At 50.5% G+C, this 72,089-nt stretch overlaps 1 protein-coding gene across 1 annotated transcript; it reads right to left on the bottom strand.

Annotated features, from left to right (window-relative positions):
• Positions 1 to 37,874: 37,874 nt before the first annotated feature.
• On the bottom strand, positions 37,875 to 38,801 carry LOC138367116 (uncharacterized). The gene has a single exon (XM_069328520.1). It carries the CDS (start codon positions 38,799 to 38,801, stop codon positions 37,875 to 37,877), a length of 927 nt encoding a protein of 308 aa, XP_069184621.1.
• Positions 38,802 to 72,089: the final 33,288 nt, after the last annotated feature.

Here is a 72,089-nt window from a genome sequence, read left to right as displayed (position 1 = left end):
GGTACTCTCTGTATTGGTCTGGTACACTCTGTTACTGTCTGGTGCACTCTGTAGTGGTCTGGGACACTCTGTTGTGGTCTTGTGCATTGTATATTGGTCTGTTACACTCTGTTGTAGTCTGGTGCACTCTGTAGTAGTCTGGTGCACTCTACGGTAGTCGGGTGCACTCTGTAGTGGTCTGGTGCACTCTGTTGTGCTCCGGTACTCTCTGTAGTGGTCTGGTACACCCTGTTGTTGTCTGGTGCACTCTGTAGTGGTCTGGGACACTCTGTTGTGGTCTTGTGCATTGTATAGTGGTCTGTTACACTCTGTTGTAGTCTGGTGCACTCTGTTATGGTCTGGTGTTCTCTGTAGGGTCTAGTGCACTCTGTAGAAGTCTGGTGCACTCTGTAGTGTTCTGGTGCACTCTGTAGAAGTATTGTGCTCTTTGTAGTGGTCTGGTGCACTCTGTAGTGGTCTGGTGCACTCTGTAGTGGTCTGGTGCACTCTAAGAGAGCATAGTGCTCTCTGTAGTGGTCTGGTGCACTCTGTAGTAGTCTGGTGCACTCTGTACTTGTTTGGTACACTCTGTAGTGGTCTGGTACACACTGTTGTTGTCTGGTGCACTCTGTTATATTTTGGTACACTTTGTTGTGGTCTGGTGCACTCTATAAGGGTCTTGTGCACTTTGTAATATTTTGGTGCACTCTGTAGTGGTCTGATGTACTCTGCAGTAATCTGGTGCACTCTGTGGAGGTCTGGTGCAGTCTGTAGTGGTGTGGTGCACTCTGTAGTGGTCTGGTGCACTCTGTTGTGGTCCGGTACTCTCTGTAGTGGTCTGGTACACGCTGTTGTTGTCTGATGCACTCTGTAGTGGTTTGGTGCACTTTGTAGGGTTTAGGTGCAGTCTGTAGTGGTCTGGTGCAATCTGTAGTGGTCTCGTACACTCTGTAGTGGTCTGGTGCACTCTGTAGGGGTCTGGTGCACTCTGTAGGGGTCTGGTGCAGTCTATAGTGAATTGGTGCACTCTGTAAGGCCTGGTGCACCCTGTTGTGGTCCGGTACTCTCTTTAGCGGTCTGGTACACCCTGTTGTTGTCTGGTGCACTCTTTAGCGGTCTAGTACACTCTGTTGTGGTCTTGTGCATTGTATAGGGGTCTGTTACACTTTGTTGTAGTCTGGTGCACTCAATTTTGGTCTGGTGCAGTCTGTAGTTATCTGGTGCTCTCTTTTGTGGTCTGGTGCACTCTATTGTGGTCTGGTGCAGTCTATAATGGTCTGGTGCAATTTGTAGTGGTCTGGTGCACTTTGTAGTTGTCTTGGTGCACTCTAATGTGGTCTTGGGCAGTCTGTAGTGGTCTTGTGGAGTCTGTAGTAGTAGGTACACTCTATTGTGGATGGTGTACTCTGTAGGGATCTGGTGCACTCTGTTGTAGTCCAGTGCAGTCTGTAGTGGTCTGGTGCAGTCTGAAGTGGTCTAGTGCACTCTGTAGTGGTTTTATGCACTCTATAAGGGTCTGGCGCACTCTGTAGTGGTCTAGTACACTCTGTAGTGGTCTAGTGCACTCTGTAGTGGTCTGGTGCACTCTGTAGTGGTCTAGTGCACTCTGTAGTGGTCTAGTGAAGTTTGTAGTGGTCTGGTACAGTCTATAGTAGTCTAGTGCACTCTGTAGTGGTCTGGTGCAGTCTGTAATGATCTGGTACAATCTGTAGTGGTCTGGTGCACTCTGTAGTGGTCTGGTGCACTCTGTAGTGGTCTAGTGCTCTCTGTAGTTGTTAGGTGCACTCTGTAGTGGTCTGGTGCTCTCCGTAGTTGTTAGGTGCAATCTGTAGTGGTCTGGTGCACTCTGTAGTAGTCTGGTCCACTCTGTTGTGGTCTGGTGCACTGTTTAGTGGTCTGGTGCACTCTGTAGTAGTTTGATGCACTCTGTAGTGGTCTGGCGCTCTCTGTAGGCGTCTGGTTCTCTCTGTAGTGGTCTGGTGCTCTCTGTAGTGGTCTGGTGCTCTCTGTAGTGATCTGGTGCTCTCTGTAGTGGTCTGGTGCACTCTGTAATGGTCTGGTGCATTCTGTAGTAGTCTGGTGCACTCTGTAGTGGTCTGGTGCTCTCTGTTGTGGTCTGGTGCTCTCTGTAGTGGTCTGGTGCACTCTGTAGTGGTCTGGTGCACTCGGTAGTAGTCTGGTGCACTCTGTAGTGGTCTGGTGCACTCTGTAGTGGTCTGGTGCACTCTGTAGTGGTCTGGTGCACTCAGTAGTGGTCTGGTGCACTCTGTAGTGGTCTGGTGCACTCTGTAGTGGTTTGATGCACTCTGTAGTGGTCTGGTGCACTCTGTAGTGGTCTGGTGCACTCTGTAGTATTCTGGTGCACTCTGTAGTGGTCTGGTGCTCTCTGTAGTGATCTGGTGCCCTCTGTAGTGGTCTGGTGCACTCTGTAATGGTCTGGTGCACTCTGTAGAAGTCTGGTGCACTCTGTAGTGGTCTGGTGCTCTCTGTAGTGGTCTGGTGCTCTCTGTAGTGGTCTGGTGCACTCTGTAGTGGTCTGGTGCACTCGGTAGTAGTCTGGTGCACTCTGTAGTGGTCTGGTGCTCTCTGTAGTGGTCTGGTGCTCTCTGTAGTGGTCTGGTGCACTCTGTAGTGGTCTGGTGCACTCGGTAGTAGTCTGGTGCACTCTGTAGTGGTCTGGTGCACTCTGTAGTGGTCTGGTGCACTCTGTAGTGGTCTGGTGCACTCAGTAGTGGTCTGGTGCACTCTGTAGTGGTCTGGTGCACTCTGTAGTGGTTTGATGCACTCTGTAGTGGTCTGGTGCACTCTGTAGTGGTCTGGTGCACTCTGTAGTATTCTGGTGCACTCTGTAGTGGTCTGGTGCTCTCTGTAGTGATCTGGTGCCCTCTGTAGTGGTCTGGTGCACTCTGTAATGGTCTGGTGCACTCTGTAGAAGTCTGGTGCACTCGGTAGTAGTCTGGTGCACTCTGTAGTGGTCTCGTGCACTCTGTAGTGGTCTGGTGCACTTTGTAGTTGTCTTGGTGCACTCTATTGTGGTCTTGGGCAGTCTGTAGTGGTCTTGTGGAGTCTGTAGTAGTAGGTACACTCTATTGTGGATGGTGTACTCTGTAGGGATCTGGTGCACTCTGTTGTAGTCCAGTGCAGTCTGTAGTGGTCTGGTGCAGTCTGAAGTGGTCTAGTGCACTCTGTAGTGGTTTTATGCACTCTATAAGGGTCTGGCGCACTCTGTAGTGGTCTAGTACACTCTGTAGTGGTCTAGTGCACTCTGTAGTGGTCTGGTGCACTCTGTAGTGGTCTAGTGCACTCTGTAGTGGTCTAGTGAAGTTTGTAGTGGTCTGGTACAGTCTATAGTAGTCTAGTGCACTCTGTAGTGGTCTGGTGCAGTCTGTAATGATCTGGTACAATCTGTAGTGGTCTGGTGCACTCTGTAGTGGTCTGGTGCACTCTGTAGTGGTCTAGTGCTCTCTGTAGTTGTTAGGTGCACTCTGTAGTGGTCTGGTGCTCTCCGTAGTTGTTAGGTGCAATCTGTAGTGGTCTGGTGCACTCTGTAGTAGTCTGGTCCACTCTGTTGTGGTCTGGTGCACTGTTTAGTGGTCTGGTGCACTCTGTAGTAGTTTGATGCACTCTGTAGTGGTCTGGCGCTCTCTGTAGGCGTCTGGTTCTCTCTGTAGTGGTCTGGTGCTCTCTGTAGTGGTCTGGTGCTCTCTGTAGTGATCTGGTGCTCTCTGTAGTGGTCTGGTGCACTCTGTAATGGTCTGGTGCATTCTGTAGTAGTCTGGTGCACTCTGTAGTGGTCTGGTGCTCTCTGTTGTGGTCTGGTGCTCTCTGTAGTGGTCTGGTGCACTCTGTAGTGGTCTGGTGCACTCGGTAGTAGTCTGGTGCACTCTGTAGTGGTCTGGTGCACTCTGTAGTGGTCTGGTGCACTCTGTAGTGGTCTGGTGCACTCAGTAGTGGTCTGGTGCACTCTGTAGTGGTCTGGTGCACTCTGTAGTGGTTTGATGCACTCTGTAGTGGTCTGGTGCACTCTGTAGTGGTCTGGTGCACTCTGTAGTATTCTGGTGCACTCTGTAGTGGTCTGGTGCTCTCTGTAGTGATCTGGTGCCCTCTGTAGTGGTCTGGTGCACTCTGTAATGGTCTGGTGCACTCTGTAGAAGTCTGGTGCACTCTGTAGTGGTCTGGTGCTCTCTGTAGTGGTCTGGTGCTCTCTGTAGTGGTCTGGTGCACTCTGTAGTGGTCTGGTGCACTCGGTAGTAGTCTGGTGCACTCTGTAGTGGTCTGGTGCTCTCTGTAGTGGTCTGGTGCTCTCTGTAGTGGTCTGGTGCACTCTGTAGTGGTCTGGTGCACTCGGTAGTAGTCTGGTGCACTCTGTAGTGGTCTGGTGCACTCTGTAGTGGTCTGGTGCACTCTGTAGTGGTCTGGTGCACTCAGTAGTGGTCTGGTGCACTCTGTAGTGGTCTGGTGCACTCTGTAGTGGTTTGATGCACTCTGTAGTGGTCTGGTGCACTCTGTAGTGGTCTGGTGCACTCTGTAGTATTCTGGTGCACTCTGTAGTGGTCTGGTGCTCTCTGTAGTGATCTGGTGCCCTCTGTAGTGGTCTGGTGCACTCTGTAATGGTCTGGTGCACTCTGTAGAAGTCTGGTGCACTCGGTAGTAGTCTGGTGCACTCTGTAGTGGTCTCGTGCACTCTGTAGTGGTCTGGTGCACTCAGTAGTGGTCTGGTGCACTCTGCAGTGGTCTGGTGCACTCTGTAGTGGTTTGATGCACTCTGTAGTGGTCTGGTGCACTCTGTAGTGGTCTGGTGCACTCTGTAGTATTCTGGTGCACTCTGTAGTGGTCTGGTGCACTCTGTAGTGGTCTCGTGCACTCTGTAGTGGTCTGGTGCACTCTGTAATGGTCTGGTGCTCTCTGTAGTGGTCTGGTGCTCTCTGTAGTGGTCTGGTGCACTCTGTAGTGGTCTGGTGCACTCGGTAGTAGTCTGGTGCACTCTGTAGTGGTCTGGTGCACTCTGTAGTGGTCTGGTGCTCTCTGTAGTGGTCTGGTGCTCTCTGTAGTGGTCTGGTGCACTCTGTAGTGGTCTGGTGCACTCTGTAGTGGTCTGGTGCACTCAGTAGTGGTCTGGTGCACTCTGTACTGGTCTGGTGCACTCTGTAGTGGTTTGATGATGCACTCTGTAGTGGTCTGGTGCACTCTGTAGTGGTCGGGTGTTATCTGTAGTGGTCTGGTGCACCCTGTAGTAGTTTGGTGCACTCTGTAGTGGTCTGGTGCACTCTGTAGTGGTCTGGTGCACCCTGTAGTAGTTTGGTGCACTCTGTAGTGGTCTGGTGCACTCTGTAGTGGTCTGGTGCACTCTGTAGTAGTCTGGTGCACTCTGTAGTGGTCTGGTGCACTCTGTAGTGGTTTGATGCACTCTGTAGTGGTCTGGTGCACTCTGTAGTGGTCGGGTGCTATCTGTAGTGGTCTGGTGCACCCTGTAGTAGTTTGGTGCACTCTGTAGTGGTCTGGTGCACTCTGTAGTGGTCTGGTGCACTCTGTAGTAGTCTGGTGCACTCTGTAGTGGTCTGGTGCACTCTGTAGTGGTCTGGTGCACTCTGTAGTGGTTTGATGCACTCTGTAGTGGTCTGGTGCTCTCTGTAGTGGTCTGGTGCACTCTATAGTGGTCTGGTGCACTCTGTAGTAGTTTGGTGCACTCTGTAGTGGTCTGGTGCACACTGTAGAGGTCTGGTGCTCTCTATAATGATCTGGTGCACTCTGTAGTGGTCTGGTGCACTCTGTAGTGGTCTGGTGCACTCTGTAGTGGTCTGATGCACTCTGTAGTGGTCCGGTGCACTCTGTTGTGGTCTGGTGCACAATGTAGTAGTTTGATGCACTCTGTAGCGGTCTGTTGCTCTCTGTAGTGGTCTGGTGCTCTCTGTAGTGGTCTGGTGCATTCTGTTGTGGTCTGTTGCACTCTGTAGTGGTCTGGTGCACTCTGTAGTAGTCTGGTGTACTCTACAGGGGCCTGATTCACTCTGTAGTTGTCTGGTGCACTCTGTTGTTGTCTGGTGCACTCTGCAGTTGTCTGGTACACTCTGCAGTGGTCTGGTACACACTGCTGTGGTCTGGTGCACTCTGATATATTTTTGTGCACTTTGTTGGGGTCTGGTGCACTCTTTAGGGGTCTGGTGCACTCTATACTGGTCTGGTGCACTCTGTTGCGGTCTGGTGCACTCTGTTGCGGTCTGGTGCAATCTGTTGTGGTCCGGTACTCTCTGTATTGATCTGGTACACCCTATTGTTGTCTGGTGCACTCTGTCATATTTTGGTGCACTTTGTTGTGGTCTGGTGCACTCTGTAGTGGTCTGGTGCACTCTGTAGGGGTCTGGTGCAGTCTGTTGTGGTTTGGTGCACTCTGTAGTGGTCTGGTGCACTCTGTTGTGGTCCGGTACTCTCTGTAGTGGTCCGGTACTCTCTGTATTGATCTGGTACACCCTATTGTTGTCTGGTGCACTCTGTTATATTTTGAGGCACTTTGTTGGGGTCTGGTGCACTCTTTAGGGGTCTGGTGCACTCTTTAGGGGTCTGATGCACTCTATAGTGGTCTTGTGCACTCAGTTGTGGTCTGGTGCACTCTGTAGTGGTCTGATGTACTCTGCAGTGATCTGGTGCACTCTGTAGAGGTCTGGTGCAGTCTGTAGTGGTGTGGTGTACTCTGTAGGGTTCAGGTGCAGTCTGTAGTGGTTTGGTGCTCTCTGTAGTGGTCTGGTGCACTCTGTATTGGTCTGGTACTCTCTGTAGTGGTCCGGTGCTCTCTGTAGGGGTCTAGTGCACTCTGTAGGGGTCTGGTGCAGTCTGTAGTGGTTTGGTGCACTCTGTAGTGGTCTAGTGCACTCTGTTGTGGTCAGGTACTCTCTGTAGTGGTCTGGTACATCCTGTTGTCGTCTGGTGCACTCTGTAGTGGTATGGTTCCCTCTGTAGTGGTCTGGTACACACTGTTGTGGTCTTGTGCATTGTACATTGTTCTGTTACACTCTGTTGTAGTCTGGTGCACTCTGGTATGGTCTGGTGCACTCTTTTTGGGCGTGGTGCAGTCTGTAGTGGTCTGGTGCACTCAATTGTGGTCTGGTGCACTCTATTGTGGTCTGGTGCAGTATATAGTGGTCTGGTGCAGTCTGTAGTGGTCTAATGCACTCTGTAGTGGTCTAGTGCACTCTGTAGTGGTCTGGTGCACTTTGTAGTGCTCTAGTGCACTCTGTAGGGGTTTAGTGCACTCTGTAGTGGTCTGGTGCATCCTGTAGTGGTCTAGTGCACTCTGTAGTGGTCTAGTGCAGTCTGTAGTGGTCTGGTACAGTCTGCAGTAGTCTAGTGCACTCTGTAGTGGTATGGTGCACTCTGTAGTGATCTGGTGCACTCTGTAATGGTCTGGTGCACTCTTTAGTGGTCTGGTGCACTCTGTAGTGGTCTGGTCCACTCTGTAAAGGTCTAGCGCACTCTGTAGGGGTCTGGTGCACTCTGTAGTGGTTTGGTGCACTCTTTAGTGGTCTGGTGCACTCTGTTGTGGTCCGGTACTCTCTGTAGTGGTCTGGTACACCCTGTTGTTGTCTGGTGCACTCTGTAGTGGTCTGGTTCCCTCTGTGGTGGTCTGGTACACTCTGTTGTGGTCTTGAGCATATTGTTCTGTTACACTCTGTTGTAGTCTGGTGCACTCTGTTATGGTCTGGTGCACTCTATTTTGGCGTGGTGCAGTCTGTAGTTGTCTGATGCACTCTGTAGTGGTCTAGTGCAGTCTGTCGTGGTCTGGTACAGTCTGTAGTGGTCTAATGCACTCTGTAGTGGTCTGGTGCAGTCTGTAGTGATCTGGTACACTCTGTAGTGGTCTGGTGCACTCTGTAGTGGTCTGGTGCACTCTGTAGTTGTCTGGTGCCCTCTGTAGTGGTCTGGTGCATTGTATTGTTGTCTAGTGCACTCTGTAAGGGTCAGGTGCAGTCTGTAGTGCTCTGGTGCTCTCTGTGTTGGTCTGGTGCACTCTGTATTGGTGTGGTGCACTCTTTAGTGGTCTGGTGCACTCTACAGTAGTCGGGTGCTCTCTGTAGTGGTCTGGTGCACTCTGTAGGGGTCTGGTGCTCTCGGTAGTGGTCTGGTGCACTCTGTAGAGGTCTGGTGCTCTATGTAGTGGTCTGGTGCTCTCTGTAGTGGTCTGGTACTCTCTGTAGTGGTCTGGTGCACTCTGTAGAGGTCTGGTGCACTCTGTAGTGGTCTGGTGCTCTCGGTAGTGGTCTGGTGCACTCTGTAGTGGTGTGGTGCGCTCTGTAGTTGTCTGATGCACTCTGTAGTGGTCTGGTTCACTCAGTAATGGTCTGGTGCACTCTGGAGTAGTTTGATGCACTCTGTAGCCGTCTGGTGCTCTCTGTAGTGGTCTGGTGCTCTCTGTAGTGGTCTGGTGCGCTCTGTAGTGGTCTAGTGCACTCTGTAGTGGTCTGGGGCACTCTGTAGTGGTGTGGTGTACTCTGAAGTGGTCTGGTGCACTCTGTTGTGGTCCGGTACTCTGTGTATTGGTCTGGTACACTCTGTTACTGTCTGGTGCACTCTGTAGTGGTTTGGTGCAATCCGTAGTGGTCTGGTGCACTCTGTATTGGTTTGGTGTACTCTGTAGTGGTCTGGTGCACTCTGTAAGGGTGTGGTGCAATCTGTTGTGGTTTGGTGCACTTTGTAGTGGTCTGGTGCACTCTGTTGTGGTCCGGTGCTCTCTGTAGTGGTCTGGTACACCCTGTTATTGTCTGCTGCACTCTGTAGTGGTCTGGTACACCCTGTTGTTGTCTGGTGCACTCTGTAGTGGTCTGGTTCCCTCTGTATTGGTCTAGTGCACTCTGTAGTGGTCTGGTGCACTCTGTAGTGGTCTGGTGCACTCTGTATTGGTCTAGTGCACTCTGTAGTGGTCTGGTGCACTTTGTAGGGTTTAGGTGCAGTCTGTAGTGGTCTGGTGCAATCTGTAGTGGTCTGGTACACTCTGTAGTGGTCTGGTGCACTCTGTAGGGGTCGGGTGCAGTCTATAGTGAATTGGTGCACTCTGTAGTGGTCTGGTGCACTCTGTTGTGGTCTTGTGCATTGTGTAGTGGTCTGTTACACTTTGTTGTAGTCTGGTGCACTACGTTATGGTCTGGTGCACTCTATTTTGGTCTGGTGCAGTCTGTAGTTATCTGGTGCTCTCTATTTTGGTCTGGTTCACTCTATTGTGGTCTAGTGCAGTCTATAATGGTCTGGTGCAATCTGTAGTGGTCTAGTGCAGTCTGTAGTTGTCTTGGTGCACTCTATTGTGGTCTTGGGCAGTCTGTAGTGGTCTTGTGGAGTCTGTAGTGGTAGGTACACTCTATTGTGGTTTCGTGTACTCTGTAGGTGTCTGGTGCACTCTGTTGTGGTCCAGTGCAGTCTGTAGTGGTCTGGTGCAGTCTGTAGTGGTCTAGTGCACTCTGTAGTAGTCTAGTGCACTTTGTAGTGGTCTGGTGCACTCTGTAGTGGTCTATTGCACTCTGTAGTGGTCTAGTGCACTCTGTAGTGGTCTGGTGCACTCTGTAGTGGTCTAGTGCACTCTGTAGTGGTCTAGTGAATTCTGAAGTGAGTGGTACAGTCTGTAGTAGTCTAGTGCACTCTGTAGTAGTCTGGTGCAGTCTGTAGTGATCTGGTACACTCTGTAGTGGTCTGGTGCACTCTGTAGTGGTCTGGTGCACTCTGTAGTAGTCTGGTGCACTCTGTAGTGGTCTGGTGCTCTCTGTAGGCGTCTGGTGCTCTCTGTAGTGGTCTGGTGCTCTCTGTAGTGGTCTGGTGCACTCTGTAGTGGTCTGGTGCACTCTGTAGTGTTCTGGTGAACTCTGTAGTGGTCTGGTGCACTCTGTAGTGGTCTGGTGCTCTCTCTAGTGGATTGGTGCTCTCTGTAAAGATCTGGTGCACTCTGTAGTGGTCTGGTGCTCTTTGTAGTTGTATGGTGCACTCTGTCGTGGTCTGGTGCACTCTGTAGTGGTCTGGTGCACTCTGTAGTGGTCTGGTGCTCTCTATAATGATCTGGTGCACTCTGTATTGGTCTGGTGCTCTCTATAATGATCTGGTGCACTCTGTAGTGATCTGGTGCACTCTGTAGTGATCTGGTGCACTCTGTAGTGGTCTGGTGCGCTCTGTAGTGGTCTGGTGCACTCTGTAGTGGTCTGATGCACTCTATAATGGTCTGGTGCACTCTGTTGTGGTCTGGTGCACTCTGTAGTGGTCAAATGTACTCTGCAGTGATCTGGTGCACTCTGTAGAGGTCTGGTGCTGTCTGTAGTGGTGTGGTGTACTCTGTAGTGCTCTGGTGCACTCTGTTGTGGTCCGGTACTCTCTGTATTGGTCTGGTACACTCTGTTACTGTCTGGTGCACTCTGTAGTGGTCTGGTGCACTCTGTAGTGGTCTGGTGCACTCTGTAGTGGTCTGGTGCACTCTGTAAGGGTCTGGTGAAGTCTGTTGTGGTTTGGTACACTTTGTAGTGGTCTGGTGCACTCTGTTGTGGTCCTGTACTCTCTGTAGTGGTCTGGTATACCCTCTTGTTGTCTGGTGCACTCTGTTATATTTTGGTGCTTTTTGGTGGGGTCTGGTGCACTCTTTGGGGGTCTGGTGCTCTCTATAGTGGTCTGATGTACTCTGCAGTGATCTGGTGCACTCTGTAGGGTTCAGGTGCAGTCTGTAGTGGTCTGGTGCTCTCTTTAGTGGTCTGGTGCACTCTGTATTGGTCTGGTGCACTCTGTAGTGGTCTGATGCACTCTGTAGTGGTCTGGGCCACTCTGTAGGGGTCTAGCGCACTCTGTAGGGGTCTGGTGCACTCTGTAGTGGTTTGGTGCACTCTGTAGTGGTTTGGTGCACTCTGTAGTGGTCTGGTGCAATCTGTAGTGGTCTGGTACACCCTGTTGTTGTCTGGTGCACTCTGTAGTGGTCTAATTCCCTCTGTGGTGGTCTGGTACACTCTGTTGTGGTCTTGTGCATTGTATATTTTTCTGTTACACTCTGTTGTAGTCTGGTGCACTCTGTTATGGTCTGGTGCACTCTATTTTGGCGTGGTGCAGTCTGTAATGGTCTGGTGCTCTCTATAGTGGTCTGGTGCACTCTATTGTGGTCTGGTGCAGTATATAGTGGTCTGGTGCAGTCTGTAGTGGTATGGTGCAGTCTGTAGTGGTCTAGTGCACTCTGTAGTGGTCCGGTGCACTCTGTAGGGATCTGGTGCTCTCTGTTGTTGTCTGATGCACTCTGTAGTGGTCTGGTGCACTCTGTTGTGCTCCGGTACTCTCTGTAGTGGTCTGGTACACCCTGTTGTTGTCTGGTGCACTCTGTAGTGGTCTGGGACACTCTGTTGTGGTCTTGTGCATTGTATAGTGGTCTGTTACACTCTGTTGTAGTCTGGTGCACTCTGTTATGGTCTGGTGCACTCTATTTAGGTCTGTTGCAGTCTGTAGTGGTCTGGTACACTCTATTGTGGTTTGGTGTTCTCTGTAGGGTCTAGTGCACTCTGTAGTAGTCTGGTGCACTCTGTAGTGTTCTGGTGCACTCTGTAGTAGTATTGTGCTCTTTGTAGTGGTCTGGTGCACTCTGTAGTGGTCTGGTGCACTCTGTAGTGGTCTGGTCCACTCTAAGAGAGCATAGTGCTCTCTGTAGTGGTCTGGTGCACTCTGTAGTAGTCTGGTGCACTCTGTACTTGTTTGGTACACTCTGTAGTGGCCTGGTACACACTGTTGTTGTCTGGTGCACTCTGTTATATTTTGGTACACTTTGTTGTGGTCTGGTGCACTCTATGGGGGTCTGGTGCACTCTTTAGTGGTCTGGTGCACTTTGTAATATTTTGGTGCACTCTGTAGTGGTCTGATGTACTCTGCAGTAATCTGGTGCACTCTGTGGAGGTCTGGTGAAGTCTGTAGTGGTGTGGTGCACTCTGTAGTGGTCTGGTGCACTCTGTTGTGGTCCGGTACTCTCTGTAGTGGTCTGGTACACGCTGTTGTTGTCTGGTGCACTCTGTAGTGGTTTGGTGCACTTTGTAGGGTTTAGGTGCAGTCTGTAGTGGTCTGGTGCAATCTGTAGTGGTCTGGTACACTCTGTATTGGTCTGGTGCACTCTGTAGGGGTCTGGTGCACTCTGTAGGGGTCTGGTGCAGTCTATAGTGAATTGGTGCACTCTGTAAGGCCTGGTGCACTCTGTTGTGGTCCGGTACTCTCTTTAGCGGTCTGGTACACCCTGTTGTTGTCTGGTGCACTCTTTAGCGGTCTAGTACACTCTGTTGTGGTCTTGTGCATTGTATAGGGGTCTGTTACACTTTGTTGTAGTCTGGTGCACTCAATTTTGGTCTGGTACAGTCTGTAGTTATCTGGTGCTCTCTTTTGTGGTCTGGTGCACTCTATTGTGGTCTGGGGCAGTCTATAATGGTCTGGTGCAATTTGTAGTGGTCTGGTGCACTTTGTAGTTGTCTTGGTGCACTCTATTGTGGTCTTGGGCAGTCTGTAGTGGTCTTGTGGAGTCTGTAGTAGTAGGTACACTCTATTGTGGATGGTGTACTCTGTAGGGATCTGGTGCACTCTGTTTTGGTCCAGTGCAGTCTGTAGTGGTCTGGTGCAGTCTGAAGTGGTCTAGTGCACTCTGTAGTGGTTTAATGCACTCTATAAGGGTCTGGTGCACTCTGTAGTGGTCTAGTACACTCTGTAGTGGTCTAGTGCACTCTGTAGTGGTCTGGTGCACTCTGTAGTGGTCTAGTGCACTCTGTAGTGGTCTAGTGAAGTTTGTAGTGGTCTGGTTCAGTCTATAGTAGTCTAGTGCACTCTGTAGTGGTCTGGTGCAGTCTGTAATGATCTGGTACAATCTGTAGTGGTCTGGTGCACTCTGTAGTGGTCTGGTGCACTCTGTAGTGGTCTAGTGCTCTCTGTAGTTGTTAGGTGCACTCTACCCCAGACTGGTTAGTTGTTAGTGTAACATAGACCACAACAGAGTGTACCGGACCACAACAGAGTGCACCAGACCACTACAGAGTGCACTAGACTTCTATAGAGTGCACCAGACTACTATAGAGTGCACCAGACCACTAGAGAGTGCACCAGACCACTACAGAGTGCACCAGACCAATACAGAGTGCACGAGACCAATACAGAGAGAACCAGACCTCTCTAGAGTGCACCACCAAACCTCTACAGACAGCACCAGACTACTGCAGAGTGCACCAGACCACTACAGACAGCACCAGACCACTACAGAGAGCACCAGACCACTACAGAGTGTACAAGACCAATACAGAGTGCACCAGACCACTGCAGAGTGCACCAGACCACAACAGAGAGTACCGGACCACAACAGAGTGCACCAGAAAACTACAGAGTGCACTAGACCTCTATAGACTGCACCAGACTACTACAGAGTGCATCAGACCACTAAAAGTACACCAGACCACTACTGACTGCACCAGACCACTACAGACTGCACCAGACCACTACAGAGTGCACCAGTCCACTACAAAGTGCACCAGACCACAACAGAGTGTACCAGACCACAACAGAGTGTACCGGACCACAACAGAGTGCACCAGACCACTACAGAGTGCTCTAGACTTCTATAGAGTGCACCAGACTACTATAGAGTGCACCAGACCAGTAGAGAGTGCACCAGACCACTACAGAGTGCACCAGACCAATACAGAGTGCACGAGACCAATACAGAGAGAACCAGACCTCTCTAGAGTGCACCACCAAACCTCTACAGACAGCACCAGACTACTGCAGAGTGCACCAGACCACTACAGACAGCACCAGACCACTACAGAGAGCACCAGACCACTACAGAGTGTACAAGACCAATACAGAGTGCACCAGACCACTGCAGAGTGCACCAGACCACAACAGAGAGTACCGGACCACAACAGAGTGCACCAGAAAACTACAGAGTGCACTAGACCTCTATAGACTGCACCAGACTACTACAGAGTGCATCAGACCACTAAAAGTACACCAGACCACTACTGACTGCACCAGACCACTACAGACTGCACCAGACCACTACAGAGTGCACCAGTCCACTACAAAGTGCACCAGACCACAACAGAGTGTACCAGACCACAACAGAGTTTACCGGACCACAACAGAGTGCACCAGACCACTACAGAGTGCACTAGACTTCTATAGAGTGCACCAGACTACTATAGAGTGCACCAGACCAGTAGAGAGTGCACCAGACCACTACAGAGTGCACCAGACCAATACAGAGTGCACGAGACCAATACAGAGAGAACCAGCCCCCTCTAGAGTGCACCACCAAACCTCTACAGACAGCACCAGACTACTGCAGAGTCACCAGACCACTACAGACAGCACCAGACCTCTACAGAGAGCACCAGACCACTGCAGACTGCATCAGACCACTAAAGAGTACACCAGACCACTACAGCGAGCACCAGACCACTACAGAGTGCACCAGACCACTGCAGAGTGCACAAGACCACTACAGAGTGCACCAGACCATTGCAGAGTGCACCAGATTCTACAGACTGCACTACAACACAACAGAGGGCACCAGACCACTACAGAGAGCACCAGACCACTGTAGAATGCACCAGACAACTACAGACTGCACCAGACCACTACAGAGAGCACCAGACTTCTGCAAAGTGCTCCAGACCATACAGAGTGCACCAGACCACTACAGATTGCACCATGAAACTACAGAATGCACAAAACCACTACAGAGAGCACCAGACATCTACAAAGTGCATCAGACCACTACAGACTGCACCAGACCACTACAGACTGCACCAAACCACTACAGAGGTCACCAGACCACAACAGAGTGCACCAGACCACAACAGAGAGTACCGGACCACAACAGAGTGCACCAGAAAACTACAGAGTGCACTAGACCTCTATAGACTGCACCAGACTACTACAGAGTGCATCAGACCACTAAAAGTACACCAGACCACTACTGACTGCACCAGACCACTACAGAGTGCACCAGTCCACTACAAAGTGCACCAGACCACAACAGAGTGTACCAGACCACAACAGAGTGTACCGGACCACAACAGACTGCACCAGACCACTACAGAGTGCACTAGACTTCTATAGAGTGCACCAGACTACTATAGAGTGCACCAGACCACTAGAGAGTGCACCAGACCACTACAGAGTGCACCAGACCAATACAGAGTGCACGAGACCAATACAGAGAGAACCAGACCTCTCTAGAGTGCACCACCAAACCTCTACAGACAGCACCAGACTACTGCAGAGTGCACCAGACCACTACAGACAGCACCAGACCACTACAGAGAGCACCAGACCACTACAGAGTGTACAAGACCACTACAGAGTGCACCAGACCACTGCAGAGTGCACCAGACCACAACAGAGAGTACCGGACCACAACAGAGTGCACCAGAAAACTACAGAGTGCACTAGACCTCTATAGACTGCACCAGAATACTACAGAGTGCCTCAGACCACTAAAAGTACACCAGACCACTACTGACTGCACCAGACCACTACAGACTGCACCAGACTACTACAGAGTGCACCAGTCCACTACAAAGTGCACCAGACCACAACAGAGTGTACCAGACCACAACAGAGTGTACCGGACCACAACAGAGTACACCAGACCACTACAGAGTGCACTAGACTTCTATAGAGTGCACCAGACTACTATATAGTGCACCAGACCACTAGAGAGTGCACCAGACCACTACAGAGTGCACCAGACCAATACAGAGTGCACGAGACCAATACAGAGAGAACCAGACCTCTCTAGAGTGCACCACCAAACCTCTACAGACAGCACCAGACTACTGCAGAGTGCACCAGACCACTACAGAGAGCACCAGACCACTACAGAGAGCACCAAACCACTACAGAGTGTACAAGACCACTACAGAGTGCACCAGACCACTGCAGAGTGCACCAGACCACAACAGAGAGTACCGGACCACAACAGAGTGCACCAGAAAACTACAGAGTGCACTAAACCTCTATCGACTGCACCAGACTACTACAGAGTGTATCAGACCACTAAAAGTACACCCGACCACTACTGACTGCACCAGACCACTACAGACTGCACCAGACCACTACAGAGTGCACCAGTCCACTACAAAGTGCACCAGACCACAACAGAGTGTACCAGACCACAACAGAGGGTACCGGACCACAACAGAGTGCACCAGACCACTACAGAGTGCACTAGACTTCTATAGAGTGCAACAGACTACTATAGAGTGCACCAGACCAGTAGAGAGTGCACGAGACCAATACAGAGAGAACCAGCCCCCTCTAGAGTGCACCACCAAACCTCTACAGACAGCACCAGACTACTGCAGAGTCACCAGACCACTACAGACAGCACCAGACCTCTACAGAGGGCACCAGACCACTGCAGACTGCATCAGACCACTAAAGAGTACACCAGACCACTACAGCGAGCACCAGACCACTACAGAGTGCAAAAAGACCACTACAGAGTGCACAAGACCACTACAGAGTGCACCAGACCACTGCAGAGTGCACCAGACTCTACAGACTGCACTACAACACAACAGAGTGCACCAGACCACTACAGAGAGCACCAGACCACTGTAGAATGCACCAGACAACTACAGACTGCACTTGACCACAGCAGAGTGTACCAGAACACTACAGAGAGCACTAGACCACTACAGAGGGCACCAGACCACTTCTGAGTGCACGAGACCACTACAGAGTGCACCAGACCACTACAGAGTGCACCAGACCACTACAGAGAGCACCAGACCACTGCAGAATGCACCAGATACCTACAGACTACACTAGACCAGTGCAGAGTGTACCAGACCACTACAGAGAGCACCAGACCACTACAAAGGGCACCAGACCACTTCTGAGTGCACCAGACCACTACAGAGAGCACCAGACCACTGCAGAGTTCACCACCAGACAACTACAGACACCACAAGACCACTGCAGAGTGCAGCGGACAACAACAGACAGCACCAGACCACTACAGACAGCACCAGACCACTGCAGACTGCACCAGACCACTACAGAGTGCACCAGACCATTACAGAGAACTCCAGACCAATACAGAGTGCACCCAGACCACTGCAGAGAGCACCAGACCTCTACAGAAAGCTCCAAACATCTACAGAGTGTACCAGATCACAACAGAGTTTATCAGGCTACTACAGAGGGCACCAGACCACTACAGAGTTCACGAGACCCCTACAGAGTGCACCAGACGACTATGGCCTGCACTAAACCAAAACAGAGTTCACGAGACCACTACAGAGTGCACCAGACGACTACGGACTGCACCAAACCAAAACAGAGTGCACCAGTCCACTACAAAGTGCACCAGCCCAATGCTGAGTGCACCAGACAACTGCAGTGTGCACCAGACCAATACAGAGTGCACGAGACCACTACAGAGAGCACCTGACCACTGCAGAGTGCACCACCCAACCACTACAGACCGCACCAGACCACTGCAGAGTTCACCAGACCACTACACAGTGCGCCAGACCTCTACAGAGAGCACCAGACCACTACAGAGTGCAGCAGACCACTACAAAGTGCACAAGACCACTACAGAGTGCACTAGACCACTGCAAAAAGTACCAGACCACTATAGAGAGCACCAGACCACGGCAGAGTGCACCAGACAACTACAGACTTTACTAAACCACTACAGAGTGCACCAGACCACTACAGAGAGCACCAGACAACTACAGACTGCACTAGACCACTACAGAGAGCACCAGACCACTACAGAGGGCACCAGACTACTTCTGAGTGCACCAGACAACTACAAAGTGCACCAGACGACTACAGAGTGCACCAGACCCCTATAGACTGCACCAGACCACTACAGAGAGCACCAGACCACTCCAGAGTGCACCAGACCACTACGGACTGCACCAGACCACTACAGACTGGACCGGTCCACTACAGAGTGCACCAGACCACTACAGAGAGCACCAGACCACTACAGAGTGCACCAGACAACTGCAGAGTGCACAAGACCACTACAGAGTGCACCAGACCACTACAGAAAGCACCAGACATCTACAGAGAGTACCGGACCACAACAGAGTGCACCAGAAAACTACAGAGTGCACTAGACCTCTATAGACTGCACCAGACTACTACAGAGTGCATCAGACCACTAAAAGTACACCAGACCACTACTGACTGCACCAGACCACTACAGACTGCACCAGACCACTACAGAGTGCACCAGTCCACTACAAAGTGCACCAGACCACAACAGAGTGTACCAGACCACAACAGAGTGTACCGGACCACAACAGACTGCACCAGACCACTACAGAGTGCACTAGACTTCTATAGAGTGCACCAGACTACTATAGAGTGCACCAGACCACTAGAGAGTGCACCAGACCACTACAGAGTGCACTAGACTTCTATAGAGTGCACCAGACTACTATAGAGTGCACCAGACCACTAGAGAGTGCACCAGACCACTACAGAGTGCACCAGACCAATACAGAGTGCACGAGACCAATACAGAGAGAACCAGACCTCTCTAGAGTGCACCACCAAACCTCTACAGACAGCACCAGACTACTGCAGAGTGCACCAGACCACTACAGACAGCACCAGACCACTACAGAGAGCACCAGACCACTACAGAGTGTACAAGACCACTACAGAGTGCACCAGACCACTGCAGAGTGCACCAGACCACAACAGAGAGTACCGGACCACAACAGAGTGCACCAGAAAACTACAGAGTGCACTAGACCTCTATAGACTGCACCAGACTACTACAGAGTGCATCAGACCACTAAAAGTACACCAGACCACTACTGACTGCACCAGACCACTACAGACTGCACCAGACTACTACAGAGGGCACCAGTCCACTACAAAGTGCACCAGACCACAACAGAGTGTACCAGACCACAACAGAGTGTACCGGATCACAACAGAGTACACCAGACCACTACAGAGTGCACTAGACTTCTATAGAGTGCACCAGACTACTATAGAGTGCACCAGACCACTAGAGAGTGCACCAGACCACTACAGAGTGCACCAGACCAATACAGAGTGCACGAGACCAATACAGAGAGAACCAGACCTCTCTAGAGTGCACCACCAAACCTCTACAGACAGCACCAGACTACTGCAGAGTGCACCAGACCACTACAGACAGCACCAGACCACTACAGAGAGCACCAAACCACTACAGAGTGTACAAGACCACTACAGAGTGCACCAGACCACTGCAGAGTGCACCAGACCACAACAGAGAGTACCGGACCACAACAGAGTGCACCAGAAAACTACAGAGTGCACTAAACCTCTATCGACTGCACCAGACTACTACAGAGTGTATCAGACCACTAAAAGTACACCAGACCACTACTGACTGCACCAGACCACTACAGACTGCACCAGACCACTACAGAGTGCACCAGTCCACTACAAAGTGCACCAGACCACAACAGAGTGTACCAGACCACAACAGAGTGTACCGGACCACAACAGAGTGCACCAGACCACTACAGAGTGCACTAGACTTCTATAGAGTGCAACAGACTACTATAGAGTGCACCAGACCAGTAGAGAGTGCACGAGACTAATACAGAGAGAACCAGCCCCCTCTAGAGTGCACCACCAAACCTCTACAGACAGCACCAGACTACTGCAGAGTCACCAGACCACTACAGACAGCACCAGACCTCTACAGAGGGCACCAGACCACTGCAGACTGCATCAGACCACTAAAGAGTACACCAGACCACTACAGCGAGCACCAGACCACTACAGAGTGCACCAGACCACTACAGAGTGCACAAGACCACTACAGAGTGCACCAGACCACTGCAGAGTGCACCAGACTCTACAGACTGCACTACAACACAACAGAGTGCACCAGACCACTACAGAGAGCACCAGACCACTGTAGAATGCACCAGACAACTACAGACTGCACTTGACCACAGCAGAGTGTACCAGAACACTACAGAGATCACTAGACCACTACAGAGGGCACCAGACCACTTCTGAGTGCACGAGACCACTACAGAGTGCACCAGACCACTACAGAGTGCACCAGACCACTACAGAGAGCACCAGACCACTGCAGAATGCACCAGATACCTACAGACTACACTAGACCAGTGCAGAGTGTACCAGACCACTACAGAGAGCACCAGACCACTACAAAGGGCACCAGACCACTTCTGAGTGCACCAGACCACTACAGAGAGCACCAGACCACTGCAGAGTTCACCACCAGACAACTACAGACACCACAAGACCACTGCAGAGTGCAGCGGACAACAACAGACAGCACCAGACCACTACAGACAGCACCAGACCACTGCAGACTGCACCAGACCACTACAGAGTGCACCAGACCACTACAGAGAACTCCAGACCAATACAGAGTGCACCCAGACCACTGCGGAGAGCACCAGACCTCTACAGAAAGCTCCAAACATCTACAGAGTGTACCAGATCACAACAGAGTTTATCAGGCTACTACAGAGGGCACCAGACCACTACAGAGTCCACGAGACCCCTACAGAGTGCACCAGACGACTATGGCCTGCACTAAACCAAAACAGAGTTCACGAGACCACTACAGAGTGCACCAGACGACTACGGACTGCACCAAACCAAAACAGAGTGCACCAGTCCACTACAAAGTGCACCAGCCCAATGCAGAGTGCACCAGACAACTGCAGTGTGCACCAGACCAATACAGAGTGCACGAGACCACTACAGAGAGCACCTGACCACTGCAGAGTGCACCACCCAACCACTACAGACCGCACCAGACCACTGCAGAGTTCACCAGACCACTACACAGTGCGCCAGACCTCTACAGAGAGCACCAGACCACTACAGAGTGCAGCAGACCACTACAAAGTGCACAAGACCACTACAGAGTGCACTAGACCACTGCAAAAAGTACCAGACCACTATAGAGAGCACCAGACCACGGCAGAGTGCACCAGACAACTACAGACTTTACTAAACCACTACAGAGTGCACCAGACCACTACAGAGAGCACCAAACCACTACAGAGTGCACCAGACAACTACAGACTGCACTAGACCACTACAGAGAGCACCAGACCACTACAGAGGGCACCAGACTACTTCTGAGTGCACCAGACAACTACAAAGTGCACCAGACGACTACAGAGTGCACCAGACCCCTATAGACTGCACCAGACCACTACAGAGAGCACCAGACCACTCCAGAGTGCACCAGATTACTACGGACTGCACCAGACCACTACAGACTGGACCGGTCCACTACAGAGTGCACCAGACCACTACAGAGAGCACCAGACCACTACAGAGTGCACCAGACAACTGCAGAGTGCACAAGACCACTACAGAGTGCACCAGACCACTACAGAAAGCACCAGACATCTACAGAGTGTACCAGACTACTACAGAGTGTACCACGCCAATACGGCGTGCACCAGATCACTACAGAGAGCACCAGACATTTACAGAGTGCACCAGACAACTACAGAGTGTACCAGACCACTACAGAGAGCACCAGACATCTACAAAGTGCACCAGACCACTACAGAGTCTACCAGACCACTACAGAGTGCACAAAATCACTACAGAGTGCGCCAGACCATACAGAGTGCACTAGACCACTACAGATTGCACCAGGAAAATACAGAATGCACAAAACCAGTACAGAGAGCACCAGACATCTACAAAGTGCATCAGACCACTACAGACTGCACCAGACCACTACAGACTGCACCAAACCACTACAGAGGTCACCAGACCACAACAGAGTGCACCAGACCACAACAGAGAGTACCGGACCACAACAGAGTGCACCAGAAAACTACAGAGTGCACTAGACCTCTATAGACTGCACCAGACTACTACAGAGTGCATCAGACCACTAAAAGTACACCAGACCACTACTGACTGCACCAGACCACTACAGACTGCACCAGACCACTACAGAGTGCACCAGTCCACTACAAAGTGCACCAGACCACAACAGAATGTACCAGACCACAACAGAGTGTACTGGACCACAACAGAGTGCACCAGACCACTACAGAGTGCACTAGACTTCTATAGAGTGCACCAGACTACTATAGAGTGCACCAGACCACTAGTGTGCACCAGACCACTACAGAGTGAACCAGACCAATACAGAGTGCACGAGACCACTACAGAGGGAACCAGACCTCTCTAGAGTGCACCACCAAACCTCTTCAGACAGCACCAGACGACTGCAGAGTGCACCAGACCACTACAGCGAGCACCAGACCACTACAGAGTGCACCAGACCACTGCAGAGTGCACCAGACAGCTACAGAGTGAACCAGACCACTACAGAATGCACCAGACCACTACAGAGTGCACCAGACCTCTACAGAAAGCACAAGACATCTACAGAGTGTACCAGACATCTACAGAGTGTACCAGACCAATACAGAGTGCACCAGATCACTACAGAGAGCACCAGACATTTACAGAGTGCACCAGACCACTACAGAGTGCACCAGACCACTACAGAGTGCACCAGACCACTACAGACTTCACCAGACCACTACAGACTGAACCAGACCACTACAGACTGCACCAAACCACTACAGAGTGCACCCGACCACAACAGAGTGCACCAGACCACAACAGAGTGTACCGGACCACAACATAGTGCACCAGATTACTACAGAGTGCACTAGACCTCTATAGAGTGCACCAGACCACTACAGACTTCACCAGACCACTACAGACTGAACCAGACCACTACGGACTGCACCAGACCACTACAGACTTCACCAGACCACTACAGAGTCCACCAGTCCACAATAGAGTGCACCAGACCACTAGAGAGTGCACCAGACTACTACAGAGTGCACCAGACCAATACAGAGTGCATGAGACCACTACAGAGAGAACCAGACCACTGCAGAGTGCACCGCCAAACCTCTACCGACAGCACCAGACGACTGCAGAGTGCACGAGACCACTACAGAATGCACCAGACCACTACAGAGTGCACCAGACCTCTACAGAAAGCACCAGACATCTACAGAGTTTACCAGACCACTACAGAGTGTACCAGGCCACGACAGAGTGCACCAGACAACAACAGAGAGCACCAGACATCTACAAAGTGCACCAGACTACTACAGAGTACACCAGACCACTACAGAGTGCACCAGACCAATACAGACTGCACCAGACCACTACAGACTGCACCAGACCACTACAGACTGCACCAAACCACTACAGAGTGCACCAGACCACTGCAGAGTGCACCAGAACACTATAGATTGCACCAGTCCACTACAGAATGCACAAAACCACTACAGACTGCACCAGACCACTATAGACTGCACCAGACAACAACAGACTGCACCAAACCACTACAGACTGCACCAAACCACTACAGAGTGCACCAGACCACAACAGAGTGCACCAGACCATAACAGAGTGCACCAGACCACGACAGAGTGTACCGGACCACAACAGAGTGCACCAGACCGCTACAGAGTGCACCGGACCACAATAGAGTGCACCAAACCACTACAGAGAGCACCAGACCACTACAGAGTGCACCAGACCACACCAGAGTGCACAGGACCACTACAGAGTGCACTAGACCACTGCAAAGTGCACCAGACCACTGCTTAGTGCACCAGACGACTACAGAGAGCACCAGACAACTGCAGAGTGCACCAGACCACTACAGACTGCACTACACCACTACAGAGTGCACCAGACCACTACAGAGAGCACCAGATCACACAAGAGTGCACAAGACCACTACAGAGAGCACTAGACCACTGTAAAGTGCACCAGACAACTACAGAGAGCAGTAGACCACTGCAGAGTGTACCAGACCACTACAGACAGCACTACACCTCTACAGAGTGCACCAGACCACTACAGATTGCACCAGTCCCCTACAGAATGCACAAAACCACTACAGACTTCACCAGACCACTACAGACTGAACCAGACCACTAAAGACTGCACCAAACCACTACAGAGTGCACCAGACCACAACAGAGTGCACCAGACCACAACAGAGTGTACCGGACCACAACAGAGTGCACCAGATTACTACAGAGTGCACCAGACCTCTATAGAGTGCACCAGACTACTACAGTGTGCATCAGACCACTCAAAGTAAACCATACCACTACGGACTGCACCAGACCACTACAGACTTCACCAGACCACTACAGAGTCCACCAGTCCACAATAGAGTGCACCAGACCACTAGAGAGTGCACCAGACTACTACAGAGTGCACCAGACCAATACAGAGTGCACGAGACCACTACAGAGAGAACCAGACCACTGCAGAGTGCACCACCAAACCTCTACAGACAGCACCAGACGACTGCAGAGTGCACGAGACTACTACAGAATGCACCAGACCTCTACAGAAATCACCATACATCTACAGAGTGCACCAGACCACTACAGAGAGCACCAGACATCTACAAAGTGCACCAGACCACTACAGAGTGCCCCAGACCACTACAGAGTGCACAAGATCACTAGAGAATGCACCAGACCACTACAGAGTGCACCAGACCACTATAAATTGCACCAGTCCACTACAGAATGCACGAAACCACTACAGACTGCACCAAACCTTTACAGAGTGCACCAAATCACTACAGAGAGCACCAGACCAATGCAGAGTGCACCAGAACACTACAGACTGCACTACACCACTACAGAGTGCACCAGACCACTAAAGAGAGCACCAGACCACTGCAGAGTGCACCAGACAACTACAGACTGCACTATACCACTGCAGAGTGTACCATACCACTACAGAGAGCACCAGACCACTACAGAGGGCACCAGACCACTTCTGAGTGCACCAGACAAGAACAGAGAGCACCAGACATCTACAAAGTGCACCAGACTACTACAGAGTGCACCAGACAACTACAGAGTGCACCAGACCAATACAGACTTCACCAGACCACTACAGAATGCACCAGACCACTACAGACTGCGCCAAACCACTACAGAGTGCACCAAACCACTACAGAGAGCACCAGACCAATGCAGAGTGCACCAGAACACTACAGACTGCACTACACCACTGCAGAGTGCACCAGACCACTATAGATTGCACCAGTCCACTACAGAATGCACAAAACCACTACAGACTGCACCAGACTACTACAGACTGCACCAGACCACTACAGACTGCACCAAACCACTACAGACTGCACCAAACCACTACAGAGTGCACCAGACCACAACAGAGTGCACCGGACCATAACAGAGTGCACCACACTACTACAGAGTGTACCGGACCACAACAGAGTGCACCACACTACTACAGAGTGTACCATACCACAACATAGTTCACCAAACCACACCAGAGTGCACAAGACCACTACAGAGTGCACTAGAATACTGCAAAGTGCACCAGACCACTGCTTAGTGCACCAGACGACTACAGAGAGCACCAGGCCACTGCAGAATGCACCAGACCACTACAGAGAGCACCAGATCACACAAGAGTGCACAAGACCACTACAGAGAGCACTAGACCACTGCAAAGTGCACCAGACAACTACAGAGAGCACTAGACCACTGCAGAGTGTACCAGACCACTACAGACTGCACTGCACCTCTACAGAGTGCACCAGACCACTACAGATTGCACCAGTCCCCTACAGAATGCACAAAACCACTACAGACTTCACCAGACCAGTACAGACTGAACCAGACCACTACAGACTGCACCAAACCACTACAGAGTGCACCAGACCACAACAGAGTGCACCAGACCACAACAGAGTGTACCGGACCACAACAGAGTGCACCAGATTACTGCAGAGTGCACTAGACCTCTATAGAGTGCACCAGACTATTACAGACTTCACCAGACCACTACAGAGTGCACCAGTCCACAATAGAGTGCACCAGAGCACTAGAGAGTGCACCAGACTACTACAGAGTGCACCAGACCAATACAGAGTGTACGAGACCACTACAGAGAGAACCAGACCACTGCAGAGTGCACCACCAAACCTCTACAGACAGCACCAGACGACTGCAGAGTGCACGAGACTACTACAGAATGCACCAGACCACTACAGAGAGCACCAGACCACTGCAGAGTGCACCAGACAACTACAGACTGCACTATACCACTGCAGAGTGTACCAGACCAGTACAGAGAGCACCAGACCACTGCAGAGTGCACCAGACAACTACAGACTGCACTATACCACTGCAGAGTGTACCAGACCACTACAGAGAGCACCTGACCACTACAGAGGGCACCAGACCACATCTGAGTGCACCAGGCCACTACATAGTGCACCAGACCACTACTGAGGGCACCAGACCACTTCTGAGTGCACCAGACAAGAACAGAGAGCACCAGACATCTACAAAGTGCACCAGACTACTACAGAGTGCACCAGACAACTACAGAGTGCACCAGACCAATACAGACTGCACCAAACCACTACAGACTGCACCAGACCACTACAGACTGCACCAAACCACTACAGAGTGAACCAAACCACTACAGAGAGCACCAGACCAATGCAAAGTGCACCAGAACACTACAGACTGCACTACACCACTACAGAGTGCACCAGACCACTACAGAGAGCACCAGACCACTGCAGAGTGCACCAGACCACTATAGATTGCACCAATCCACTACCGAATGCACAAAACCACTACAGACTGCACCAGACCATTACAGACTGCACCAGACCACTACAGACTGCACCAAACCACTACAGACTGCACCAAACCACTACAGAGTGCACCAGACCACAACAGAGTGCACCAGACCATAACAGAGTGCATCAGACCACTACAGAATGTACCGGACCACAACAGAGTGCACCAGACCACTACAGAGTGCACCGGACCACAACAGAGTGCGCCAGACCACTACAGAGAGCACCAGACCACTACAGAGTGCACCAGACCACACCAGAGTGCACAAGACCACTACAGAGTGCACTAGACCACTGCAAAGTGCACCAGACCACTGCTTAGTGCACCAGACGACTACAGAGAGCACCAGACCACTGCAGAGTGCACCAGACCACTACCGACTGCACTACACCACTACAGAGTGCACCAGACCACTACAGAGAGCACCAGATCACACAAGAGTGCACAAGACTACTACAGAGTGCACTAGACCACTGCAAAGTGCACCAGACAACTACAGAGAGCACTAGACCAATGCAGAGTGCACCAGACCACTACAGACTGCACGACACCTCTACAGAGTGCACCAGACCACTACAGATTGCACCAGTCCCCTACAGAATGCACAAAACCACTACAGACTTCACCAGACCACTACAGACTGAACCAGACCACTACAGACTGCACCAAACCACTACAGAGTGCACCAGACCACAACAGAGTGCACCAGACCATAACAGAGTGTACCGGACCACAACAGAGTGCACCAGATTACTACAGAGTGCACTAGACCTCTATAGAGTGCACCAGACTACTACAGTGTGCATCAGACCACTCAAAGTAAACCAGACCACTACGGACTGCACCAGACCACTACAGACTTCACCAGACCACTACAGAGTGCACCAGTCCACAATAGAGTGCACCAGACCACTAGAGAGTGCACCAGACTACTACAGAGTACACCAGACCAATACAGAGTGCACGAGACCACTACAGAGAGAACCAGACCACTGCAGAGTGCATCACCAAACCTCTACAGAGAGCACCAGACGACTGCAGAGTGCACGAGACTAAAACAGAATGCACCAGACCACTACAGAGTGCACCAGACCTCTTCAGAAAGCACCAGACATCTACAGAGTGTACCAGACCACTACAGAGTGTACCAGGCCACGACAGAGTGCACCAGACCACTACAGAGAGCACCAGACATCTACAAAGTGCACCAGACCACTACAGAGTGCACCAGACCACTACAGAGTGCACAAGATTACTAGAGAGTGCACCAGACCACTACAGAGTGCACCAGACCACTATAGATTGCACCATTCCACTACAGAATGCACGAAACCACTACAGACTGCACCAGACCACTACAGACTGCACCAGACCACTACAGACTGCACTACACCACTACAGAGTGCACCAGACCACTACAGAGAGCACCAGACCACTGCAGAGTGCACCAGACAACTACAGACTGCACTATACCACTGCAGAGTGTACCAGACCACTACAGAGAGCACCAGACCACTACAGAGGGCACCATACAACTTCTGAGTGCACCAGACCACTACATAGTGCACCAGACCACTACAGATTGTACCAGACGATTACAGAAAGCACCAGACCAGTACTGAGAGTATCAGACCACTACAGAGTGCACCAGACAACTACAGATTGCACCAGACCACTATATAGTGCACCAGACCACTACAGAGTGTACCAGACGACTACAAAGTGCACCAGACCGCTACAGAGTGCACCAGAGCACTACAGAGTGCACAAGATCACTACAGAGTGCTTCAGACTACTACAGAGTGCACCAGACCACTACAGACTGCACCAAACCACTACAGAGTGCACCAGAGCACAACAGAGTGCACCAGACCACTACAGAGTGTCCCGGACCTTACCAGAGAGCACCAGACCACTGCAGAGAGCACCAGGCCACTATAGACTGCACTACACCTCTATAGAGTGCACCAGACCACTACAGAGAGCACCAGACCACTGCAGAGTGCACCAGACAACTACAGACTGCACTAGACCACTGCAGAGTGAACCAGACCACTACAGAGAGCACCAGACCACTAAATAGGGCACCAGACTACTTCTGAGTGCACCAGACAACTACAGAGTGCACCAGACCACAACAGAGTGCACCAGACCCCTATAGAGTGCACCAGACCACTACAGAGAGCACCAGACCACTCCAGAGTTCACCATACCACTACGGACTGCACCAGACCACTACAGACTGGATCGGTCCGCTACAGAGTGCACCAGACCACTACAGAGAGCACCAGACCACTACAGAGTGCACCAGACCACTGCATAGTGCACCAGACCACTACAGAGTGCACCAGACCACTACAGACTGCACCAGACCACTACAAAGAGCACCAGACCACTACAGACTGCACCAGACCACTACAGATTGCAGCAGTCCACTACAGAATGCACAAAACCACTACAGAGTGCACCAGACCACTACAGAAAGCACCAAACATCTACAGAGTGTACCAGACCACTACAGAGTGTACCAGACCAATACAGAGTGCACCAGATCACTACGGAGAGCACCAGACATTTACAGAGTGCACCAGACCACTACAGAGTGCACCAGACCTCTAGAGAGTGCACAAGATAACTACAGAGTACACCAGACCACTACAGAGTGCACCAGGCCACAACAGATTGCACCAGTCCCCTACGAAATGCACAAAACAACTACAGACTGCACCAGACCACTACAGACTGCACCAAACCACTACAGAGTGCACCAGACCACAAAAGAGTGCACCAGACCACAACAGAGTGTACCGGACCACAACAGAGTGCAACAGACCACAACAGAGTGCACTAGACCTCTATAGAGTGCACCAGACTACTAAAGTGTGCATCAGACCACTAAAAGTACACCAGACCACTACGGACTGCACCAGACCACTACAGACTGCACCAGACCACTACAGAGTGCACCAGTCCACTATAGAGTGCACCAGACCACTAGAGAGTGCTCCAGACTACTACAGAGTGCACCAGACCAATACAGAGTGCACGAGACCACTACAGAGAGAACCAGAACACTGTAGAATGCACCACCAAACCTCTACAGACTGCACCAGACGACTGGAGAGTGCACCAGACCACCACAGATTGCAAAAGTCCACTACAGAATGCACAAAACCTCTACAGACTGCACCAGACCACTACAGACTGCACCAGACCACTACAGACAGCACGAAACCACTACAGAGTGCATCAGACCACAACAGAGTGCACCAGACTATAACAGAGTGCACCAGATCACTACAGAGTGTACCGGACGACAACAGAGTGCACCAGACCACTACAGAGTGTACCGGACCACAACAGAGTGCACCAGACCACTACAGAGTGCACCAGATCACTACAGAGTGCACCAGACCACTACAGAGTGCACCAGGCCGCTATAGAGTGTACCGGACTACAACCGTGTGCACCAGACCACTACAGAGTTTACCGGACCACAAGAGAGTGCATCAGACCACTAAAAGTACACCAGACCACTACGGACCGCACCTGACCAATACAGAGAACACCAGATCACTACAGAGAGCACCAGACCACTACAGAGAGCACCAGAAAACTACAGAGTGCACCAGACAACTACAGAGAGCACCAGATCACACAAGAGTGCACAAGACCACTACAGAGAGCACTAGACCACTGCAAAGTGCACTAGACAACTACAGAGAGCACTAGACCACTGCAGAGTGTACCAGACCACTACAGACTGCACTGCACCTCTACAGAGTGCACCAGACCACTACAGATTGCACCAGTTCCCTACAGAATGCACAAAACCACTACAGACTTCACCAGACCAGTACAGACTGAACCAGACCACTACAGACTGCACCAAACCACTACAGAGTGCACCAGACCACAACAGAGTGCACCAGACCACAACAGAGTGTACCGGACCACAACAGAGTGCACCAGATTACTGCAGAGTGCACTAGACCTCTATAGAGTGCACCAGACTACTACAGACTTCACCAGACCACTACAGAGTGCACCAGACCACTAGAGAGTGCACCAGACTACTACAGAATGCACCAGACCAATACAGAGTGCACGAGACCACTACAGAGAGAACCAGACCACTGCAGAGTGCACCACCAAACCTCTACAGACAGCACCAGACGACTGCAGAGTGCACGAGACTACTACAGAATGCACCAGACCACTACAGAGAGCACCAGACCACTGCAGAGTGCACCAGACAACTACAGAATGCACTATACCACTGCAGAGTGTACCAGACCACTACAGAGAGCACCTGACCACTACAGAGGGCACCAGACCACATCTGAGTGCACCAGGCCACTACATAGTGCACCAGACCACTACTGAGGGCACCAGACCACTTCTGAGTGCACCAGACAAGAACAGAGAGCACCAGACATCTACAAAGTGCACCAGACTACTACAGAGTGCACCAGACAACTACAGAGTGCACCAGACCAATACAGACTGCACCAAACCACTACAGACTGCACCAGACCACTACAGACTGCACCAAACCACTACAGAGTGAACCAAACCACTACAGAGAGCACCAGACCAATGCAGAGTGCACCAGAACACTACAGACTGCACTACACCACTACAGAGTGCACCAGACCACTACAGAGAGCACCAGACCACTGCAGAGTGCACCAGACCACTATAGATTGCACCAATCCACTACAGAATGCACAAAACCACTACAGACTGCACCAGACCACTACAGACTGCACCAGACCACTACAGACTGCACCAAACCACTACAGACTGCACCAAACCACTACAGAGTGCACCAGACCACAACAGAGTGCACCAGACCATAACAGAGTGCATCAGACCACTACAGAATGTACCGGACCACAACAGAGTGCACAAGACCACTACAGAGTGCACCGGACCACAACAGAGTGCGCCAGACCACTACAGAGAGCACCAGACCACTACAGAGTGCACCAGACCACACCAGAGTGCACAAGACCACTACAGAGTGCACTAGACCACTGCAAAGTGCACCAGACCACTGCTTAGTGCACCAGACGACTACAGAGAGCACCAGACCACTGCAGAGTGCACCAGACCACAACCGACTGCACTACACCACTACAGAGTGCACCAGACCACTACAGAGAGCACCAGATCACACAAGAGTGCACAAGACTACTACAGAGTGCACTAGACCACTGCAAAGTGCACCAGACAACTACAGAGAGCACTAGACCACTGCAGAGTGCACCAGACCACTACAGACTGCACGACACCTCTACAGAGTGCACCAGACCACTACAGATTGCACCAGTCCCCTACAGAATGCACAAAACCACTACAGACTTCACCAGACCACTACAGACTGAACCAGACCACTACAGACTGCACCAAACCACTACAGAGTGCACCAGACCACAACAGAGTGCACCAGACCATAACAGAGTGTACCGGACCACAACAGAGTGCACCAGATTACTACAGAGTGCACTAGACCTCTATAGAGTGCACCAGACTACTACAGTGTGCATCAGACCACTCAAAATAAACCAGACCACTACGGACTGCACCAGACCACTACAGACTTCACCAGACCACTACAGAGTGCACCAGTCCACAATAGAGTGCACCAGACCACTAGAGAGTGCACCAGACTACTACAGAGTGCACCAGACCAATAGAGAGTGCACGAGACCACTACAGAGAGAACCAGACCACTGCAGAGTGCATCACCAAACCTCTACAGAGAGCACCAGACGACTGCAGAGTGCACGAGACTAAAACAGAATGCGCCAGACCACTACAGAGTGCACCAGACCTCTACAGAAAGCACCAGACATCTACAGAGTGTACCAGAACACTACAGAGTGTACCAGGCCACGACAGAGTGCACCAGACCACTACAGAGAGCACCAGACATCTACAAAGTGCACCAGACCACTACAGAGTGCACCAGACCACTACAGAGTGCACAAGATTACTAGAGAGTGCACCAGACCACTACAGAGTGCACCAGACCACTATAGATTGCACCATTCCACTACAGAATGCACGAAACCACTACAGACTGCACCAGACCACTACAGACTGCACCAGACCACTACAGACTGCACTACACCAGTACAGAGTGCACCAGACCACTACAGAGAGCACCAGACCACTGCAGAGTGCACCAGACAACTACAGACTGCACTATACCACTGCAGAGTGTACCAGACCACTACAGAGAGCACCAGACCACTACAGAGGGCACCAGACCACTTCTGAGTGCACCAGACCACTACATAGTGCACCAGACCACTACAGATTGTACCAGACGATTACAGAAAGCACCAGACCAGTACTGAGAGTATCAGACCACTACAGAGTGCACCAGAAAACTACAGATTGCACCAGACCACTATATAGTGCACCAGACCACTACAGAGTGTACCAGACGACTACAAAGTGCACCAGACCGCTACAGAGTGCACCAGAGCACTACAGAGTGCACAAGATCACTACAGAGTGCTTCAGACTACTACAGAGTGCACCAGACCACTACAGACTGCACCAAACCACTACAGAGTGCACCAGAGCACAACAGAGTGCACCAGACCACTACAGAGTGTCCCGGACCATACCAGAGAGCACCAGACCACTGCAGAGAGCACCAGGCCACTATAGACTGCACTACACCTCTATAGAGTGCACCAGACCACTACAGAGAGCACCAGACCACTGCAGAGTGCACCAGACAACTACAGACTGCACTAGACCACTGCAGAGTGAACCAGACCACTACAGAGAGCACCAGACCACTAAATAGGGCACCAGACTACTTCTGAGTGCACCAGACAACTACAGAGTGCACCAGACCACAACAGAGTGCACCAGACCCCTATAGAGTGCACCAGACCACTACAGAGAGCACCAGACCACTCCAGAGTTCACCAGACCACTACGGACTGCACCAGACCACTACAGACTGGATCGGTCCACTACAGAGTGCACCAGACCACTACAGAGAGCACCAGACCACTACAGAGTGCACCAGACCACTGCATAGTGCACCAGACCACTACAGAGTGCACCAGACCACTACAGACTGCACCAGACCACTACAAAGAGCACCAGACCACTACAGACTGCACCAGACCACTACAGATTGCAGCAGTCCACTACAGAATGCACAAAACCACTACAGAGTGCACCAGACCACTACAGAAAGCACCAAACATCTACAGAGTGTACCAGACCACTACAGAGTGTACCAGACCAATACAGAGTGCACCAGATCACTACGGAGAGCACCAGACATTTACAGAGTGCACCAGACCACTACAGAGTGCACCAGACCTATAGAGAGTGCACAAGATCACTACAGAGTACACCAGACCACTACAGAGTGCACCAGGCCACAACAGATTGCACCAGTCCCCTACGAAATGCACAAAACAACTACAGACTGCACCAGACCACTACAGACTGCACCAGACCACTACAGACTGCACCAAACCACTACAGAGTGCACCAGACCACAACAGAGTGCACCAGACCACAACAGAGTGTACCGGACCACAACAGAGTGCAACAGACCACAACAGAGTGCACTAGACCTCTATAGAGTGCACCTGACTACTAAAGTGTGCATCAGACCACTAAAAGTACACCAGACCACTACGGACTGCACCAGACCACTACAGACTGCACCAGACCACTACAGAGTGCACCAGTCCACTATAGAGTGCACCAGACCACTAGAGAGTGCTCCAGACTACTACAGAGTGCACCAGACCAATACAGAGTGCACGAGACCACTACAGAGAGAACCAGACCACTGTAGAATGCACCACCAAACCTCTACAGACTGCACCAGACGACTAGAGAGTGCACCAGACCACCACAGATTGCAAAAGTCCACTACAGAATGCACAAAACCTCTACAGACTGCACCAGACCACTACAGACAGCACCAGACCACTACAGACAGCACGAAACCACTACAGAGTGCATCAGACCACAACAGAGTGCACCAGACTATAACAGAGTGCACCAAATCACTACAGAGTGTACCGGACGACAACAGAGTGCACCAGACCACTACAGAGTGTACCGGACCACAACAGAGTGCACCAGACCACTACAGAGTGCACCAGATCACTACAGAGTGCACCAGACCACTACAGAGTGCACCAGGCCGCTATAGAGTGTACCGGACTACAACAGTGTGCACCAGACCACTGCAGAGTTTACCGGACCACAAGAGAGTGCATCAGACCACTAAAAGTACACCAGACCACTACGGACTGCACCTGACCAATACAGAGAACACCAGATCACTACAGAGAGCACCAGACCACTACAGAGAGCACCAGAAAACTACAGAGTGCACCAGACCACTACAGAGTGCGCCAGACCACAACAGAGTGTACCAGGCCACTACAGAGTGCACCAGATTTCTATAGACAGCACCAGACCACTACAGAGTGTACCAGACCATTGCAGAGTGCACCAGACTACTACAGAGTGCACCAGACCACTACAGAGTGCAGAAGACCACTACAGAGTGCATCAGATCACTGCATAAAGCACCCGACATCTACAGAATGTACCAGACCACTATAGAGTTTACCAGGCCACTGCAGAGTTCACCAGACTACTACAGAGTGCACCAGATCACTACGGAATGCACCAAACCAGAACAGGGTGCACCAGTCCACTACAGAGTGCACCAGCCCATTACAAAGTGCACCAGACCACTACAAAGAGAACCAGACCCCTGCAGAGAGCACCACCAAACCACTACAGACAGCTACACTTCACTACAGACCGCACCAGACCACTACAGAGTGCGCCAGACCAATACAGAGTGCACCAGACCACTACAGAAAGAACCAGACCACTACAGACTGCACCTGACCCTTACAGAGTTCACCAGACCACTATAGAATGCACCAGACCACTACAGAGTGCACCAGACAGCTACTGAGTCACCAGACCACTATAGAGTGCACCAGACCACTACAGAGTGCACCAGACCACTACAGAGTGTACCAGATCACTACAGACTGCACCAAACCACTACAGAGTTCACTAGACCACTACAGAGTGTACCAGATCACTACAGACTGCACCAGACCACTACAGAGTTCACTAGACCACTACAGACTGTACCAGACCACTACAGACTGCACCTGACCACTATATACTGCACCAGACCACTACAGACTGCACCTGAACCCTACAGAGTGCACGAGACCACTACAGAGTGCATCAGACCACTACAGAGTACACCAGACCACTACAGAGCGCACCAGACCACTACAGAGTGCACCAGACCACTAGAGAGCGCACCAGACCACTACAGAGCGCACCAGACAGCTACTAAGTCACCAGACCACTACAGAGTGCACCAGACCACTACAGAGTGTACCAGATTACTACAGACTGCACCAGACCACTACAGAGTTCACTAGACCACTACAGACTGCACCAGACCACTACAGACTGCACCCGAACCCTACAGAGTGTCCCAGACCACTACAGAGTGACACCAGACAACAACAGGGTGTACCAGACCACTACAAAGAGTACCGGACCACAACAGAGAGCACCATACCACTACAGAGTGCACCAATTCACTACAGACCGCACCAGACCACTACAGAGTGCGCCAGACCAATAAAGAGTGCACCAGACCTTTACAGAAAGAACCAGACCACTACAGACTGCACCTGACCCTTACAGAGTGCACCAGACCACTATAGAATGCACCAGACCACTACAGAGTGCACCAGACCACTACAGAGTGCACCAGACCACTACAGAGTGTACCAGATCACTACAGACTGCACCAGACCACTACAGAGTTCACTAGACCACTACAGAGTGTACCAGATCACTACAGACTGCACCAGACCACTACAGAGTTCACTAGACCACTACAGACTGTACCAGACCACTAGAGACTGCACCTGACCACTATATACTGCACCAGACCACTACAGACTGCACCTGAACCCTACAGAGTGCACGAGACCACTACAGAGTGCATCAGACCACTACAGAGTACACAAGACCACTACAGAGAGCACCAGACCACTACAGAGTGCACCAGACCACTACAGAGCGCACCAGACCACTACAGAGCGCACCAGACCACTACAGAGTGCACCAGACCACTACAGAGTTCACCAGACCACTACAGAGTGTACCAGATTACTACAGACTGCACCAGACCACTACAGAGTTCACTAGACCACTACAGACTGTACCAGACCACTACAGACTGCACCTGACCACTATATACTGCACCAGAACACTACAGACTGCACCTGAACCCTACAGAGTGCACCAGACCACTACAGAGTGCATCAGACCACTACAGAGTACAACAGACCAATACAGAGCGCACCAGACCACTACATGGTACACTCTGTTGTGGTCTGGTGCACTTTGTAGTGGACTGGTGCACTCTGTAGTGGTCTGGTGCAGTCTGTAGTGGTCTGGTGCAGTCAGTATTGGTCTGGTGTACTTTTAGTGGTCTGATGCACTCTGTAGTAGTCTGGTGCAGTCTATAGAGGTCTAGTGCACTCTGTAGTTTTCTGGTGCACTCTGTTGTGGTCCGGTACTCTCTGTTGTGGTCTGGTGCACTCTGTTGTGGTCTGGTGACCTCTGTAGTGGTTTGGTGCAGTCTGTAGTGGTCTGGTGCAGTCTGTAGTGGTCTGATGCACTTTGTAGATGTCTGGTGCTCTCTGTAGTGGTTTTGTGCATTCTGTAGTTTCCTGGTGCAATCTGTAGTGGTCTGGTGCACTCTGTATGGTCTGGAGCACTTTGCAGATGTCTGGTGCTCTCTGTAGTGGTCTGGTGCACTCTGTAGTTGTCTGGTGCACTCTATAAATGTCTGGTGCTCTCTGTAGTGATCTGGTGCACTCTGTATTGGCGTGGTACACTCTGTAGTAGTCTGGTACACTCTGTAGATGTCTGGTGCTTTCTGTAGTGGTCTGGTGCACTCTGTAGTGGTCTTGTGCACTCTGCAGTTGTCTGGTGCACTCTGTAGTGGTCTGGTGCTCTCTGTAGTGGTCTGGTGCACTCTGTAGTGGACCGGTCCAGTCTGTAGTGGTCTGGTGCAGGTCGCAGTGGTCTGGTGCACTCTGGAGTGGTCTGGTGCTCTCTGTAGTGGTCTGGTGCACTCTATAGGGGACTGGTGCACTCTGTAGTCGTCTGGTGCACTCTGTAGTTGTCTGGTGCACTCAGAAGTGGTCTGGTGCCCTCTGTAGTGGTCTGGTGCTCTCTGTAGTGGTCTGGTACACTCTGCAGTGGTCTAGTGCACTCTGTAGTGGTCTTGTGCACTTTGTAGTGGTCTGCTGCACTCTGTAGTGGTCTGGTGCTCTCTGTAGGGGTCTGGCACACTGTGTAGTTGTCTGGTGAACTCTGCAGTGGTCTGGTGCGGTCTGTAGTGGTTGGGTGGTGCACTCTGCAATGGTCAGGTGCTCTCTGTAGTGGTCTCGTGCACTCTGTATTGGTCTGGTGCACACTGCAGATGTCTGGTGCACTCTGTATTGGGCTGGTGCACTCTGTAGTGGACTGGTGCACTCTGTTTTGGTTTGGTGCAGTCCGTAGTCGTCTCGTGCACTCTGTAGTGGTCTCGTGAACACTGTTTTGGTTTAGTGCAGGCCATAGTCGTCTGGTGCACTCTGTAGTGGTCTCGTGAACTCTGTCGTGGTCTGGTGCACTCTGTAGTAGCCTGATAAACTCTGTTGTGATCGGGGTACACTCTATAGATGTTTGGAGCTTTCTGTAGAGGTCTGGTGCTCTCTGCAGTGGTCTGGGTGCACTCTGTATTGGTCTGGAGTTCTCTGTAGTGGTCTGGTGCACTCTGTAGTGGTCTGGTGCAGTCTGCAGTGGTCTGGTGCTGTCTGTTGTGGTCCGCTGCACTCTGCAGTGGTCTTGTGGTGTCTGTAGTTGTCTGGTGGTGAACTCTGCAGTGGTCTGGTGCTCTCTGTTGTTGTCTGGTGCACTCAGAAGTGGTCTTGTGCCCTTTGTAGTGGTCTGGTGCTCTCTGTAGTGGTCTGGTACACTCTGCACTGGTCTGGTGTAGTCTGTAGGTATCTGGTGCATTCTGCAGTGGTCTGGTGCTCTCTGTAGTGGACTGGTGCACTCTGTAGTGGTCTGGTGCACTCTGTAGTGGTCTGGTGAACTCAGAAGTGGTCTGTTGCCCTCCGTAGTGGTCTTGTGCTCTCTGTAGTGGTCTGGTACACTCTGTTGTGTTGTAGTGCAGTCTGTAGAGTCTGGTGCACTCTGCAGTGGTCTGGTGCACTCTGTAGTGGTCTTGTGCACTCAGTAATGGGCAGGTGCACTCTGTAGTGGACTGGTGCACCCTGTTGTGGTTTTGTGCATTCCGTAGTGATCTGGTGCACTCTGTAGTAGTCTGGTGAACTCTGTAGTGCCTGGTAAACTCTATAGTTGTCTGGTACATTCTGTAGATGTTTGGTGCTTTGTGCAGTGGTCTGATGCACTTTGTAGTGGTCTGGTGCACTCCGTAGTGGTCTGGTGCACTCTGTAGTGGTCTGGTGCACTCTGCAGTGGTCTGGTGCACTCTGTAGTGGTCTGGTGCAGTCTGTAGTGGTCTGGTGCACTTTGTAGATATCTGGTGCTCTCTGTAGAGGTCTGGTGCACTCTGTAGTGGCCTTGTACACACTGTAGTGATCTGGTATACTCTGTTGATGTCTGGTGCTTTCTGTAGAGGTCTGGAGCACTCAGTAATGGTCTGGTGCACTCTGAAGAGGTCTGGTGCACTCTATAGTGGTCTGGTGCAGTCTATAGTTGTCTGGTGCTGTCAGTAGTTGTCTTTTGCACTCTGTAGTTGTCTTGTGGTGCCTGTAGTTGTCTTGTGTTGAACTCTGCGGTCTAGTGCACTCTGGTGTGGTCTGGTGCACTCTGTATTGGTCTGGTGCACTCTGCAGTGGTCTGGTGCAATCTGTAGTGGTCTGGTGCCCTCTGTAGTGGGCTGGTGCACTCTGTAGTGGTCTGGTGCAGTCCGTAGTGGTCTGGTGCACTCTGTAGTTGTCTGGTGCTCTCTGTAGTGGTCTGGTGCACTGTGTTGTGGTCTGGTGCACTCTGTAGTGGTCTGGTACACTCTGTAGATGTCTGGTGCTTTCTGTAGTGGTCTGTTGCACTCTGTAATGGTCTGGTACACTGTGTAGTGGTCTGGTGCACTCTGTAGTAGTCTGATGCTCTTTGTAGGGGTCTGGAGCTCTCTGTAAGTGTCTGTTGCACTCTGTAGTGGTCTGGTGCTCTCTGTTGTGACCCTGGTGCTCTTTGTAGTGATCTGGTGCACTCTGTAGTGGTCAGGTGCACTCTTTAATGGTCTGGTGCTATCTGTACTGGTCTGGAACTCTTTATAGTGGTCTGGTGCAGTCTGTAGTGGTCTGGCGCACTCTGTAGTGGTCTGGTGCACTCTGTAGTTTTCCGGTGCTCTCTGTAGTGGTCTGGTGCATTCGGTAGTGGCCTGGTGTGCTCTTTAGTGGTCTGCTGCACTCTGCAGTCGTCTCGTGCTGTCTGTAGTGGTCTGGTGCTCTCTGTAGTGGTCTGGTGCTGTCTGTAGTGGTCTGGTGCAGTCTGTAGTGGTCTGTTGCACTCTGCAGTCGACTGGTGCTGTCTGTAGAGGAGCTGGTGGTGCACTCTGCAGTGGTCTGGTTCTCTCTGTAGTGGTCTCGTGCACTCCGAATTGGTCTGGTGCACTCTGTAGTGGTCTGGTGCACTCTTTAATGGTCTGGTGCACTCTGTAGTGAAATGGTGCACTCTGTAGTGGTCTGGTGCAGTCTGTAGTGGTCTGGTGCACTCTGTAGTTGTCTGGTGCTCTCTGTAGTGGTCTGGTGCACTCTAGTGGGGTCTGGTACACTCTGTAGTGGTCTGGTGCACTCTGTAGTCGTCTGGTACAATCTGTAGTGGTCTGGTGCACTCTATAGTGGTCTGGTGCAATCTGTAGTTGTCTGGTGCACTCTGTAATGGTCTGATACACTCTGTACTGGTCTGGTGCTTTCTGTAATCGTTTGGTACAATCTGTAGTGGTCTGGTGCACTATGTAGTGGTCTGGTGCACTCCGAAGTTGTCTGGTACACTCAGAAGTGGTCTGGTGCACTATGTAATGGTCTGGTGCACTCTGAAGTGGTCTGGTACACTCAGAAGTGGTCTGGTGCCCTCTGTAGTGCTCTGGTGCTCTCTTTAGTGGTCTGGTACACTCTGCAGTGGTATAGTGCAGCCTGTAGTTGTCTGATGCACTCTGCATTGGTCTGGTGCTCTCTACAGTGGACTGATGCACTCTGCAGTAGTCTAGTGCACTCTGTAGTAGTCTTTTGCTCTCTGTAGTGGTCTGGTGCACTCTATAGACGTCTGAGGCACTCTGTAGTTGTCTGGTACACTCTGTAGTGGTCTGGTGCACTCTGTAGTGATCTGGTGCACTCTGTAGTGGTCTGGTGCTCTCTGTAGTGGTCTGGCGCACGCTGTAGTGGTCTGATGCACAATGCAGTGGTCTGGTGACTTCTGTATTGGTCTGCTGCTGTCAGTAGTGGTCTGGTGAACTCTGCAGTGGTCTGGTGCTGTCTGTAGTGGTCTAGTGCTCTCTGTAGTGGTCTGGTGAACTCTGTACTGGTCTTTTGCACTCTGCAGTTGTCTGGTGCACTCTATAGTGGTCTGGTGCTCTCTGTTGTGACCCTGGTGCTCTTTGTAGTGGTCTGGTGCACTCTGTAGTGGTCAGGTGCTCTCTGTAGCTGTCTGATGCTCTCTGTAGTGGTCTGGTGCACTCTGTAATGGGCTGGTGTTATCTGTACTGGTCTGGAACTCTTTATAGTGGTCTGGGGCACTCTGTAGTCGTCTGGCGCACTCTGTATTGGTCTGGTGCACTCTGTAGTGGTCTGCTGCACTCTGCAGTGGTCTGGTGTGCTCTTTAGTAGTCTGATGCAGTCTGCAGTGGTCTGGTGCTCTCTGTAGTGGTCTGGTGCTGTCTGTAGTGGTCTGGTGCAGTCTGTAGTGGTCTGGTGCACTCTGCAGTCGTCTGGTGCTGTCTGTAGAGGAGCTGTTGGTGCACTCTGCAGTGGTCTCATTCTCTCTGTAGTGGTCTCGTGCACTCCGAATTGGTCTGGTGCACTCTGTAGTGGTCTGGTGCACTCTTTAATGGTCCGGGGCACTCTGTAGTGAAATGGTGCACTCTGTAGTGGTCTGGTGCAGTCTGTAGTGGTCTGGTGCACTCTGTAGTTGTCTGGTGCTCTCTGTAGTGGTCTGGTGCACTCTATAGGGGTCTTGTGCACTCTGTAGTGGTCTGGTGCACTCTGTAGTCGTCTGGTACACTCTGTAGTGGTCTGGTGCACTCTATAGTGGTCTGGTGCAATCTGTAGTTGTCTGGTGCACTCTGTACTGGTCTGGTGCTTTCTGTAATCGTCTGGTACAATCTGTAGTGGTCTGGTGCACTATGTAGTGGTCTGGTGCACTCTGAAGTTGTCTGGTACACTCAGAAGTGGTCTGGTGCACTATGTAATTGTCTGGTGCACTCTGAAGTGGTCTGGTACACTCAGACGTGGTCTGGTGCCCTCTGTAGTGGTCTGGTGCTCTCTTTAGTGGTCTGGTACACTCTGCAGTGGTATAGTGCAGTCTGTAGTTGTCTGGTGCACTTTGCATTGGTCTGGTGCTCTCTGTAGTGGTCTGATGCACTCTGCAGTAGTCTAGTGCACTATGTAGTGGTCTTGTGCACTCTGTAGTTGGCTGGTGCACTCTATAGACGTCTGAGGCACTCTGTAGTTGTCTGCTACACTCTGTAGTGGTCTGGTGCACTCTGTAGTGATCTGGTGCACTCTGTAGTGGTCTGGTGCTCTCTGTAGTTGGCTGGTGCACTCTGTAGTGGACTGGTGCACTCTGTAGTGGACTGGTGCACTCTGTTGTGGTTTGGTGCAGTCCGTAGTGGTCTGGTGCACTCTGTGGTGGTCAGATGCAATCGCCTTAGTGGTCTGGAGCACTATATAGGGGTCCGGTGCACTCTGTAGTGGTCTGGTACACTCTGTAGATGTCTGGTGCACTCTGTAGTCTTCTGGTTTACTCTGAAGTGGTCTGGTGCACTCAGTAGTGGTCTGGTGCCCTCTGTAGTGGTCTGGTGCTCTCTGTATGGTCTGGTGCACTCTGTAGTGATCTTGTGCACTCTGTAGTGGTCTGGTGCCCTCTGTAGTGATCTTGTGCACTCTGTAGTGGTCTGGTGCACTTTGTAGTGGTCTGGTGCACTTTGTAGATGTCTGGTGCTCTCAGTAGTGGTCTGGTGCACTCTGTAGTTGTCTGGTGCACTCTGCAGGGGTCTGGTACACTCTGTAGATGTCTGGTGCTTTCTGTAGTGATCTGGTGCACTCTGTAGTGGTTTTGTGCATTCTGTAGTGGACTGGTGCAATCTGTAGTGGTCTGGTGCAGTCTGTAGTGGTCTGGTGCACTCTGTAGTGGTCTGGTGCACTCTGCAGTTGTCTGGTTCACTCTGAAGTGGTCTGGTGCTCTCTGCAGTTATCTGGTGCACTCTGCAGTGGACTGGTCCAGTCTGTATTGGTCTGGTGCAGTCCGTAGTGGTCTGGTGCACTCTGGAGTGGTCTGGTGCTCTCTGTAGTGGTCTGGTGCACTCTATAGGGGTCTGGTGCACTCTGTAGTGGTGTCATGCACTCTGTAGTTGTCTGGTGCACTCAGAAGTGGTCTGGTGCCATCTGTAGAGGTCTGGTGCTCTCTGTAGTGGTCTGGTACACTCTGCAGTGGTCTAGTGCAGTCTGTAGTTGTCTGGTGCACTCTGCAGTGGTCTGGTGCTCTCTGTAGTGGTCTGATACACTCTGCTGTGGTTTCGTAAAGTCTGTAGTTGTCTGGTGCATTCTGCAGTGGTCTGGTGCTCTCTGTAGTGGTCTGGTGCACTCTGTATTGGTCTGGTGCACACTGCAGTTGTCTGGTGCACTCTGTATTGGGCTGGTGCACTCTGTAGTGGACTGGTGCTCTCTGTTTTGGTTTGGTGCAGTCCGTAGTTGTCTGGTGCACTCTGTAGTGGTCTCATGAACTCTTGGTTTGGTGCAGTCCGTAGTCGTCTGGTGCACTCTGTAGTGGTCTCGTGAAATCTGTAGTGGTCTGCTGCCCTCTGTAGTAGCCTGATAAACTCTGTAGTGATCTGGTACACTCTATAGATGTTTGGAGCTTTCTGTAGAGGTCTGGTGCTTTCTGCAGTGGTCTGGGTGCACTCTGTATTGGTCTGGTGCAGTCTGCAGTGGTCTGGTGCTGTCTGTAGTGGTCTGGTGCTGTCTATAGTAGTCCGCTGCACTCTGCAGTGGTCTTGTGGTGTCTGTAGTTGTCTGGTGGTGAGCTCTGCAGTGGTCTGGTGCTCTCTGTAGTGGTCTGGTGCACTCAGAAGTGGTCTGGTGCCCTTTGTAGTGGTCTGGTGCTCTCTGTAGTGGTCTGGAACACTCTGCACTGGTCTAGTGCAGCCTGTAGTTGTCTGGTGCACTCTGCAGTGGTCTGGTGGTCTCTGTAGTGGTCTGGTGCCCTCCGTAGTGGTCTGGTGCTCTGTCTAGTGGTCTGGTACACTCTGCTGTGGTCAAGTGCAGTCTGTAGTTGTCTGGTGCACTCTGCAGTGGTCTGGTGCTCTCTGTAGTGATCTAGTGCACTCTGTAGAGTTGTAGTGCAGTCTGTAGAGTCTGGTGCACTCTACAGTGGTCTGATGCTCTCTGTAGTGGTCTGGTGCACTCTGCAGTTGTCTAGTGCACTCTGTAGTGGTCTTGTGCACTTTGTTGTGGTCTGGTGCACTCTGTAGTGGTTTGGTGAACTCTGCAGTGGTCTTGTGCTGTCTGTAGTGGTATGGTGGTGCTCTCTGCAGTGGTCTGGTTCTCTCTGTAGTGGTCTGATGCACTCTGTATTGGTCTGGTGCACTTTGCAGTTGTCTGGTGCACTTTGTAATGGGCTGGTGCACTCTGTAGTGGACTGGTGCACCCTGTTCTGGTTTGGTGCATTCCGTAGTGATCTGGTGCACTCTGTAGTAGTCTGGTGAACTCTGTAGTGGCCTGGTAATCTCTATAGTGGTCTGGTATATTCTGTAGATGCTTGGTGCTTTATGCAGTTGTCTGATGCTCTCTGTAGTGGTCTGGTGCACTCTGTAGTGGTCTGGTGCACTCTGTAGTGGTCTGGTGCACTCTGCAGTAGTCTGGTGCACTCTGTAGTGGTCTGGTGTTGTCTGTAGTGGTCTGGTGCACTCTGTAGTGGTCTGGAGCAGTCTGTAGTGGTCTGGTGCTATTTGTAGTAGTCTGGTACACTCTGTAGATATCTGGTGCTTGCTGTAGAGGTCTGGAGCACTCTGTAGTGGTCTTGTGCACTCCGTAGAGGTCTGGTGCACTCTGTAGTGGTCTGGTGCAGTCTATAGTTGTCTGGTGCTGTCAGTAGTTGCCTTTTGCACTCTGTAGTGGTCTGGTGGTGCCTGTAGTTGTCTGCTGGTGAACTCTGCGGTAGTCTAGTGCACTCTGTTGTGGTCTGGTGCACTCTGTATTGGTCTGGTGCATTCTGCAGTGGTCTGGTGCAATCTGTAGTGGTCCGGTGCACTCTGTAGTGGGCTGGTGCTCTCTGTAGTGATCTGGTGCAGTCCGTAGTGGTCTGGTGCACTCTGTAGTGGTCTCGTGCTCTCTGTAGTGGTCTGGTGCAGTCTGTAGTGGTCTGGTGCACTTTGTAGATATCTGGTGCTCTCTGTAGAGGTCTGGTGCACTCTGTAGTGGCCTTGTACACACTGTAGTGATCTGGTATACTCTGTTGATGTCTGGTGCTTTCTGTAGAGGTCTGGAGCACTCAGTAATGGTCTGGTGCACTCTGAAGAGGTCTGGTGCACTCTATAGTGGTCTGGTGCAGTCTATAGTTGTCTGGTGCTGTCAGTAGTTGTCTTTTGCACTCTGTAGTTGTCTTGTGGTGCCTGTAGTTGTCTTGTGTTGAACTCTGCGGTCTAGTGCACTCTGGTGTGGTCTGGTGCACTCTGTATTGGTCTGGTGCACTCTGCAGTGGTCTGGTGCAATCTGTAGTGGTCTGGTGCCCTCTGTAGTGGGCTGGTGCACTCTGTAGTGGTCTGGTGCAGTCCGTAGTGGTCTGGTGCACTCTGTAGTTGTCTGGTGCTCTCTGTAGTGGTCTGGTGCACTGTGTTGTGGTCTGGTGCACTCTGTAGTGGTCTGGTACACTCTGTAGATGTCTGGTGCTTTCTGTAGTGGTCTGTTGCACTCTGTAATGGTCTGGTACACTGTGTAGTGGTCTGGTGCACTCTGTAGTAGTCTGATGCTCTTTGTAGGGGTCTGGAGCTCTCTGTAAGTGTCTGTTGCACTCTGTAGTGGTCTGGTGCTCTCTGTTGTGACCCTGGTGCTCTTTGTAGTGATCTGGTGCACTCTGTAGTGGTCAGGTGCACTCTTTAATGGTCTGGTGCTATCTGTACTGGTCTGGAACTCTTTATAGTGGTCTGGTGCAGTCTGTAGTGGTCTGGCGCACTCTGTAGTGGTCTGGTGCACTCTGTAGTTTTCCGGTGCTCTCTGTAGTGGTCTGGTGCATTCGGTAGTGGCCTGGTGTGCTCTTTAGTGGTCTGCTGCACTCTGCAGTCGTCTCGTGCTGTCTGTAGTGGTCTGGTGCTCTCTGTAGTGGTCTGGTGCTGTCTGTAGTGGTCTGGTGCAGTCTGTAGTGGTCTGTTGCACTCTGCAGTCGACTGGTGCTGTCTGTAGAGGAGCTGGTGGTGCACTCTGCAGTGGTCTGGTTCTCTCTGTAGTGGTCTCGTGCACTCCGAATTGGTCTGGTGCACTCTGTAGTGGTCTGGTGCACTCTTTAATGGTCTGGTGCACTCTGTAGTGAAATGGTGCACTCTGTAGTGGTCTGGTGCAGTCTGTAGTGGTCTGGTGCACTCTGTAGTTGTCTGGTGCTCTCTGTAGTGGTCTGGTGCACTCTAGTGGGGTCTGGTACACTCTGTAGTGGTCTGGTGCACTCTGTAGTCGTCTGGTACACTCTGTAGTGGTCTGGTGCACTCTATAGTGGTCTGGTGCAATCTGTAGTTGTCTGGTTCACTCTGTAATGGTCTGATACACTCTGTACTGGTCTGGTGCTTTCTGTAATCGTTTGGTACAATCTGTAGTGGTCTGGTGCACTATGTAGTGGTCTGGTGCACTCCGAAGTTGTCTGGTACACTCAGAAGTGGTCTGGTGCACTATGTAATGGTCTGGTGCACTCTGAAGTGGTCTGGTACACTCAGAAGTGGTCTGGTGCCCTCTGTAGTGCTCTGGTGCTCTCTTTAGTGGTCTGGTACACTCTGCAGTGGTATAGTGCAGCCTGTAGTTGTCTGATGCACTCTGCATTGGTCTGGTGCTCTCTACAGTGGACTGATGCACTCTGCAGTAGTCTAGTGCACTCTGTAGTAGTCTTTTGCTCTCTGTAGTGGTCTGGTGCACTCTATAGACGTCTGAGGCACTCTGTAGTTGTCTGGTACACTCTGTAGTGGTCTGGTGCACTCTGTAGTGATCTGGTGCACTCTGTAGTGGTCTGGTGCTCTCTGTAGTGGTCTGGCGCACGCTGTAGTGGTCTGATGCACAATGCAGTGGTCTGGTGACTTCTGTATTGGTCTGCTGCTGTCAGTAGTGGTCTGGTGAACTCTGCAGTGGTCTGGTGCTGTCTGTAGTGGTCTAGTGCTCTCTGTAGTGGTCTGGTGAACTCTGTACTGGTCTTTTGCACTCTGCAGTTGTCTGGTGCACTCTATAGTGGTCTGGTGCTCTCTGTTGTGACCCTGGTGCTCTTTGTAGTGGTCTGGTGCACTCTGTAGTGGTCAGGTGCTCTCTGTAGCTGTCTGATGCTCTCTGTAGTGGTCTGGTGCACTCTGTAATGGGCTGGTGTTATCTGTACTGGTCTGGAACTCTTTATAGTGGTCTGGGGCACTCTGTAGTCGTCTGGCGCACTCTGTATTGGTCTGGTGCACTCTGTAGTTTTCCGGTGCTCTCTGTAGTGGTCTGGTGCATTCTGTAGTGGTCTGGTGCACTCTGTAGTGGTCTGCTGCACTCTGCAGTGGTCTGGTGTGCTCTTTAGTAGTCTGATGCAGTCTGCAGTGGTCTGGTGCTCTCTGTAGTGGTCTGGTGCTGTCTGTAGTGGTCTGGTGCAGTCTGTAGTGGTCTGGTGCACTCTGCAGTCGTCTGGTGCTGTCTGTAGAGGAGCTGTTGGTGCACTCTGCAGTGGTCTCATTCTCTCTGTAGTGGTCTCGTGCACTCCGAATTGGTCTGGTGCACTCTGTAGTGGTCTGGTGCACTCTTTAATGGTCCGGGGCACTCTGTAGTGAAATGGTGCACTCTGTAGTGGTCTGGTGCAGTCTGTAGTGGTCTGGTGCACTCTGTAGTTGTCTGGTGCTCTCTGTAGTGGTCTGGTGCACTCTATAGGGGTCTTGTGCACTCTGTAGTGGTCTGGTGCACTCTGTAGTCGTCTGGTACACTCTGTAGTGGTCTGGTGCACTCTATAGTGGTCTGGTGCAATCTGTAGTTGTCTGGTGCACTCTGTACTGGTCTGGTGCTTTCTGTAATCGTCTGGTACAATCTGTAGTGGTCTGGTGCACTATGTAGTGGTCTGGTGCACTCTGAAGTTGTCTGGTACACTCAGAAGTGGTCTGGTGCACTATGTAATTGTCTGGTGCACTCTGAAGTGGTCTGGTACACTCAGACGTGGTCTGGTGCCCTCTGTAGTGGTCTGGTGCTCTCTGTAGTGGTCTGATGCACTCTGCAGTAGTCTAGTGCACTATGTAGTGGTCTTGTGCACTCTGTAGTTGGCTGGTGCACTCTATAGACGTCTGAGGCACTCTGTAGTTGTCTGCTACACTCTGTAGTGGTCTGGTGCACTCTGTAGTGATCTGGTGCACTCTGTAGTGGTCTGGTGCTCTCTGTAGTTGGCTGGTGCACTCTGTAGTGGACTGGTGCACTCTGTAGTGGACTGGTGCACTCTGTTGTGGTTTGGTGCAGTCCGTAGTGGTATGGTGCACTCTGTGGTGGTCAGATGCAATCGCCTTAGTAGTCTGGAGCACTATATAGGGGTCCGGTGCACTCTGTAGTGGTCTGGTACACTCTGTAGATGTCTGGTGCACTCTGTAGTCTTCTGGTTTACTCTGAAGTGGTCTGGTGCACTCAGTAGTGGTCTGGTGCCCTCTGTAGTGGTCTGGTGCTCTCTGTATGGTCTGGTGCACTCTGTAGTGATCTTGTGCACTCTGTAGTGGTCTGGTGCCCTCTGTAGTGATCTTGTGCACTCTGTAGTGGTCTGGTGCACTTTGTAGTGGTCTGGTGCACTTTGTAGATGTCTGGTGCTCTCAGTAGTGGTCTGGTGCACTCTGTAGTTGTCTGGTGCACTCTGCAGGGGTCTGGTACACTCTGTAGATGTCTGGTGCTTTCTGTAGTGATCTGGTGCACTCTGTAGTGGTTTTGTGCATTCTGTAGTGGACTGGTGCAATCTGTAGTGGTCTGGTGCAGTCTGTAGTGGTCTGGTGCACTCTGTAGTGGTCTGGTGCACTCTGCAGTTGTCTGGTTCACTCTGAAGTGGTCTGGTGCTCTCTGCAGTTATCTGGTGCACTCTGCAGTGGACTGGTCCAGTCTGTATTGGTCTGGTGCAGTCCGTAGTGGTCTGGTGCACTCTGGAGTGGTCTGGTGCTCTCTGTAGTGGTCTGGTGCACTCTATAGGGGTCTGGTGCACTCTGTAGTGGTGTCATGCACTCTGTAGTTGTCTGGTGCACTCAGAAGTGGTCTGGTGCCATCTGTAGTGGTCTGGTGCTCTCTGTAGTGGTCTGGTACACTCTGCAGTGGTCTAGTGCAGTCTGTAGTTGTCTGGTGCACTCTGCAGTGGTCTGGTGCTCTCTGTAGTGGTCTGATACACTCTGCTGTGGTTTCGTAAAGTCTGTAGTTGTCTGGTGCATTCTGCAGTGGTCTGGTGCTCTCTGTAGTGGTCTGGTGCACTCTGTATTGGTCTGGTGCACACTGCAGTTGTCTGGTGCACTCTGTATTGGGCTGGTGCACTCTGTAGTGGACTGGTGCTCTCTGTTTTGGTTTGGTGCAGTCCGTAGTTGTCTGGTGCACTCTGTAGTGGTCTCATGAACTCTTGGTTTGGTGCAGTCCGTAGTCGTCTGGTGCACTCTGTAGTGGTCTCGTGAAATCTGTAGTGGTCTGCTGCCCTCTGTAGTAGCCTGATAAACTCTGTAGTGATCTGGTACACTCTATAGATGTTTGGAGCTTTCTGTAGAGGTCTGGTGCTTTCTGCAGTGGTCTGGGTGCACTCTGTATTGGTCTGGTGCAGTCTGCAGTGGTCTGGTGCTGTCTGTAGTGGTCTGGTGCTGTCTATAGTAGTCCGCTGCACTCTGCAGTGGTCTTGTGGTGTCTGTAGTTGTCTGGTGGTGAGCTCTGCAGTGGTCTGGTGCTCTCTGTAGTGGTCTGGTGCACTCAGAAGTGGTCTGGTGCCCTTTGTAGTGGTCTGGTGCTCTCTGTAGTGGTCTGGAACACTCTGCACTGGTCTAGTGCAGCCTGTAGTTGTCTGGTGCACTCTGCAGTGGTCTGGTGGTCTCTGTAGTGGTCTGGTGCCCTCCGTAGTGGTCTGGTGCTCTGTCTAGTGGTCTGGTACACTCTGCTGTGGTCAAGTGCAGTCTGTAGTTGTCTGGTGCACTCTGCAGTGGTCTGGTGCTCTCTGTAGTGATCTAGTGCACTCTGTAGAGTTGTAGTGCAGTCTGTAGAGTCTGGTGCACTCTACAGTGGTCTGATGCTCTCTGTAGGTGTCTGGTGCACTCTGCAGTTGTCTAGTGCACTCTGTAGTGGTCTTGTGCACTTTGTTGTGGTCTGGTGCACTCTGTAGTGGTTTGGTGAACTCTGCAGTGGTCTTGTGCTGTCTGTAGTGGTATGGTGGTGCTCTCTGCAGTGGTCTGGTTCTCTCTGTAGTGGTCTGATGCACTCTGTATTGGTCTGGTGCACTTTGCAGTTGTCTGGTGCACTTTGTAATGGGCTGGTGCACTCTGTAGTGGACTGGTGCACCCTGTTCTGGTTTGGTGCATTCCGTAGTGATCTGGTGCACTCTGTAGTAGTCTGGTGAACTCTGTAGTGGCCTGGTAATCTCTATAGTGGTCTGGTATATTCTGTAGATGCTTGGTGCTTTATGCAGTTGTCTGATGCTCTCTGTAGTGGTCTGGTGCACTCTGTAGTGGTCTGGTGCACTCTGTAGTGGTCTGGTGCACTCTGCAGTAGTCTGGTGCACTCTGTAGTGGTCTGGTGTTGTCTGTAGTGGTCTGGTGCACTCTGTAGTGGTCTGGAGCAGTCTGTAGTGGTCTGGTGCTATTTGTAGTAGTCTGGTACACTCTGTAGATATCTGGTGCTTGCTGTAGAGGTCTGGAGCACTCTGTAGTGGTCTTGTGCACTCCGTAGAGGTCTGGTGCACTCTGTAGTGGTCTGGTGCAGTCTATAGTTGTCTGGTGCTGTCAGTAGTTGCCTTTTGCACTCTGTAGTGGTCTGGTGGTGCCTGTAGTTGTCTGCTGGTGAACTCTGCGGTAGTCTAGTGCACTCTGTTGTGGTCTGGTGCACTCTGTATTGGTCTGGTGCATTCTGCAGTGGTCTGGTGCAATCTGTAGTGGTCCGGTGCACTCTGTAGTGGGCTGGTGCTCTCTGTAGTGATCTGGTGCAGTCCGTAGTGGTCTGGTGCACTCTGTAGTGGTCTCGTGCTCTCTGTAGTGGTCTGGTGCACTCTGTAGTGGTCTGGTACACTCTGTATATGTCTGGTGCTTTCGGTAGTGGTCTGTTGCACTCTGTAATGGTCTGGTACACTCTGTAGTGGTCTGGTGCGCTCTGTAGTAGTCTGATGCTCTTTGTAGTGGTCTGGAGCTCTCTGTAGGTGTCTGTTGCACTCTGCAGTGGTCTGATGCTCTCTGTTGTGACCCTGGTGCTCTTTGTAGTGGTCTGGTGCAATCTGTAGTGGTCAGGTGCTCTCTGCAGCGGTCTGATGCTCTCTGTAGTAGTCTGGTGCACTCTGTAGTGGTCTGGCGCACTCTGTAGTGGTCTGGTGCACTCTGTAGTTTTCCGGTGCTCTCTGTAGTGATCTGGTGCATTCTGTAGTGGTCTGGTGCACTCTGTAGTGGTTTGGTGCACTCTGCAGTGGTCTGGTGCACTCTGTAGTGGTCTGGTGCTCGCTGTAGTGGTCAGGTGTGCTCTTTAGTGGTCTGATGCAGTCTGCAGTCGTCTTGTGCTGTTTGTAGAGGTCTGGTGGTGCACTCTGCAGTGGTCTGGTTCTCTCTGTAGTGGACTCGTGCACTCTGAATTGGTCTGGTGCACTCTGTAGTGGTCTGGTGCACTCTCTATTGGTCTGGTGCACTCTGTAGTGAAATGGTGCACTCTGTAGTGGTCTGGTGCAGTCTGTAGTGGTCTGGTGCACTCTGTAGTTGTCTGGTGCTCTCTGTAGTGGTCTGGTGCACTCTATAGGGGTCTGGTGCACTCTGTAGTGGTCTGGTGCTCTCTGTAGTCGTCTGGTACACTCTGTAGTGGTCTGGTGCACTCTATAGTGGTCTGGTGCTATCTGTAATCGTCTGGTACAATCTGTAGTGGTCTGGTGCACTATGTAGTGGTCTTGTGCACTCTGAAGTGGTCTGGTACACTCAGAAGTGGTCTGGTGCCCTTTGTAGTGGTCTGGTGCTCTCTGTAGTGGTCTGGAACACTCTGCACTGGTCTAGTGCAGCCTGTAGTTGTCTGGTGCACTCTGCAGTGGTCTGGTGGTCTCTGTAGTGGTCTGGTGCCCTCCGTAGTGGTCTGGTGCTCTGTCTAGTGGTCTGGTACACTCTGCTGTGGTCAAGTGCAGTCTGTAGTTGTCTGGTGCACTCTGCAGTGGTCTGGTGCTCTCTGTAGTGATCTAGTGCACTCTGTAGAGTTGTAGTGCAGTCTGCAGAGTCTGGTGCACTCTACAGTGGTCTGGTGCTCTCTGTAGTGGTCTGGTGCACTCTGCAGTTGTCTAGTGCACTCTGTAGTGGTCTTGTGCACTTTGTTGTGGTCTGGTGCACTCTGTAGTGGTTTGGTGAACTCTGCAGTGGTCTTGTGCTGTCTGTAGTGGTATGGTGGTGCTCTCTGCAGTGGTCTGGTTCTCTCTGTAGTGGTCTGATGCACTCTGTATTGGTATGGTGCACTTTGCAGTTGTCTGGTGCACTTTGTAATGGGCTGGTGCACTATGTAGTGGAATGGTGCACCCTGTTCTGGTTTGGTGCATTCCGTAGTGATCTGGTGCACTCTGTAGTAGTCTGGTGAACTCTGTAGTGGCCTGGTAATCTCTATAGTGGTCTGGTATATTCTGTAGATGCTTGGTGCTTTATGCAGTTGTCTGATGCTCTCTGTAGTGGTCTGGTGCACTCTGTAGTGGTCTGGTGCACTCTGTAGTGGTCTGGTTCACTCTGCAGTAGTCTGGTGCACTCTGTAGTGGTCTGGTGCTGTCTGTAGTGGTCTGGTGCACTCTGTAGTGGTCTGGAGTAGTCTGTAGTGGTCTGGTGCTATTTGTAGTAGTCTGGTACACTCTGTAGATATCTGGTGCTTGCTGTAAAGGTCTGGAGCACTCTGTAGTGGTCTTGTGCACTCCGTAGAGGTCTGGTGCACTCTGTAGTGGTCTGGTGCAGTCTATAGTTGTCTGGTGCTGTCAGTAGTTGCCTTTTGCACTCTGTAGTGGTCTGGTGGTGCCTGTAGTTGTCTGCTGGTGAACTCTGCGGTAGTCTAGTGCACTCTGTTGTGGTCTGGTGCACTCTGTATTGGTCTGGTGCACTCTGCAGTGGTCTGGTGCAATCTGTAGTGGTCCGGTGCACTCCGTAGTGGGCTGGTGCACTCTGTAGTGATCTGGTGCAGTCCGTAGTGGTCTGGTGCACTCTGTAGTGGTCTGGTGCACTCTGTAGTGGTCTGGTACACTCTGTATATGTCTGGTGCTTTCGGTAGTGGTCTGTTGCACTCTGTAATGGTCTGGTACACTCTGTAGTGGTCTGGTGCGCTCTGTAGTAGTCTGATGCTCTTTGTAGTGGTCTGGAGCTCTCTGTAGGTGTCTGTTGCACTCTGCAGTGGTCTGATGCTCTCTGTTGTGACCCTGGTGCTCTTTGTAGTGGTCTGGTGCACTCTGTAGTGGTCAGGTGCTCTCTGCAGCGGTCTGATGCTGTCTGTAGTAGTCTGGTGCACTCTGTAGTGGTTTGGCGCACTCTGTAGTGGTCTGGTGCACTCTGTAGTTTTCCGGTGCTCTCTGTAGTGGTCTGGTGCATTCTGTAGTGGTCTGGTGCACTCTGTAGTGGTTTGGTGCACTCTGCAGTGGTCTGGTGCACTCTGTAGTTGTCTGGTGCTCTCTGTAGTGGTCTGGTGCACTCTATAGGGGTCTGGTGCACTCTGTAGTGGTCTGGTGCTCTCTGTAGTCGTCTGGTACACTCTGTAGTGGTCTGGTGCACTCTATAGTGGTCTGGTGCTATCTGTAATCGTCTGGTACAATCTGTAGTGGTCTGGTGCACTATGTAGTAGTCTGGTGCACTCTGAAGTGGTCTGGTACACTCAGAAGTGGTCTGGTGCTCTATGTAGTGGTCTGGTGCACTCTGAAGTGGTCTGGTACACTCAGAAGTGGTCTGGTGCCCTCTGTAGTGGTCTCGTGCTCTCTTTAGTGGTCTGGTACACTCTGCAGTGGTATAGTGCAGTCTGTAGTTGTCTGGTGCACTCTGCAGTGGTCTGGTGATCTCTGTAGTGGTCTGGTGCACTCTGTAGTGGTGTAGTGCAGTCTGTAGTTGTCTGGTGCACTCTGCATTGGTCTGGTTCTCTCTGTAGTGGTCTGATGCACTCTGCAGTAGTCTAATGCACTCTGTAGTTGTCTTGTGCACTCTGTAGTGGTCTGGTGCACTCTTTAATGGTCTGGTGCACTCTGTAGTGAAATGGTGCACTCTGTAGTGGTCTGGTGCAGTCTGTAGTGGTCTGGTGCACTCTGTAGTGGTCTGGTGCTCTCTGTAGTGGTCTGGCGCACGCTGTAGTTTTCTGGTGCACTCTGCAGTGGTCTGGTGATTTCTGTATTGGTCTGCTGCTGTCTGTAGTGGTCTGGTGAACTCTGCAGTGGTCTGGTGCTGTCTGTAGTGGTTTGGTGGTACACTCTGCAGTGGTCTGGTGCTCTCTGTAGTGGTCTGGTGCTGTCTGTAGTGGTCTGGTGCTCTCTGTAGTGGTCTGGTGCACTCTGTATTGGTCTTTTGCATTCTACAGTTGTCTGGTGCACTCTGTAGTGGGCTGGTGCACTCTGTAGTGGACTGGTGCACTCTCTTGTGGTTTCGTGCAGTCCGTAGTGGTCTGGTGCTATCGAGTTAGTGGTCTGGTGCACTATATAGGGGTCTGCTGCACTCTGTAGTCTTCTGGTTTACTCTGAAGTGGTCTGGTGCACTCAGTAGTGATCTGGTACACTCTGTAGTGGTCTGGTGCATTTTGTAGTGAACTGGTGCTCTCTGTAGTGGTCTGGTGCACTCTGTAGAAGTCTGGTGCACTCTGCAGTGGTCTTGTGCTGTCTGCAGTGGTCTGGTGCTCTCTGTAGTGGTCTGGTGCACTCTGTAGTGTTGTAGTGCAGTCTGTAGAGTCTGGTGCACTCTGCAGAGGTCTGGTGCTCTCTGTAGTGGTCTGGTGCACTCTGCAGTTGTCTAGTGCACTCTGTAGTTGTCTTGTGCACTCTGTAGTGGTCTGGTGAACTCTGCAGTGGTCTTGTGCTGTCTGTTGTGGTTTGGTGGTGCTCTCTGCAGTGGTCTGGTTCTCTCTGTAGTGGTCTGATGCACTCTGTATTGGTCTGGTGCACTTTGCAGTTGTCTGGTGCACTCTGTAATGGGGTGGTGCACTCTGTAGTGGACTGGTGAACCCTGTTGTGGTTTGGTGCATTCCGTAGTGATCTGGTGCACTCTGTAGTAGTCTGGTGAATTCTGTAGTGGCCTGGTAAACTCTATAGTGGTCTGGTACATTCTGTAGATGTTTGGTGCTTTAAGTAGTGGTCTGGTGCAGTCTGTAGTGGTCTGGTGCACTCTGCAGTCGTCTGGTGCTGTCTGTAGAGGAGCTGGTGGTGCACTCTGCAGTGGTCTCATTCTCTCTGTAGTGGTCTCGTGCACTCCGAATTGGTCTGGTGCACTCTGTAGTGGTCTGGTGCACTCTTTAATGGTCTGGTGCACTCTGTAGTGAATTGGGGCACTCTGTAGTGGTCTGGTGCAGTCTGTAGTGGTCTGGTGCACTCTGTAGTTGTCTGGTGCACTCTGTAGTGGTCTGGTGCACTCTATAGGGGTCTGGTGCACTCTGTAGTGGTCTGGTGCACTCTGTAGTCGTCTGGTACACTCTGTAGTGGTCTGGTGCACTCTATAGTGGTCTGGTGCAATCTGTAGTTGTCTGGTGCACTCTGTAGTGGTCTGATACACTCTGTACTGGTCTGGTGCTTTCTGTAATCGTCTGGTACAATCTGTAGTGGTCTGGTGCACTATGTAGTGGTCTGGTGCACTCTGAAGTTGTCTGGTACACTCAGAAGTGGTCTGGTGCACTATGTAGTTGTCTGGTGCACTCTGAAGTGGTCTGGTACACTCAGAAGTGGTCTGGTGCCCTCTGTAGTGGTCTGGTGCTCTCTTTAGTGGTCTGGTACACTCTGCAGTGGTATAGTGCAGTCTGTAGTGGTCTGGTACACTCTGCAGTGGTATAGTGCAGTCTGTAGTTGTCTGGTGCACTTTGCATTGGTCTGGTGCTCTCTGTAGTGGTCTGATGCACTCTGCAGTAGTCTAGTGCACTATGTAGTGGTCTTGTGCACTCTGTAGTTGGCTGGTGAACTCTATAGACGTCTGAGGCACTCTGTAGTTGTCTGCTACACTCTGTAGTGGTCTGGCGCACTCTGTAGTGATCTGGTGCACTCTGTAGTGGCCTGGTGCTCTCTGTAGTTGGCTGGTGCTCTCTGTAGTGGACTGGTGCACTCTGTTGTGGTTTGGTGCAGTCCGTAGTGGTCTGGTGCACTCTGTGGTGGTCAGATGCTATCGACTTAGTGGTCTGGTGCACTATATAGGGGTCCGGTGCACTCTGTAGTGGTCTGGTACACTCTGTAGTGGTCTGGTGCACTCTGTAGTCTTCTGGTTTACTCTGTAGTTGTCTGGTGCTCTCTGTAATGGTCTGGTACACTCTGCAGTGGTCTAGTGCAGTCTGTAGTTGTCTGGTGCACTCTGCAGTGGTCTGGTGCTCTCTGTAGTGGGCTGGTGCACTCTGTAGTGGTCTGGTGCTCTCTGTAGTGGGCTGGTGCACTCTGTACTGGTCTAGTGCAGTCTGTTGTGGTCTGGTGCACTCTGCAGTGGTCTGGTGTTCTTTGTAGTGGTCTGGTGCACTCTGCAGTGGTCTAGTGCACTCTGTATTGGTCGTGTGCACTCTGTAGTGGTCTGGTGCACTCTATAGGGGTCTGGGGCACTCTGCAGTTCTCGGGTACACTCTGTAGCGGGCTGGTGCACTCTGTATTGGTCTGGTGCATTTTGTAGTGAACTGGTGCTCTCTGTAGTGGTCTGGTGCACTCTGTACTTGTCTGGTGCACTCTGCAGTGGTCTTGTGCTGTCTGTAGTGGTCTGGTGCTGTCTGTAGTGTTCTGGTGCACTCTGCAGTGGTCTGGTGCTGTCTGTAGTGGTTTGTTGGTGCACTCTGCAGTGGTCTGGTGCACTCTGTAGTGGACTGGTGCACTCTGTAGTGGTCTGGTGCAGTCTGTAGTGGTCTGGTGCAGTCAGTAGTGGTCTGGTGTACTTTTAGTGGTCTGATGCACTCTGTAGTAGTCTTGTGCAGTCTATAGAGGTCTAGTGCACTCTGTTGTGGTCTGGAGCACTCTGGTGAGGTCTGGTGCACTCTGTAGTGGTTTGGGGCAGTCTGTAGTGGTCTGATGCAGTCTGTAGTGGTTTTGTGCATTCTGTAGTTTCCTGGTGCAATCTGTAGTGGTCTGGTGCACTCTGTATGATCTGGTGCACTCTGTAGTGATCTTGTGCACTCTGTAGTGGTCTGGTGCACTTTGTAGTGGTCTGGTACACTTTGTAGATGTCTGGTGCTCTCTGTAGTGGTCTGTTGCACTCTGTAGTTGTCTGGTGCACTCTGTAAATGTCTGGTGCTCTCTGTAGTGATCTGGTGCACTCTGTATTGGCCTGGTACACTCAGCAGTGGTCTGGTACACTCTGTAGATGTCTGGTGCTTTCTGTAGTGGTCTGGTGCACTCTGTAGTGGTTTTGTGCATTCTGTAGTGGACTGATGCAATCTGTAGTGGTCTGGTGCAGTCTGTAGTAATCTGGTGCACTCTGTAGTGGTCTGGTGCACTCTGCAGTTGTCTGGTGCACTCTGTAGTGGTCTGGTGCTCTCTGCAGTGGTCTGGTGCACTCTGCAGTGGACTGGTCTAGTCTGTATTCGTCTGGTGCAGTCCGTAGTGGTCTGGTGCACTCTGGAGTTGTCTGGTGCTCTCTGTAGTGGTCTGGTGCACTCTATAGGGGTCTGGTACACTCTGTAGTGGTCTGATGCACTCTGTAGTGTTCTGGTGCACTCAGAAGTGGGCTGGTGCCATCTGTAGTGGTCTGGTGCTCTCTGTAGTGGTCTGGTACACTCTGCAGTGGTCTAGTGCAGTCTGTAGTTGTCTGGTGCACTCTGCAGTGGTCTGGTGCTCTCTGTAGTGGTCTGATGCACTCTGTTGTGGTTTAGTAAAGTCTGTAGTTGTCTGGTGCATTCTGCAGTGGTCTTGTGCTCTCTGTAGTGGTCTGGTGCACTTTGCAGTGGTCTAGTGCACTCTGTAGTGGTCTTGTGCACTCTGTAGTGATCTGCTGCACTCTGTAGTGGTCTGGTGCTCTCTGTAGTGGTCTGGCGCACTGTGTAGTGGTCTGGTGAACTCTGCAGTGGTCTGGTGCGGTCTGTAGTGGTTGGGTGGTGCACTCTGCAGTGGTCAGGTGCTCTCTGTAGTGGTCTGGTGCACTCTGTATTGGTCTGGTGCACACTGCAGTTGTCTGGTGCACTCTGTATTGGGCTGGTGCACTCTGTCGTGGACTGGTGCTCTCTGTTTTGGTTTGGTGCAGTCCGTAGTCGTCTGGTGCACTCTGTAGTGGTCTCGTGAAATCTGTAGTGGTCTGGTGCCCTCCGTAGTAGCCTGATAAACTCTGTAGTGATCTGGTACACTCTGTAGATGTTTGGAGCTTTCTGTAGAGGTCTGGTGCTCTCTGCAGTGGTCTGGGTGCACTCTGTATTGGTCTGGTGCAGTCTGCAGTGGTCTGGTGCTGTCTGTAGTGGTCTGGTGCTGTCTATAGTAGTCCGCTGCACTCTGCAGTGGTCTTGTGGTGTCGGTAGTTGTCTGGTGGTGAGCTCTGCAGTGGTCTGGTGCTCTCTGTAGTGGTCTGGTGCACTCAGAAGTGGTCTGGTGCCCTTTGTATTGGTCTGGTGCTCTCTGTAGTGGTCTGGAACACTCTACACTGGTCTAGAGCAGTCTGTAGTTGTCTGGTGCACTCTGCAGTGGTCTGGTGGTATCTGTAGTGGTCTGGTGCCCTCCGTAGTGGTCTGGTCCTCTCTCTAGTGGTCTGGTACACTATGCTGTGGTCTAGTGCAGTCAGTAGTGGTCTGGTGTAGTCTGCAGCGGTCTGGTGCTGTCTGTAGTGGACTAGTGCACTCTATAGTGATCTGGTGCAGCCGTAGTAGTCTGGTGCACTCTGTAGTGGTCTGGTGCTCTCTGTAGTTGTGCGGTTCACTCTATAGGGGTCTGGTGCACTCTGAAGTGGTCTGGTGCACTCTGGTGTGGTCTGGTACACTGTGTAGTGGTCTGGTGCACTCTGACGTTGTCTGGTGCACTCAGTAGAGGTCTGGTGCCCTTTGCACTGGTCTGGTGCTCTCTGTAGTTGTCTGGTGCATTCTGCAGTGGTCTGGTGTTCTCTGCAGTGGTCTGGTTCTCTCTGTAGTGGTCTGATGGACTCTGTATTGGTCTGGTGCACTTTGCAGTTGTCTGGTGCACTCTGTAATGGGCTGGTGCACTCTGTAGTGGACTGGTGCACCCTGTTGTGGTTTGGTGCATTCCGCAGTGATGTGGTGTACTCTGTAGTAGTCTGGTGAACTCTGTAGTGGCCTGGTAAACTCTATAGTGGTCTGGTACATTCTGTAGATATTTGGTGCTTTATGCAGTGGTGTGATGCACTCTGTTGTGGTCTGGTGCACTCTGTAGAGGTCTGGTGCACTCTATAGTGGTCTGGTGCACTCTGTAGAGGTCTGGTGCAGTCTGTAGTGGTCTGGTGCACTCTGTAGAGGTCTGGTGCAGTCTGTAGTGGTCTGGTGCACTCTATAGTGGTCTGGTGCACTCTGTAGAGGTCTGGTGCACTCTGTAGTGGTCTGGTGGTGCCTGTAGTTGTCTGGTGCTGTCTGTAGTTGTCTTTTGCACTCTGTAGTGGTCTGGTGGTGTCTGTAGTTGTCTGGTGGTGAACTCTGCGGAAGTCTAATGCTCTCTGTTGTGGTCTGGTGCACTCTGTATTGGTCTGGTGCACTCTGTAGTAGGCTGGTGCACTCTGTAGTGGTCTGGTGCAGTCCGTAGTGGTCTGGTGAACTCTGTAGTGGTCTGGTGCTCTCTGTAATGGTCTGGTACACTCTGCAGTGGTCTAGTGCAGTCTGTAGTTGTCTGGTGCACTCTGCGGAAGTCTAATGCTCTCTGTTGTGGTCTGGTGCACTCTGTATTGGTCTGGTGCACTCTGTAGTGGGCTGGTGCACTCTGTAGTGGTCTGGTGCAGTCCGTAGTGGTCTGGTGAACTCTGTACTGGTCTGGTGCTCTCTGTAATGGTCTGGGACACTCTGCAGTGGTCTAGTGCAGTCTGTAGTTGTCTGGTGCACTCTGCAGAGGTCTGGTGCTCTCTGTAGTGGGCTGGTGCACTCTGTAGTGGTCTGGTGCTCTCTGCAGTGGTCTGGTGCTCTCTGTAGTGGTCTGGTGAACTCTTCAGTGGTCTAGTGCACTCTGTAGTGGTTGTGTGCACTCTGTAGTGGTCTGGTGCACTCTATAGTGGGCTGGTGCACTCTGTAGTGGTCTGGTGCAGTCCGTAGTGGTCTGGTGAACTCTGTAGTGGTCTGGTGCTCTCTGTAATGGTCTGGTACACTCTGCAGTGGTCTAGTGCAGTCTGTAGTTGTCTGGTGCACTCTGCGGAAGTCTAATGCTCTCTGTTGTGGTCTGGTGCACTCTGTATTGGTCTGGTGCACTCTGTAGTGGGCTGGTGCACTCTGTAGTGGTCTGGTGCAGTCCGTAGTGGTCTGGTGAACTCTGTAGTGGTCTGGTGCTCTCTGTAATGGTCTGGTACACTCTGCAGTGGTCTAGTGCAGTCTGTAGTTGTCTGGTGCACTCTGCAGTGGTCTGGTGCTCTCTGTAGTGGGATGGTGCACTCTGTAGTGGTCTGGTGCTCTCTGCAGTGGTCTGGTGCTCTCTGTAGTGGTCTGGTGAACTCTGCAGTGGTCTAGTGCACTCTGTAGTGGTCGTGTGCACTCTGTAGTGGTCTGGTGCACTCTATAGAGGTCTTGGGCACTCTGCAGTTGTCTGGTACACTCGATAGTGGTCTGGTGCACTCTGTATTGGTCTGGTGCATTTTGTAGTGAACTGGTGCTCTCTTTAGTGGTCTGGTGCACTCTGTAGTAGTCTGGTGCACTCTGCAGTGGTCTTGTGCTGTCTGTAGTGTTCTGTTGCACTCTGCAGTGGTCTGGTACTGTCTTTAGTGGTTTGTTGGTGCACTCTCCAGTGGTCTGGTACTCTCTGTAGTGGTCTGGGGCACTCTGTAGTGGGCTGGTGCACTCTGTAGTGGACTGGTGCACTCTGTAGTGGTTTGGTGCAGTCCGTAGTGGTCTTGTGTACTCTGTTGGTGTCTGGTGCTCTCGATGTAGTGGTACGGTGCACTCTATAGGGGACTGGTGCACTCTGTAGTGGTGTGGTGCACTCTGTAGTGGTCTGGTGCTCTCTATAGTGGTCTGGTGCACTCTGTAGTTGTCTGATGCATTCCGAGTGGTCTGGTGCACTTTTAGTGGTCTGATGAACTCTGTAGTAGTCTGGTGCACTCTATAGGGGTCTGGTGCACTCTGCAGTTGTCTGGTGCACTCTGCAAAGGTCTGGTGCACTCTGTTGTGGTCTAGTGCACTTTAAAAGGGCTTGGTGCACTCTATAGTGTTCTGGTGCATTCTGTAGTAATCTGGTGCAATCTGTAGTGGTATAATGTACTCTGTAGTGGTTTGGTGCACTCTGTAGTGGTTTGGTGCAGTCTGTAGTGGTCTGGTGCAGTCTGTAGTGGTCTGGTGCAAGTGTAGTGGTCTTGTGCATTCTGTACTGGCCTGGTGCAATCTGTAGTTGTCTGGTGCACTCTGTAGTGGTCTGGTGCACTCTGTAGTGGTCTGTTGCACTCTGTAGTGGTCTTGTGCACTCTGTAGATGTCTGGTGCTCTCTATAGTGGTCTGGAGCACTCTGTAGTGGTCTGGTGCACTCTGTAGTGGCCTGATACATTCTGTAGTGGTCTGGTACACTCTGTAGTGGTCTGATGTACTCTGTAGTGGTCTGGTGCAGTCTGCAGTGGTCTGGTGCTGTCTGTAGTGGTCTGGTGCTGTCTGTAGTAGTCTGGTGCACTCTGCAGCGGTCTGGTGCTGTCTGTAGTGGTCTGGTGGTGCACTCTGCAGTGGTCTGGTGCTCTCTGTAAGGGTCTAATGCACTCTGTATTGGTCTGGTGCACTCTGCAGTGGTCTGGTGCACTCTGTAGTGGTCTGGTGCACTCTGTAGTAGTCTGGTGCAAACTGACGTTGTCTGGTGCACTCAGTAGAGGTCTAGTGCCCTCTGTAGTGGTCTGGTGCTCTCTGTAGTGGTCTGGTGCACTCTGCAGTGGTCTAGTGCAGTCAGTAGTGGTATGGTGTAGTCTGCAGTGGTCTGGTGCTGTCTGTAGTGGTCTGGTGCTGTCTGTAGTGGTCTGGTGCACTCTGCGGTGGTCTGGTGCTGTCTGTAAGGGTCTGGTGGTGCACTCTGCAGTGGTCTGGTGCTCTCTGTAGTGGGTGGTCTGGTGCACTCTGTATTGGTCTGGTGCACTCTGCAGTGGTCTGGTGCACTCTGTAGTGGTCTGGTGCACTCTGTAGTGATCTGGTGCAGTCCGTAGTAGTCTGGTGCACTCTGTAGTGGTCTGGTGCTCTCTGTAGTTTTCCGGTGCACTCTATAGGGGTCTGATGCACTCTGTAGTGGTCTGGTGCACTCTGGTATAGTCTGGTACTCTCTGCAGTGGTCTAGTGCAGTCTGTAGTTGTCTGGTGCATTCTGTATTGGTCTGGTGCTCTTTGCAGTTGTCTGGTGCACTCTGTAATGGGCTGGTGCACTCTGTAGTGGACTGGTGCTCTCTGTTGTGGTTTGGTGCATTCCGTAGTGAACTGGTGCACTCTGTAGTAGTCTGGTGAACTCTGTAGTGGCCTGGTAAACTCTATAGTGGTCTGGTACATTCTGTAGATGTTTGGTGCTTTATGCAGTTATCTGATGCACTCTGTAGTGGTCTGGTGCACTATGTAGTGGTCTGGTGCACTCTGTAGTGGTCTGGTGCACTCTGCAGTGGTCTGGTGCATTCTGTAGTGGTCTGGTGCTGTCTGTAGTTGTCTGGTGCACTCTGTAGTGGTCTGGTTCAGTCTGTAGTGGTCTGGTGCACTTTGTAGATGTCTGGTGCTCTCTGTAGTGGTCTGGTGCACTCTGTAGTGGTCTGGTACACTCTGCAGATGTCTGGTGCTTTCAGTAGAGGTCTGAAGCACTCTGTAGTGGTCTGGTGCACTCTGTAGAGGTCTGGTGCACTCTGTAGTGATCTGGTGCACTCTGTAGTGGTCTGGTGCACACTGTTGTGGTCCGGTACACTTTGTAGTGATCTGGTGCACTCTGTTATGGTCTGGTGCACTCTGTTGTGGTCTGGTGCACTCTGTAGTGGTCTGGTGCACTCTGTAGTGGTTTGGTGCACTCTGTAGTGGTTTGGTGCAGTCTGTAGTGGTCTTGTGCAGTCTGTAGTGGTCTGGTGCAGTCTGTAGTGGGATTGTGCATTCTGTAGTGGACTGGTGCAATCTGTAGTAGTCTGGTGCACTCTATAGTGGTCTGGTGCACTCTGTAGTGATCTTGTGCACTCTGTAGTGGTCTGGTGCAGTCTGTAATGGTCTGGTGCACTTTGTAGATGTCTGGTGCTCTCGGCAGTGGTCTGGTGCACTCTGTAGGGGCCTGGTACACTCTGTAGTGGTCTGGTACACTCTGTAGTGGTCTGGTGTGCTCTTTAGTGGTCTGATGTAGTCTGCAGGTGTCTGGTGCTCTCTGTAGTGGTCTGGTGCACTCTGCAGTCGTCTGGTGCTGTCTGTAGAGGTCTGGTGGTGCACTCTGCAGTGGTCTGGTTCTCTCTATAGTGGTCTCGTGCACTCTGAATTGGTCTGGTGCACTCTGTAGTTGTCTGGTGCACTCTCTAGTGGTCTGGTGCACTCTGTAGTGTACTGGTGCACTCTGTAGTGGTCTGGTGCAGTCTGTAGTGGTCTGGTGCACTCTGTAGTTGTCTGGTGCTCTCTGTAGTAGTCTGGTGCACTCTATAGGGGTCTGGTGCACTCTGTAGTGGTCTGGTGCACTCTGTAGTCGTCTGGTACACTCTGTAGTGGTCTGGTGCAATCTATAGTTGTCTGGTGCACTCTGTAGTTGTCTGGTACACTCTGTACTGGTCTGGTGCTTTCTGTAATCGTCTGGTACAATCTGTAGTGGTCTGGTGCACTATGTAGTGGTCTGGTGCACTCTGAAGTGGTCTGGTGCACTATGTAGTGGTCTGGTGCACTCTGTAGTGGTCTGGTGCTCTCTGTAGTAGTCTGGTGTTCTCTGTAGTGATCTGGTGCACTCTGTAGTGGTCTTGTGCACTCTGTAGTGGTCTGGTGCACTCTGCAGTGGTCTGGTGCTCTCTGTAGTTGTCTGATGCACTCTGCAGTAGTCTAGTGCACTCTGTAGTGGTCTTGTGCACTCTGTAGTGGTCTGGTGCACTCTATAGGTGTCTGAGGCACTCTGTAGTTGTCTGGTACACTCTGTAGTGGTCTGGTTCACTCTGTAGTGATCTGGTGCACTCTGTAGTGGTCTGGTGCTCTCTGTAGTGGTCTGGCGCACGCTGTAGTGGTCTGGTGCACTCTGCAGTTGTCTGGTGATTTCTGTATTGGTCTGCTGCTGTCTGTAGTGGTCTGGTGCTGTCTGTAGTGGTTTGGTGGTACACTCTGCAGTGGTGTGATGCTCTCTGTAGTGGTCTGGTGCTGTCTGTAGTGGTTTGGTGCTCTCTGTAGTGGTCTGGTGCACTCTGTACTGGTCTTTTGCACTCTGCAGTTGTCTGGTGCACTCTGTAGTGGGCTGGTGCACTCTGTAGTGAACTGGTGTACTCTGAAGTGGACTGGTGCACTCTGTTGTGGTTTGGTTCAGTCCGTAGTGGTCTGGTGCACTCTGTGGTGGTCAGGTGCTATCGAGTTAGTGGTCTGGTGCACTATATAGGGGTCTGGTGCACTCTATAGTGGTCTGGTACACTCCTTAGTGGTCTGGTGCACTCTGTAGTCTGGTGGTTCACTCTGAAGTGGTCTGGTGCACTCAGTAGTGGTCTGGTGCCCTCTGTAGTGGTCTGGTGCTCTCTGTAGTGGTCTGGTACACTCTGTAGTGGTCTAGTGCAGTCTGTAGTGATTTGGTGCACTCTGCAGTGGTCTGGGGCTCTCTGTAGTGGTCTGGTATACTCTGTAGTGGTCTGGTGCAGTCTGTAGTGGTCTGGTGCACTCTGTAGTGGTCTGGTGCACTCTGAAGTGGTCTGGTGCAGTCTGTAGTGGCCTGGTGCACTCTGTCGTTTCTGCCTAATTCACACTATCTTCGGCCTAATAAAGTTCATCCTCGTGCTATATTAGGCTTAGGAATATCTCAGTTAGGTTTTTAGATTTTTTCTTCGACTTTATAAAATTAAATAGTACAAGACGTGATTTACTGGTGATTCGTCACTACACAGTGGAAGGTTCGAACAAGTAGTTTACTATAGTAAGCTATACAAGTCAACTTATAAAAGTATATAGGTAAAATATAAGTAAATATAATATTATACAATGAATCAATATTAGTTAACTCCCTATTCTACCAGAAACTAGTTTTACCCTTAACCCTTTCTTAATTTTAGAAGAATGGGTTAGGATGGAACTAATGTCTTTATTATGTAATTCCTTATCCTCTTTGTGAGCCTTCTTATGACGACGGAGTTTCGCGTGCTTCTACAGCCGGAGAGTTGAGGGATGTGACTTGTTGAGCTTATGTACTCGTCAGAGGATATGGGACAGACTAAGAGTGTTCTATCATCTAGGCAAATTCCTCGAGCCCAAGTCGGGGAAGGCTCATAGCCTAATACCTCATCACTCTATTATTAGTTTTTATGTGAAGCTGTCGCCTCGTTAATAAAGAGGCAGTAAACCAATCTATATGAATAAAAATCTAAATGACCGTTTGTTCAAAATCGCTAATCTCCGAAAGTTCTTCACCGATTGCTTTTAAATTTTCACACAATGTTCCATTCGCATCCGAACGGGTTTTTTACATACAAACTATACAGATGTCAGGTCTGTGAAGGGACATAAAAGTTAATTTTTTTAAACAATGTTTTTCATGCGCGGGAAATCTTTGAAACCTCTTTACCGATTGCTTTGAAATTTTGACACAACGTTGCATTCGAATAGGAATTCTTGTTTTTATTTACTTGCTATATACATGCCTCACCTGTGACAGGAAAAAACCTGTTTTTTTGTGTAAACCGTTTTGAATGAAAACGGTTTACACATGACTCACAACTGATTTCGTTCGAACTCTTCAGGAACATGTGCTTTACGGACGAATTTTGTTCGAACCACAACACAGTAAATGCTTCACCCACGTACTACAAATTCAAATAATCGCCAATGGAACCTAAATACCTAACCTAACCTATGCCAGGTTAGGCATAGGTTAGCCAAAATATAATAGCATATGAACAATATGCTAATAAATTATAATATTAATTTATATATGAGAAAATTCACGTTTTTAATGAACAGCATGTAAAAATTAATGAATGCGTCTGTGGGGTCGACCGCTGGATGTAATGGAGTTGAGTCGAGGACGGGTTGATAAGTATTGATGCCATACCTGTGACAAGTAACAACATTCTCATCTTAAGGAACAGCGCCATCTGTTGCACATTGAACAAAACACACTATACTAAATATGTTACGATTCCATTTAAATGTTTCGGATTGCATTGACAAATTGAATTTTCATAGATATCGATTTATTTTCAATTTGATTTAATTATTTTGTATGACATTGAGTTGGAATTGTGCTCTGTTGTTTACCATACCGTTCATTTCGTGAGTATAAGTATAGATGACACACCTGTGACAGGTAAAGCCCATCTTTTTTTTTAAACAGCGCCATCTGTTGCACGTAAGAGCAACACATGTTATACTAAATATGTTACGATTCCATTTAAATGTTTCCAATTGCATTAACAAATTGAATTTTCATAGATTTCGGTTTATTTTCATTTTCATTTAAGTATTTTGTGTGCCATTGTGTTGGAATTGAGCTGTGTTGTTTACCATACCGTTCATTTTGTGAGTATATATTATTTTTTACTTAAAAAAAAATCATTTTTTTTTATGTTTTTCTTTTATATCAGTGATGGGAACATCAGATTATTTGGGAATGCATTAGACAAGGGAGTGGAGAAGGGTGGAGAGGACGAGGGGACGAGGGGAGTTGGGGATGGTGGGGAGGACGAGGGGACGGGGAAAGTCGGGATCGTAGGGAGGACGAGGGAGGGGTGAATGGTAGGGAGGACGAGGGGACGGTTGAGTGGGGGAATGGTTGGGAGGATGAGGGGACGGGGGTGTGAGGAATGGTGGGAGGGACTGTGAGACAAGAGAAGGTTTACTGTGGCTTAGCAACACATATGCGTTGCTGAGTCACGGAAACGCGGGGCCGGGTTCAGCTAGTCAATATAAAAAAAATGTAAATGTTCGTTTATTCAAAATCGGTAATCTACGAAAGTTCTTCACCGATTGCTTTTAAATTTTTACACAACGTTCCATTCGCATCCGAGCGAATTTTTATATACATATTATATAGATGTCACGTTTGTGACGGGAAAAAAAACATGCTTTTTTGAAAACTGTGTTTTTCATGTGAGGGAAATTTTCGAAACCTCTTTACCAATTGCTTTGAAATTTTGATACAACGTTGCATTCGAATAGGCACGTGTTTTTATATTCCTACTATATACATTCCTCACCTGTGACAGGAAAAAGCATTTTTTTTAAAACAGAACCATCTGTTGGACGTAAGAACAACACACAATGTGATCTCCGAAAGTTCTTCACTGATTGCTTTGAAATTTTGATACAAGGTTCCATTCGAATACGCGGGTATTTTTATTTAACAATTATATAGATGCCACACCTGTAACAAATAAAAGCTTTTTTTTTTTTAAACAGGGCCATCTGTTGCATGTAATAGCAACATACACTATACTAAAACATGTTACGATTCCATTTCAATGTTTCCAATTCCATTGACAAATTGAATTTTCATAGATTTCGATTTATTTTTATTTTTATTTCAATATTTTGTGTGAAGTTGTGTTGGAACTGAGCTGTGACAGGTAAAAACATTTTTTTTTAAGAAACAGTGCCATTTGTTGCACATAAGAGCAACACATGCTATACTAGATTATGCTTCAATTCCATTTCTGGTTGCATTGGGAGGGCTAAGGGATGGAGGAGGGGACAATGGTGGGGAGGACTGGGAGACAGGGGATGGTTGGTGAGACTCAGCAACGCACATGCTATTCTGCGCCACAGCAACGCGTGGCCGGGTACAGCTAGTTTTTCTAATGAACATTTGTATTAAATATATATGTTAATAAAATCAATTATTCATTTTATAAGTTTTTTCTAATTTTGTTATGTGAGGAAATCTGTTCACAGGTGGAGTCATTTATATAAGGAATCGATTATCTTGTCATAACTGATTAAACAAAATTCATGAACTATAATATACGAAAAAACAACTAAAAAATGGTTTTCCCCAATTCATTCCAGTTCCTCTGAAAATAAACTCATTGGCCAGAATTACGAGATTTGATTCAGAAATCCTTGTCATAACTCTTGCTCAAGATCCATACTTTTGAGCATTCAACCAACAAGCGAGGCCCATCCAATTTTTGTTGTCCAATGATAACAGCAATATGTCCTTGCTGGACAAAAACAAGAGAAAATGTACCCTCTGTTGAAAAGGGTTAATTCCCTCATCTGTTTCGGCTATTGCTGTTGCAATTTATCGGAGTGTTGCAACTTGTTTTTCTCCTCCCTTGGAATGGTTCCCCTCTCTGGACTCACGTTGTGTGGTACAGTGACTATATATTCCTGCAGGCCCATCACAAATAATACACATCCACATTGTCTAGCAGAAACGAAAATAACGAATTTAAAAAATAATAATTATCGTCCCAAAGCAGTGGTAGGCTTGGTTAGGCGTTAAGTTTTTAATTAAGCATAAGACATATAATTTAATGCCTAAAGCAATTATGTATTAATGCATATTCTCGGGTTATGTGCGCAGATATACATACATACACATGTAGGATATACACCCAGTAAGACACTCAAGGGTTGCTCATGGGAGGACATGCGTCAAACTAAGGTTCATTTGCTAATCTCCGAAGATCAAGAATAAGTTGACCAAGAATATCACAATCGACTTGATAATGTTCGAGGACGGACTGAAGACGGTCGTCTCTTCATCTTCTAGTGTGTGGTTTGGTCATCAGGAATAACTTAGTCACATTCATGTCTTATAATTAAGCAAAAATAAGAGAATAGAGACGCAAACTGTTGGATCATATTATGCAAATTAGAGTTTGCTTATGTGGTTTTTGAGAGCCCAAACAAATATGTAGCCTGTGTAGATTATGAAATATACGCTAAGTACTTCGCAAACTGCAGCTTATGATATCTTGAAACACACACACACACACACACACACACACACACACACACACACACACACACACACACACACACACACACACACACACACACACACACACACACACACACACACACGCACGCACGCACGCACGCACGCACACACACACACACACACACACACACACACACACACACACACACCAGGTATGATAGGGAAATGGGACAGGAGTCATTGCTGTAAACAACCGATGCTCGAAAGGCGGGATCCAAGAGTCAATGCTCGATCCTGCAGACACAACTAGGTGAGTACAACTAGGTGAGTACACACACACATAAGGGACGTTAAGGTGGAAGTCCCCTTGGGAATGAGTGATCATAGTGTATTGAGCTTTGAGTACCTGTTGAGCTAGGAATTATCACCCCCAAAAAAGAAATGGGAAACAAAGGGCTGGCGTACCGAAAGGGAAACTATGAGGAGATGAATAAATTCCTATGGGATATACATTGGGACACAGAACTCGGAACCAAGTCCGTAGAAGACATGATGGACTATGTCACCCAAAAATGTCAGGAGGCTGTAAGCAGGTTTGTCCCAGCCCGACAGGAAAAAACAGAGAAGCAAAGGAAGAATCCGGGGTTTAATAGGGAATGTATGAAAGCAAAGGAGCTGAACAAAAGGGCATGGAGGAACTTTCGTAATAACAGAACACCAGAAAGTAGAGAGAGATACCAGAGAACCAGGAACGAGTATGTTAGTGTGAGAAGAGCAGCTGAGGAAAGGTATGAAAATTATATAGCTAATAAAGCCAAGACTGAACCAAAGCTACTACACAGTCACATCAGGAGGAAGACAACAGTGAAGGAACAGGTGATGAAACTTAGGGTGGGCGAGGACAGGTACACAGAGAATGACAAAGAGGTGTGTGAAGAACTCAACAAAAGGTTCCAGGAGGTCTTTACAATAGAACAGGAAGAAGTCACGGCGCTAGGAGTGGTGGCAGCAAACCAGGTGACCTTGGAAAGGTTCGAAATTACAAGAGATGAGGTCAAGAAGCACCTATTGGAGCTGGATGTGAGAAAAACTGTTGGGCCAGACGGAATCTCACCATGGGTATTGAAAGAGTGTGCAGGAGCACTTTGCTTGCCACTCTCCATAGTGTATAGTAGGTCACTGGAAACGGGAGACCTACCAGAAATATGGAAGACTGCTAATGTAGTACCAATATACAAAAAGGGTGACAGACAAGAGGCACTGAACTACAGGCCAGTGTCCTTAACTTGTATACCATGCAAGGTGACGGAGAAGATTGTGAGAAAAAACCTAGTAACACCTCTGGAGAGAAGAGACTTCGTGACAACCCATCAATATGGGTTCAGGGAGGGTAAATCTTGCTTTACAGACTTGATAGAATTCTACGATCAGGTGACAAAGATTACGCAAGAAAGAGAAGGATGGGTGGACTGCATTTTTTTGGACTGTCGGAAAGCCTTTGACACAGTACCCCATAAAAGGTTGATGCATAAGCTGGAGAAACGGGCAGGAGTAACTGGTAGGGCGCTCCAGTGGATAAGGGAGTACCTAAGCAATAGGAAGCAGAGAGTTACAGTAAGGGGTGAGACCTCAGAATGGCGTGAAGTCACCAGTGGAGTCCCACAGGGCTCTGTGCTTGGACCTATCCTGTTTCTGATATACGTAAATGATCTCCCAAGGGGAATAGACTCATTCCTCTCAATGTTTGCTGACGACGCCAAAATTATGAGAAGGATTAAGCCAGAGGAGGACAGTTTGAGGCTTCAAGAAAACCTGGATAAGCTGCAGGAATGGTCGAACAAATGGCTGTTAGAGTTTAACCCAACCAAATGTAATGTAATGAAGATAGGGGTAGGAAGCAGGAGATCAGATACAAGGTATCATTTGGGAGATGAGATACTTCAAGAGTCAGAGAGAGAGAAAGACCTGTGGGTTGATATCACGCCAGACCTGTCCCATGAAGCTCATATCAAGAGGATAACATCAGCAGCATATGCCAGGTTGGCTAACATAAAAACGGCCTTTAGAAACTTGTGTAAGGAATCTTTCAGAACATTATATACCACATATGTCAGACCAATCCTGGAGTATGCGGCTCCAGCATGGAGTTCATATCTAGTCAAGCATAAGACTAAACTGGAAAAGGTTCAAAGGTTTGCCACCAGACTAGTACCCGAGCTGAGAGGTATGAGCTACGAGGAGAGACTACGGGAATTAAACCTCACTTCGTTGGAAGACAGAAGAGTTAGGGGGGACATGATCACCACATTTAAGATTCTCAAGGGAATCGACAGGGTTGATACAGACAGGCTATTTAACACACGGGGCACACGCACTAGGTGACACAGGTGGAAAATGAGTGCCCAAATGA

The sequence above is a fragment of the Procambarus clarkii genome, chromosome 21 (assembly GCF_040958095.1).
Source record: "Procambarus clarkii isolate CNS0578487 chromosome 21, FALCON_Pclarkii_2.0, whole genome shotgun sequence".
NCBI lineage: Eukaryota > Metazoa > Arthropoda > Malacostraca > Decapoda > Cambaridae > Procambarus > Procambarus clarkii.
The sequence above is the reverse complement of the archived record's forward strand: the minus strand, read 5'-3'. Positions and strand labels throughout refer to the sequence as shown.

Excerpts from the sequence above, each read along its gene's own strand:
- LOC138367116 (XM_069328520.1), bottom strand. The coding sequence starts at position 38,801 with ATGCACCAGATACCTACAGACTACACCAGACCAGTGCAGAGTGTACCA.